This window comes from Siphateles boraxobius, unplaced genomic scaffold (assembly GCF_051911475.1).
Source record: "Siphateles boraxobius isolate OS27281-9 unplaced genomic scaffold, OSU_SipBor_1 19, whole genome shotgun sequence".
NCBI lineage: Eukaryota > Metazoa > Chordata > Actinopteri > Cypriniformes > Leuciscidae > Siphateles > Siphateles boraxobius.
This window is the reverse complement of record NW_027508799.1, coordinates 25685128-25755356: the sequence shown is the minus strand read 5'-3', so window position 1 is coordinate 25755356 and position 70229 is coordinate 25685128. Positions and strand designations below refer to the sequence as shown.

General features: G+C 36.8%; 7 protein-coding genes across 14 annotated transcripts; 1 reads left to right on the top strand and 6 right to left on the bottom strand.

Annotated features, from left to right (window-relative positions):
• Positions 1–13003: 13003 nt before the first annotated feature.
• Positions 13004–15196, bottom strand: LOC143741432 (uncharacterized). The gene is made up of 6 exons (XM_077233782.1): positions 14807–15196; positions 14506–14568; positions 13905–14063; positions 13516–13563; positions 13338–13430; positions 13004–13248 (listed from the first exon to the last, which is right to left on the bottom strand). The coding sequence occupies exons 1-6, from the start codon at positions 14963–14965 to the stop codon at positions 13138–13140; spliced, it is 633 nt and encodes a 210-aa protein (XP_077089897.1). The 5' UTR covers positions 14966–15196; the 3' UTR covers positions 13004–13137.
• A 5049-nt stretch (positions 15197–20245) lies between these two features.
• ifng1 (interferon gamma 1) lies at positions 20246–22286 on the bottom strand. Of its 2 annotated transcripts, none has more exons than XM_077233824.1 (4): positions 22050–22286; positions 21650–21727; positions 21265–21468; positions 20246–20563 (listed from the first exon to the last, which is right to left on the bottom strand). In XM_077233824.1, the coding sequence occupies exons 1-4, from the start codon at positions 22176–22178 to the stop codon at positions 20426–20428; spliced, it is 549 nt and encodes a 182-aa protein (XP_077089939.1). In that variant the 5' UTR covers positions 22179–22286; the 3' UTR covers positions 20246–20425. The 2 variants fall into 2 exon arrangements, with proteins under 2 accessions (XP_077089939.1, XP_077089940.1); XM_077233825.1 differs by having other exon boundaries at positions 21662–21727.
• A 6817-nt stretch (positions 22287–29103) lies between these two features.
• ifng1r (interferon gamma related) lies at positions 29104–30109 on the bottom strand. Its single transcript, XM_077233823.1, has 4 exons — positions 29969–30109; positions 29659–29718; positions 29350–29559; positions 29104–29202 (listed from the first exon to the last, which is right to left on the bottom strand). Exons 1-4 carry the CDS (start codon positions 30107–30109, stop codon positions 29119–29121), a joined length of 495 nt encoding a protein of 164 aa, XP_077089938.1. The 3' UTR covers positions 29104–29118.
• Positions 30110–40022: 9913 nt separating this feature from the next.
• Positions 40023–43103, bottom strand: il26 (interleukin 26). The gene is made up of 5 exons (XM_077233822.1): positions 42948–43103; positions 42813–42866; positions 41624–41767; positions 41399–41473; positions 40023–40124 (listed from the first exon to the last, which is right to left on the bottom strand). Exons 1-5 carry the CDS (start codon positions 43101–43103, stop codon positions 40023–40025), a joined length of 531 nt encoding a protein of 176 aa, XP_077089937.1.
• Positions 43104–49225: 6122 nt separating this feature from the next.
• il22 (interleukin 22) lies at positions 49226–51483 on the bottom strand. Its single transcript, XM_077233821.1, has 5 exons — positions 50810–51483; positions 50610–50675; positions 49787–49942; positions 49639–49704; positions 49226–49552 (listed from the first exon to the last, which is right to left on the bottom strand). Exons 1-5 carry the CDS (start codon positions 50942–50944, stop codon positions 49466–49468), a joined length of 510 nt encoding a protein of 169 aa, XP_077089936.1. The 5' UTR covers positions 50945–51483; the 3' UTR covers positions 49226–49465.
• Positions 51484–51715: 232 nt separating this feature from the next.
• Positions 51716–63092, bottom strand: mdm1 (Mdm1 nuclear protein). Of its 6 annotated transcripts, none has more exons than XM_077234557.1 (15): positions 63026–63092; positions 62276–62381; positions 61837–62144; positions 61385–61519; positions 60750–60926; positions 60051–60175; positions 59709–59805; positions 58949–58981; positions 56468–56670; positions 56143–56379; positions 55353–55486; positions 54958–55094; positions 54642–54879; positions 52983–53051; positions 51716–52634 (listed from the first exon to the last, which is right to left on the bottom strand). In XM_077234557.1, the coding sequence occupies exons 1-15, from the start codon at positions 63059–63061 to the stop codon at positions 52525–52527; spliced, it is 2145 nt and encodes a 714-aa protein (XP_077090672.1). In that variant the 5' UTR covers positions 63062–63092; the 3' UTR covers positions 51716–52524. The 6 variants fall into 6 exon arrangements, with proteins under 6 accessions (XP_077090672.1, XP_077090673.1, XP_077090674.1 ...); XM_077234558.1 differs by having other exon boundaries at positions 62883–63059; XM_077234559.1 differs by lacking the exon at positions 63026–63092 and adding an exon at positions 62620–62807.
• Positions 63093–63972: 880 nt separating this feature from the next.
• Positions 63973–69420, top strand: calua (calumenin a). 2 transcript variants are annotated; one of them, XM_077234566.1, is made up of 7 exons: positions 63973–64104; positions 65545–65781; positions 65971–66164; positions 66589–66755; positions 67774–67834; positions 67974–68173; positions 68259–69420. In XM_077234566.1, exons 2-7 carry the CDS (start codon positions 65552–65554, stop codon positions 68361–68363), a joined length of 957 nt encoding a protein of 318 aa, XP_077090681.1. In that variant the 5' UTR covers positions 63973–64104; positions 65545–65551; the 3' UTR covers positions 68364–69420. The 2 variants fall into 2 exon arrangements, with proteins under 2 accessions (XP_077090681.1, XP_077090682.1); XM_077234567.1 differs by lacking the exon at positions 63973–64104 and adding an exon at positions 64232–64438.
• Positions 69421–70229: the final 809 nt, after the last annotated feature.

The following is a 70229-nucleotide window of genomic DNA, read 5'->3' as shown; positions in this document are numbered from 1 at the left end:
ATAGCTAGCTGCATTGACCCTGCCCTTGATAAAACACAGTGGACCAACACCAGCAGCTGACATGGCACCCCAGACCATCACTAACTGTGGGTACTTGACACTATACTTCAGGCATTTTGGCATTTCCTTCTCTGGCATTCCGTCTTCCTCCAGACTCTGGCACCTTGATTTCCGAATGACATGCAAAATTTGCTTTCATCCGAAAAAAGTACTTTGGACCACTGAGCAACAGTCCAGTGCTGCTTCTCTGTAGCCCAGGTCAGGCACTTCTGCCGCTGTTTCTGGTTCAAAAGTGGCTTGACCTGGGGAATGCGGCACCTGTAGCCCATTTCCTGCACACGCCTGTGCACGGTGGCTCTGGATGTTTCTACTCCAGACTCAGTCCACTGCTTTCGCAGGTCCCCCAAGGTCTGGAATCGGTCTTGCTCCAAAATCTTCCTCAGGGTCCGGTCACCTCTTCTCGTTGTGCAGCGTTTTTTGCCACACTTTTTCCTTCCCAAAGACTTCCCACTGAGGTGCCTTGATACTGCACTCTGGGAACAGCCTATTTGTTCAGAAATTTCTTTCTGTGTCTTACCCTCTTGCTTGAGGGTGTCAATGATGGCCTTCTGGACAGCAGTCAGGTCGGCAGTCTTACCCATGATTGCGGTTTTGAGTAATGAAACAGGCTGGGAGTTTTTAAAAGCCTCAGGAATCTTTTGCAGGTGTTTAGAGTTAATTAGTTGATTCAGATGATTAGGTTAATTGCTTGTTTAGAGACCCTTTCATGATATGTTAATTTTTTGAGATAGGAATTTTGGGTTTTCATGAGCTGTATGCCAAAATCATCAGTATTAAAACAATAAAAAACCTGAACTATTTCAGTTGGTGTGCAATGAATCTAAAATATTTGAAAGTTTAATTTTTATCATTACATTATGGAAAATAATGAACTTTATCACAATATGCTAATTTTTTTAGAAGGACCTGTATATCATTAGTTATTACAGATTTTATATATTGCATAATTTAGATGAAAACTTCAAAGCACCCTGTCACATTAATTCCTAAGAATGACAATGGCTTTTTTTTCATATTCATGTAGCATATCAACTTTCCATGAACACTCTTTCTTGTCAATAGTCCAGTCCTTACTGAAGAGAAAATTGTGCATTTGGAAATACCCTCAGCCCCTCCCCAGCTCAGTATCCTTGTTTCAACTAAACCATGGCCTGGTGACACTGAGAGCTTGCTAACTTCAAGACTTATTTTTACACCTCATGCATTTTTTAACCTTAACCCCAAGGTAGTCCAGACCAACCACAACCAGAAAAAATGGTGTCTTCAAAGAATAACCACAGTCATACTTGATAATTCTGAATAATATTTTCCATCCCTGATGTTTGCAGTATGAGGTGTTTAACAGTGTTGTTGCTGCAAATATACAGATATTGTTGTGTAAAAAAATGCAAGTTCTGGAAACATCATCCATTTAAAATTACTTATTTAAACTTAAATTATTTTTATATTATCTGGGTCAGTAATTCTGTAATTAATCTAAAGTAATCCCTTATCCTAATCAATTGCCTATTGTTTATAGTGTATGTATAATTTTTAAAAATGTATATTGTTTATTGTTTATAGTGTGCATAGCTTTGTATATTGTATAGTAATGTTCAATTATATATTTACAATAGGCCTATACCAGTCATAAGGCAGCTAAGCTAGGCTGTTCATACTTGTGATCCATGAGGCAACACGTGTGTCTGAGAGCATGTGGGTGATTGGAGCCTGACTCATCCGTTTTTTCCAATCACCTTTTCTTAATGTGACCTTCTCACCTAAGGAACAGAAATGATTGTTGGATTATACCATTCTGGTTAGGGACAGTCCTTAAGCATCAGTGTGTTTTTCACTCTGTGAATGAACAAATGGCACTCACCCTTTATTTTATTGTCCTTAAGCCATGTTTCAGTGCAAGCTGTGTTACTTTAAAGGCTATTGACTTGTAACTGAACCCTCACTAAGGTTGTATTCAGAGCATTGAACAGTATTCTGCATGAATATTCATTTTGTGAGGGTTTCTGTTTGTTCTTCACTCCTACATGTTTACAACCACGCAGTGCGCAAAACAATTGAGCATGCACAGGAAATGTAACACATTCTGAAATGACAACTCATGGAAACTAAATTGCTTCTGCTCTTTTCTATATGCAAATGAGGTGCTAAGATATAGTTTGAATTTATGCTTACCAATTCACAAACATCTACAAGGGAGCACAATGAATCCAGAGAATATGGTGTTTAACATATTGTTGGATTGTAGAGGTTTGCAGCTTGGCCAAAGTCAGTTGTAACTAATGGTATAACTGATGCAAAATGTTTAGTATATTGGCCAATAATAGCCAACTGAATGTTCTTCTTAGTATTAGCCAGTATAGGCCCTAAAAACTCTCCACAACACTTTAGCACCGGCCTAGCAGTGCCCTGTCAACCATCCAGAACATCCTAAATTGCTTAGTAACACCCTAGCAACAAATTAATGAATCTAGCTTGTCTTCATCTTGATCACAAATATCACTGACAATAGTTTGTGGTTTAGTGCACCTACTACAAGCCTGAGACATGTAGCTATCTACAGTTGAATTACTCTGAGGATGAGGATGTGTCAGCTCCTTTGTGTCTGTTTTGGTTTCATGATATGCATCAATATAATTTTCTATTTGAGTTTCTGATCTTTATCTCCAAACCACTTTGTACCTGGCTTCCGAAACAACTCTTGCAAGATGTGCATGTTGACGAGAGTCTAATTATTTTGAATGAGTTGTGTTTCATGGTATACTTCTAAATTGTGAAAAGTACACAGTCACCTTAAAGGAATAGTTCACCCAAAAATGAAAATTCTGTCAGTATTTACTCACCCTCATGTTGTTCCAACCCAGACATTTTATTACAGACATTGTTAAAATAGTCCAAGTGTCTACAGTGGCTCAATCTTAAGTTTATCAAGCGACGAGAATACTTTTTGTGCGCAAAAACAAACAAAAATAACGACTTTATTTCAACTATTCATTTTCTTCTCTGTTGGCCTCTAGTCAGTTAACTTAGTATGATTGCGTAGAGCTACGTCATACGTAGGCTCACTATTGGCTGACGCTGGTCATGTGGGTGATGCATGTGACGTACAACATTAGAAGCTTACGCTATATCACTAGTGAACTGACTCGAGACCCAGAGAGAAGGAAATGTATAGTTGAAATAAAGTCGTTATTTTTGTGTTCTCGCCGTTTGATAAACTTAAGATTGAGCCACTGTAGTCACTTGGACAATTTTAACGATGTCTTTAATGACTTTTCGGGGCTGGCAAGTTTCAATCCCTGAAGAAGCCTATGGAGGAGTATGGAGGAGTGATCCAGCTCTCAGATTTCTTAATTCGTGTTCCGAAGATGAACGAAGGTCTTACGGGGTTGGAACAACATGAGGGTGAGTAAATACTGACAGAATTTTCATTTTTGGGTGAACTAACCCTTTAAGTCCATTGGGGGTACCGGGCAGGGGCGGAGCCAGACGATGTAAACATTCGGGGCTTACATACAACCAACCCCCCAGAAGAAGACTTATATTCTTCTTCGTTAGTTTTATATTGGCAGTTGGAAAACAAGCTGAGTGATGCACGATGCATTACCGTCCGGCACCACTCACGGTAATAGAGCTTTTGTTTCATTTTTTGCCGCTCCAGTCAGAAAGACTGAGGGGAAATGAAACAAAGTTGAAGTTATTTTAAAAAACCTAAAAGATTTGGGGCTTTTGACAAAACATTCGGGGCTTAAGCCCAATTAGCACCCTGGTACTGGGGTCAAAATCAGTGACATTTCAATTAGGTTTATCTGTGGATGTGTTGCAAGAATATTTGGTGTTTTACTTGATGAGGATTTTACACTTGACCTTTCCAAACACAGCGTGTGATTGTCCATAGAAACTTGTCTTGTGTTTTAAAATCATACTACGAAAAAAATATTTCTTCTTAGCATGTCTCAATGCACAATGCAATAGCACGAGGGCCTTGAATGATGGAAGGGCATGTATGACAGCGGAACCTTTAGAAATCCTCAACCTACACAATGTGCCAGTTCCTGAATATTCTCCCCGAAACTTTAAGCAGCGGTGAATTTCAATGATAGGTGGGTGAATTTCGATTTCGGAGGGTAATGCGGTGAGGAGAATTGTATGACTTAAAAGGTTTGTGATTTGGTTAACTAAAGTCATGACTTTTTGTTCTGACCTGATCAATTCGATCTCATCTTCCTCATTTTATTACTTTAAAATAGCTGTATAACATTTAAGCATCGATCTGACATTTTGTGTTTATAGCACATATTTTCATATATGTATATATAACTTAATTAAAATTGCAAAACAATATCATAATTTTGACAATGTGTCAAAATTATATATATATATATGCCAAATGATTTGTAGTTATTTTTCTTCCACCTCAATGCTGATTCCACATAAGCTTTAATTATCAGTGGTTCAAGGAAAAACCCTCTAAAAGCTGATGTCATTAAAGTGTGTGTAGCAGAGATGTTCATGGTGCATTTTGGATGCAAAGCAGGGCGAAACGAAAGTGCTGATGAACACCCACTCATATTTCAATATGTGCACACATATAAATAGATATACTTTTATTTTCAACCCGAATGCCTAATGACAGATAACTTGCTGACTGAATGCTGGTCTTGTTTTCAAACGGCTCGTTATCAAGTAAGATTAATATTTAATTGTCACAGGAATTGCAACAGGTGAAAAGAGATACAACAAGTCTTAGGCAATAGTAACGCAGCCTCACTGTCAAGTTTATTTTTATTTTTTTCATTTCTTTTCATTTGTCACCTTCAAGAAACCTGCCAGCAAGTGATGTTTTCCTGTGAAAAGCACCTTAATTGATTCTCACCAAATTCTTCACTGTGTGTTTTACCCAGGCTCTCTCTCACTCTATTTGTGCTGTACACCACCCTTCAGTAGAAGGATGAGTCTGTGGTCTGCTCTGCTCTACTTATCGTAAGCTTCACAAGCTCTCGCTTACCAGAAGTGACGAGACACGGGGGGTTTCTCAGTGACATCACTTCATGCGACGAGGCAGAGCATCCAGACAAGGCTGTTGCAACCATGCATGCATGAAGTAGAGTAGCAATCACAAGTGTTTAATCATCCTTTTAATCCAAAGATTTATAGATCGTTCATTTAATCATTACCGTCTTTATTTTATTCATGTTCATGCTTTCCCTGCCCTGTCACAGTTTCCATTGTGGGCGCTGCTGTGTCTTGTGTGTCTCTGGCATGAGGCACACAAATCTGATTCAGCATGATTCAGATGAGATATCATCAAGATCTGAGAAGCTTTTGGCACCCTATAAGTCACTGTTGTTTTAAAGCTTAGCAGCAATTATATCCTGCCTGGTCACATTTTGTAGTTTCGCTTTTAAGTTGTTGTTGCTGTTTTTCAAATCTAATGGTTTTACTAATTGAAAAAAAAATGTATTAAGAAAGACAAAATAAGCAAGCAAAAAATATAAAGAATTTAATTAACTTGAACAAGCACATCAATACTGGAGCATTTGTTTGACTTAAAAATAATCAAATCTTCTAACTAAATATAGTTGTCACGGTCACCACCTCCTTCACTACATTTCCCATCATCCTCCCTGGCCCTCACCTACATGCACTTCCCAATCACAGATCGTTGTCACCTGCACATGCACATCATCTCCTCATCACAGGCAGCATAAAACCACTCACCTTGTGTTCCATCACGGTCTAGTCTCATTTTACCCGTATGTTGTGAAACCTGTAGGACCTTCTTCTCCAATCTCCAGTCTCCAATCTCCTACGTTCTTCTCCAGCTATTCTCTCCAGCGTCTGTGTCCTGTGCTCTCCTCTCCCTTGTGTTTGCCTATTGCTGCAAAATAAACTATTGACCTGTTTTTCTGTCTCCGGGTCCTCTGGTCCGTAACAGAAGACTAGACCGATAAAAGTTTATTTTTTGCTGTGTTTTCTTTTGTTTGTTTTTCTCCATGGACATTCCCGCTGTTGCCCTGCTATGCCTGGAGCAGAACGACCACTTCCTGGTGTCTCACACCAGGGATTTCTTGGAGTTGGTGTGCCTAACGCACTATCCTGACCGCTCGCTGTGCGTGTTCTACATTGCCAGCCTCAGCGAGTGGTCCCAGGCACGCCTCCCAGGGAGCGGTCCTCGTGAAGATTTAGCCACATGTGTGGAGTGGGTGTTGGTAAACAACCACTCTGCATCAACATCCCGTCGAGACCGACCTTCCAGACTCTCGTCCCGTCGAGACCGCCCTTCCAGAGTCTCGTCACGTCGAGACCGCCCTTCCAGAATCTTGTCCCGTCGAGACTGCCCTTCCAGAGTCTCTTCAGGCCGCCTGAAGAGTCGTCTCCACCATGGCCGCCTGAAGGGTCGTCTCACCCATGGCCGCCTGAAGGGTCGTCTCCGCCCTGGTCCCCTAAACTGCCGGCTTCGCCCTGGGCGCCTGCTCCACCCTGGTCTCCCGAGCTGCTGGCACCGCCCTGGAGTCTGATTACCCTGCTCATCCTCCGGATTTAGACTAAAGGACGCCCGCCCCCCCTCCACGGTTGCACCATCTACGGCGCAAGGACACGCCTACCGGTAGGGAGGAGTACTGTCATTGTCAGCAGCTCCTTCACTACATTTCTCATCATCCTCCCTGGCCCTCACCTGCATGCACTTCCCAATCACAGATCGTTGTCACCTGCACTTGCACATCATCTCCTCATCACAGGCAGCATAAAACCTTGTGTTCCCTCATGGTCTAGTCTCGTTTTACCCATGTGTTGTGAAACCTGTAGGACCTTCTTCTCCAGCGATCATCTCCTACGTTTTTCTCCAGCGTCTGTGTCCTGTGCTCTCCTCTCCCTAGTGTTTGCCCATTGGTGCAAAATAATCTATTCACTTGTCCTTCTATCTCCGGGTCCTCTGTTCCGTAACAATAATGTATTCCAGTGATTAATAATTGGTGATGATTCGAAAATTATCAAATGTAACAATCCTAATTAGTTGGAACAGCAAAATACATATTTAGTACCTTTAGCAAAATACAAGGAAAATATCTTTAGTTTGTGTGCATTCTATCAAACTCTATATGGTGAATGTGATTGTACCTTTTCCATCAAAATCTTTGTTGATCCTGGAACAACATTCCAACTAACCAATCAGATTTGATGGTCAAGTTTAAAGTTTGTCAAGTTTAGGTTTAAAACTCTATGGTATTGTGATGTTACAGTTTTTCTCACTTTTTTTCTCTCAAAACAATAAGTTCAGAGCTCTGAACAGTTAATTTCTTGTTCAAATCAGATTTAAATTTCGTATTGATTTAAGCAAATTGCATGTGTTTTGGTACATGTGTGCAAAAGAGTACGTACAATTTGCACAATAATACACATGGCTTGTTGATCAAAACTGATTAGTTGATTCTCAGTGAAACTCAAACCCTTTACAACTTCTAAACATTCTTCCATCGTGTGAGCCTTCGCATGCAAAATGATCCATTCAATTATGAAAATCTGTTGGACATGCATGTATATTCCATAAATATTTGACATTTCATTTGACATGGAATGTTTGTAATCTCTGCTAAATTGGCAAATTGCCTTCCATTGCAATGAACTAGAAATCACAATCTTACCAATCAAGTGTGAATTGTCAGTTTACATGTAAATTGATTGGTAAGATTGTGATTCCTATTTCATTAGGTCATTTTACATTTCTGTAAAATTAAATGTGCTAAAAAATTTCTAGTCAGGTGTCTTTAACAAGCCTACTATGTACTGAGATTTACTGTAAATTAATAATTTGATACAATGCACTTATTGTGTACAAACATTTTTACATTGTACTTACATTTATACTGTATATTATGTAATTACAGCTGTATTAAATATAGAATGACACTGTTGACCCTTCCCTGACCCATGAAACTACCCATAAACCTACCCATACCACTAAACCTGTACCGCATCCCACCTCAATAGCATCACAAGTGTTTTGCAATCCAATATGAACACAATAAGTACACTGTACTTTGATGTAGGACAATAGTAGTTAAGGAAACCTAATATAAAGTGTGACTAAATGTCCATTTTCTTTTTGTGTACTTTATTGACTTTTCCTAGTAAATTTATAACTACTGTTGAAATCTGTATCTAATAAGCTCAGTGATACACAAAAGCATTCAGTTAGACAAAACTGATGTTTTTATATTACACATGAAATTTGTATATACAAATGTTTTCATTGGTTGAACTTTATTTTACAGTATGTGTACTTACAGTGTACCTAAAGTACTGGTTAATATAAGGTAACTACATAGGTTAGGTTTAGGGGTAGGTTCAGAGTTAGTTCCTTATTTATGACCAAGTTATTATAATAACTATAATATGTACATACAGGTCCTTCTAAAAAAATTAGCATATTGTGATAAAGTTCATTATTTTCCATAATGTAATGATAAAAATTAAACTTTCATATATTTTAGATTCATTGCACACCAACTGAAATATTTCAGGTATTTTATTGTTTTAATACTGATGATTTTGGCATACAGCTCATGAAAACCCACAATTCCTATCTCAAAAAATTAGCATATTTCATCAGACCAATAAAAGAAGTGTTTTTAATACAAAAAAAGTCAACCTTCAAATAATTATGTTCAGTTATACACTCAATACTTGGTCGGGAATCCTTTTGCAGAAATGACTGCTTCAATGCGGCGTGGCATGGAGGCAATCAGCCTGTGGCACTGCTGAGGTGTTATGGAGGCCCAGGCTGCTTCGATAGCGGCCTTAAGCTCATCCAGAGTGTTGGGTCTTGCATCTCTCAACTTTCTCTTCACAATATCCCACAGATTCTCTATGGGGTTCAGGTCAGGAGAGTTGGCAGGCCAATTGAGCACAGTAATACCATGGTCAGTAAACCATTTACCAGTGGTTTTGGCACTGTGAGCAGGTGCCAGGTCATGCTGAAAATGAAATCTTCATCTCCATAAAGCTTTTCAGCAGATGGAAGCATGAAGTGCTCCAAAATCTCCCGATAGCTAGCTGCATTGACCCTGCCCTTGATAAAACACAGTGGACCAACACCAGCAGCTGACATGGCACCCCAGACCATCACTGACTGTGATGAGAAAAGTGGCTTGTTCAAAAGTGGCTTGACCTGGGGAATGCGGCACCTGTAGCCCATTTCCTGCACACGCCTGTGCACGGTGGCTCTGGATGTTTCTACTCCTGACTCAGTCCACTGCTTTCGCAGGTCCCCCAAGGTCTGGAATCGGTCCTTCTCCACAATCTTCCTCAGGGTCCGGTCACCACTTCTTGTTGTGCAGCGTTTTTTGCCACACTTTTTCCTTCCCACAGACTTCCCACTGAGGTGACTTGATACAGCACTCTGGGAACAGCCTATTTGTTCAGAAATTTCTTTCTGTGTCTTACTTGCTTGAGGGTGTCAATGATGGCCTTCTGGACAGCAGTCAGGTCGGCAGTCTTACCCATGATTGTGGTTTTGAGTAATGAAACAGGCTGAGAGTTTTTACGTAAAAGCCTCAGGAATCTTTTGCAGGTGTTTAGAGTTAATTAGTTGATTCAGATGATTAGGTTAATAGCTCGTTTGGAGACCCTTTTCATGATATGCTAATTTTTTGAGATAGGAGTTTTGGGTTTTCATGAGCTGTATGCCAAAATCATCAGTATTAAAACAATAAAAGACCTGAAATATTTCAGTTGGTGTGCAATGAATCTAAAATATATGAAAGTTTAATTTTTATCATTACATTATTACCCAGGGGGCAAAACACCTGTTTTTTAGGAAATCAGACATGGGCTGCTGTAAAAGGTTGTCATTTAAAAATGAAATCTATGATGTCTGAGGATCACAACCTGGGTGGACAACCCGGTCAACAAGCTGCTGGAAACTTGTAATTAGGGACAAAACAATGCTACCTCAAATTCTGCTCAATCACACAATAGTCCAGTCATTTTATGAAAAAAGGTTGAACAAATTGCAACTGAAGCAAATTCAACTGATTTTGTATCCACAATAATACTGAGGAAGGAAAAAAAGCCCCGTAGAATCCCATTAGGGGAAAGTTTCGAAAAAGACCCAAATATAGTCTATCCATTCGCCTATTCATTATTTTTCTCATGTGAATAGGGTAAAAATTTTAACCTTTAAATATCACCATGAAAATTACTGAGTTGATTACTTACATCAAGACAAACAAAAAATGTATTACAAGTTTTTTTAAATTGTTTGTTAACATGGATAAATGGTGCATAATCTAATTACATACGTGCCAATTTGCATAAATACCACAACAAATCTAAACATTGGGTATAGCAGGTGAAAATGTCTTGTTGAATCCTGTTGACAAATAACAGTAAAAGACTTAATGTTAAGGTCTGAATGGAACACATTTAGGCTACCCATGAACATGAATACATAGAGGCAGGAAGAATTACTTTAGAAGCCTTTATTAATTATTATTAGATGGGGTTTGGGACTGGGTCAGTGGGACTGTTTCTGGGGGATAAATCTGAAGGAAGAACAGGAGACATGGATAAGGACTCGGAGAATGCAGAAGACAAAAGATAGGTAAAATAAAAAGTGTCTGGATCAAAAAATCTAGTTACGTACACAATATTCTCAATGCCCAAACCCCATCTCTGCAATAATAATTAATAAAGGCTGGTTTCTAAAGTACTTCATCCTGCCTCTATGTATTCATGTTCATGGGTAGCCTAAATGTGTTCCATTGAGACCTTAACATTAAGTCTTTTACTGTTATATGTCAACAAGATTCAACAAGACATTTTCACCTGCTATACCCAATGTTTAGATTTGTTGTGGTATTAATGCAAATTAGCACATATGTAAATAGATTATGCACCGTTTGTCCATGTTAACAAACAATTTCAAAAAACTTGTAATACATTTTTTGTTTGTCTTGATGTAAGTAATCAACTCAGTAATTTTCATGGTGATATTTAAAGGTTAAAATTGTTATCCTATTCACATGAGAAAAAAATGAATAGGCATATGAATAGGCTATATTTGGGTCTTTTTCGAAACTTTCCCCTAATGGGATTCTTCAGGGCTTTTTTCCCTTACTCAGGACATATTGAGGATTCAAAATCAGTTGAGTTTGCTTCAGTTGCAATTTGTTCAACCTTTTTTCATAAAATGACTGGACTATTGTGTGATTGAGCAGAATTTGAGGTAGCATTGTTTTGTCCCTAATTACAAGTTTCCAGCAGCTTGTTGACCGGGTTGTCCACCCAGGTTGTGATCCTCAGACATCATAGATTTCATTTTTTATATGACAACCTTTTACAGCAGCCCATGTCTGCTAAACCTCCTTTGCCCCCTGGGTATATGGAAAATAATATTTATCACAATATGCTAATTTTTTGAGAAGGACCTGTATATGTACACAGGGAACAGGACTGTAAAATAACGTGCTACGAAAACATCTAAACATGATAACCAGTGTGGTTTACACAAAGACAAAAACACTTTATTTTGGTGGCATTGGCCAATTTACTGACACAATAGGTTTTGAAGCATGAATTAACTACATTTTGCAGACATGCAATAGAGTTCAAGCAAACAGTGACAATTAAGCTTACAGTTTAGAGAATGTTAAGAATGTTTTGAAAAATGTGCCAAAGCGATTGAGAAAAACTTAGTTACAAATTAGACAGATGCCAGCATGAAAAGGGTTACATACCCTCAGTGCCACCGCTCCCACCACACGCAACACGTGCTATGCATAGGGCACCAAGTGCTGAGGGGGCACCAAAATTCGCTTAATCAAAAATCAATCATCATATCATAGTCATAATAATTATGGTGATATTATTTCAGTATAGAAATATTATTAGGCACTTTTTAGGGATGTATATAACAAAACAGGTGGAACAAGAGTATTTAATTGCTCTATTTGGTTGGGCGGGGGGTCATAAAGGATCATAAAGGAATTATGCTTAGGGCACCAAAATGGCTAGCAGCGGTACTGCATGCCCTCATTCTCTAAAAAAAAGTTACAGTAATTTATGTCATAGACTACATTAGATATGGGTTATAGGTTTCCATCACTAAGTAATAATGAGTGTCACATACATGGTTTGCTTTTAACTTGCATAAGTTTTGTGCATGCATGCCATCAGTGGCAGGTACACGAGTGTCAAATGCAAAGGAGACAAACTGCAGTTCTGTAAGAGCTTGTAGTTGAAAGAAAGAAGGAAAATAGATAGATAAATAGATAGATAGATAGATAGATAGATAGATAGATAGATAGACAGACAGACAGACAGACAGACAGACAGACAGACAGACAGACAGACAGATAGATAGATAGATAGATAGATAGATAGATAGATAGATAGACAGACAGACAGACAGACAGACAGACAGACAGACAGACAGACAGGTGATAGATAGATAGATAGATAGACAGACAGACAGGTAGATAGATAGATAGATAGATAGATAGATAGATAGATAGATAGATAGATAGATAGATAGATAGATAGATAGATAGATAGATAGATAGATAGATAGATAGATAGATAGATAGATAGATAGATAGATAGATAGATAGATAGATAGATAGATCATCTGTCTTTGTTTCCTCTGGTTTTCTGACATACAAACACAGTTAGGCATATTCATGGACGTAATCATAGATGTTAGAAAGGTTTTACTGAGCAGACAAATTAATAGAAAACAAGGAAAACATTTATCTTGTGTTTTCATTAACAAAAATATCTATACTTGGTCTATTTTCTCACCTGCGTTAACTGCAGCAGTACACTCAATCTTTCACCGAAAGTACGTAAGCAATATGCATATACTGTTTAAATACTCATTACTTAAAAAAAGCAAAAAAGATATTTCCACTAAAAGCATTAACAACTAAAATTCCATTTTAGAAACAAAAGGTCAGGAAAATGTGGTCTCATTTAGAAGAGATAGCTTGTTATTCTGTCCCTGCTTAAACTGTCACGTCTTAAAGTGATCGGGCAGAGATGTTGCATAACACATTGTTGGGTGCAATTCATGGAACGCTATGCCTCTTCATAGTCATTCTTATTTTTCTGGAAGCCTTTTCCCCGCATGTAGAGATGGAGGGTTTTTAGCTCATCCATGACCCTCTCCTGGATATGCACATCACTTAACTGTAAGTGGTGAAGATAGAGTTTATAACACACACATACATACACACACACACGGACAAGTTTAATCAGTCTTTCAATAGTTCACTTACCCTCTCATTGGCATTCTTCAGTTTTCGTAGCTGTAAGATAGCAAGCTGTTTTGGTTTCATTTTTTCCTCCGGAATCTGGATAGATTTGAATTCCTTCTGAGTAAAATTGGCCATTATATACTAATTATTTACTAATATTAAATATATATTTATTTAAAATATGTACAAGAATATTTACCTTTATGGGGGAAGTTCCAGCCTTTTTATATAGCTTATTACATTTCATCTGAAACAAGGAAGAGGGAGTAAAGAAATTAGTCAGTTGTTCAGTGCGGCCTAAGTGAATATCCTAAGCTTAAGAAATGGACTTTGTTTAGAAGCTAAAACAACATATTGGTTCAAAATGAGGTAAAATGCTATATTGCTAACCCTGATGGCCAGCATGAGGCCAGAATGAACGTCAAAGCTGGTGAAGTTCTGCTGCATGCTGTTACCCATTACCCATAAAAATTTTTTCCCGCTATATTTTTTTCCTCTAAGATTTAGCTATGTGATATAATCACTCAAAGGCACAGTGATGTAACATGACATGGTTAAATATCTATTCTGAAAATATAATGTGCTGACCTTATAAACACAGTTTCTGAGTTGATCCAAAATGTGTATAAGCTCACGATGGTAGTTAATGTCTCCTTTGGGATAGACAGATGACGTCCTCTCTGTCTCAACGAGAACCTTTTGAAATAGGTCGATGATTTCTAGCAGGACACAGCTGTGAAGATTTTTCTGATGAATGAAAAAGATACAGTTCAGTTTACATGAAATCTGTGAAACCGGATGCCACCAGAATTGTAGATGGGATGATAGTATACAGATAAAAGTTTCCACGTATTGGAATTAAGTCATATATTGTGAAGCTAAAAAACTGAAATATGTGACATATGACATAGAAATCAATTTTTTATAGTTTTATCAAGATTGTTGCTAAAATTCATGCGGCCCAGAACAACATTTGTATGGGTCGGGCTTCTTTTATGGGTTAAGGTCCAATTGTGTATTATATAGGACCTGATTGAGCCCCACCTCATAACACAGCCCCAGATTGATTTCTTTACATTCATATTACTTTTATATTGATGTTTTCATTCAGTAACTAGATTTATGCAGACTGAATATGAGAGTATGATATTCAATAACTTATAATATGAACTCAGACAATGCCTCTTACCATTTTCCGTATTTTGTCAAAGGAATTGTGCTTCAGGAGGATGTTCTCACCATCTGCAGCTACCTAAGAGGATCATTCAAACCATCATATATTGAAATATTCAAAGTCTCCAGGGCATTTTCAAAAAAAAAAGTGTTAGTAAACTGATTCTTCACATGAACACCGTTGCAGCCCTTTGTTGCACGCAAGATTATTTCCATGGCCATATCATTCTCACTTTGTACTGATTTTGTTATGTGCATGCAGTTATTTGGCAATTTGAGTTCTAACACAAGACTGATAGTTGGATCAGAGTACTCACCACATCTTTGCTGACTTGCTCGGCTATTTCTGCCACCATGTTCAGATCAAAACAAGGTCCCTCTTTGATGCAGTTTTCATTTTGGAATACCCCAGTGCATTCATGTACCGGAATGCCAAGAATTAGGATAAGAACAAAATATTGCAAAGCACTAGCCATATTCTGTCCCCAAATTCCTAAATGAATGTTTCTGAATGGAGGTCCTGCTTATAGACCTTTCTTATTCTTTTCTTCCTTCTTTTGCCTTCGCTTTGGTCCTCACCTTTTTATTTACTCTAGTTTCCTGGTGACGTCATTGTCCTTTCCTGCTTTTCTACCTTAACCGTTCAGATCAAACGATGATGTTAGACTGCGAACTGTAACTTAATCCATTTTGGGTTATGTATCCAGTGGGGATCATGTATGGGTTTAGATTGTCAGTGGAGAATGCAAGGTTTTCTGGTAGCTTCATGCTTTTCGAGGGAGCTTAAATAAAAGAAAGTCACCACAAAATTGTAATACAACTCTATAACGAGGTCATGACATTTATGCGGCTCGAGGATGTCCCAGATTCTTAATCTCTACCCAAACCACAGTCTTGGTCAAGGAAAGTTCATTGGCAACATAAATGGCACCATGATGATGATACTTACACAAAAAGCAATTAGAAATAATTTAATATTGAATTTGCAGGTTTGAGATGCTAAGGCTAGACTAAAAATCTTTCTGACCAGAAATGGAACGAGATGACTGATCATCTGATTAGGTGATAAGGGGTCACCAACGGAAACTTAGGGGGAATTGAAATCTAGGCCACTTTCCAACATATCATCTCAATCTTTTTTGTTTTTGAGGTCAAACGAGGCTTTGGTTATTACTTTGTCATGTTATAACTTGATTTTATTTAAATGGACTTACTCTTGTTGTTATACGATGGTTCAGTCGAATCTGTCTTGGAATCTGTCTCACAACCAACAATTTTGCCACTAATAAAGTTTTTAAAAGTTAGTGTACTTGGTAATTAAACTCAAAGCTTGAGATGAAATATGAGATGAGACATAAAAAACAATGAAAAATCAAGGTAAACATCACTTATGAACATTTTAATTGTGCATCTTTTCAAATTATTTAACTCTATTTAGGGATAAAAATGGCTAGCTATGAAATTAGCCTTGGCAAGACAAAGACGTCAGCTATTTTATTTAAAAAATCATTTCCTCTAAATTTAATAAACACAATACATCATCTGAAATGTTTTCGCAAATGATATTATAATGGAAATGTTTCAGAAAAATGAATTCTACAGTGATGCAAGTAGGTCCACTTGTTAGTGGACAAATTAAATAAATATTCTTGTATTTATCTAAGTCTTATTTCCTCGGTTAACAGCACATTCCAACTAAACTTTCGATTATACTTGCCTTTAAAAATGAATTTTCAAAAAGCAACACACTGTAAGATGTGGCGTGCAATCCCCACACCCAAGGGATTTCCAACTTCTGTTGTCATGCACTCAGCATATCAAATGAGAAGAGACAAAGGAATATAGGGTTGGGGAGGGGAAGGGGGGATTTCCAGAGAAATGGTGTTTGTCTTATCCTCACTTCATCAGCGTTTACCCTGTTTCTTTGAAATGTAGGTACATGTAAACAGGAAGAAGTTTGAGCTGCTTAAAAATGATAGGAATCTCAACGTTTCTTTTATGTACTGGGCCATTTAAAAATTTAAACATACATCCTAAATCAAGGCTCACTGGGTTTAGTTACATCCCAGCCATAAACCATGATTTGCTATTTGATCTGGACAAAATCTGAGTAAAGCAGGATGAGTCATCAATATTGTTTGGTCAGTTTCTGCAAGAGAAAGACTGTAAATTTGAAACATGTATATTTATCAATCTTTAGTCAATGTTTAGAAGTACACTAGCATATACATGACCTCAAAGTTAACACACATGGACCGAAAGCCACAAAAGCCTTCTTTAAAGGATCATATTTCTATTTCTTCTCTGTCAAATGACTGAGGCGAGCAGGACGAGGATTTTGCCTGGATGCCTGGATTTTACGTTGTGTTTTGTTTATGTTTTATTATGTGTGTGTGCGGCAGTCGTCCGTGAGGGGCTGCCGCCTTTACTTTCATTATGTTTTTGTTTATTTTATTATTAAACTTTGAGAACGTTCAGCGGTTCCCATCTCCTTCTTCCCATAACAACATACCTTGCTACAATGACTTTTCCATATTACAGATGCTGCAGACACTATGAATTAATATACAGAAACAAGGGTTGCATGTGTTTACACATTACTTCACACTACTTTAGAAAACAACACGTTGACAACTTTGCAAATGTATTAAACAGGACAACAGAAATAAGTATATTGCATAAGTAGTTGTACCCTAAACTCTTACAGTACTAAGTTCTTATTTGAAGCACTTTGCAGCCTCAAGTCATTTGGGGTATATGTGACAAGCTTTGCACATCTGCATTTTCAGACATTTTCAAGTTTCTCCAGAGCTGTTCGATTGGGTTCAAGTCCAGGCTCAAGGACATTCACAGAGTTGTCCATAAGCCATACTTCCATTTTTTACTCTTATCTAAGTGCTTGGGTCATTCTTCTGTTGGAAGTTGGGTCATTCTCCTGTTGGAAGTCTGCCATGTCTGAGGTTCTAAACAAAGTGGTCTAGGTTTTTATTATGGCGATCTCTATATTTTGCTGCGTTGAGCTTTCCTTCTACCCTGGTGAGTCCCCTAGTCCCTGTCGCTGAAAAACAACCCCAGAGCTTGATGCTGCTACCACCACACTTTACTGTTGGGAGGGTATTGTGCAGGTAAGCAGTGCTTGGTTTCCTCCATGATGCTTGGAACTGAGGTTCATCAGACCAGAGAATCTTGTTTCTTACAGTCTGAGTCATACCTGCTTTTTTTTGCAAATTCCATGTGGGTTTTCTTGTGTCTTCACTGAGGAGAGGCTTGAGTCTGGCCACTCTGCCATTAAGCCCGGATCGGTGGAGTGTTGCAGTGATGTTTGTCCTTCTGTAAGTTTGTCCCGTCTCCATATATGACAATGGAGCTCAACTAGAGTGACCTTCAGCTTCTTGATTCTCTAAAACAAGATCCTCTCCATTGATTGCTCAGTTTGGTCTGGAGGCCTGCTCTAGGAAGAGTCCTGGTTGTTCCAAACTTCTTCCATTAAGGATTATGGAGGTTGCTTGCTTCTGTGAACCTTCAATGCAGCATTTTTTTTGTATTCTTCCCTAGTTCTGTGTCTTGACACAATCCTGTCTATGAGATATACAGGCAGTTATTTTAACTTCATGGCCTTGTTTTTTTGCTCTGATATGCATATTGAGCTGTTAAAGATAAAAAGAAGCTGTTAGACCTTTTATTGAGCAGTGTGTACTTCTAAATTCTAAATCATACCCATTCAAATGAATTTGCCACATGTTAACTTGAAGTGTAGTAACTTCTCAAAGTTGATCTAAGCAAAATTGGAATGCTCCTAAGCTGAATTTAAAGTGTCCCAGAAAAGGGTAAAAGTTCTTATGCAATGTATTAATTTCAGTTTTTTTATTTTTAATACATGTGCAAAGTTATCACAATTTAAAGCATTTTAGCATAAGGCTGCAACATAACAAAATGTGAAAAAAGGGGTGCGAATTTTTGAATCAACATCCCAGAATAGCAGTTTTTAATATATATGCATATAATCTTGTATATATATATATATATATATACAGTATATACAGTATAAGTTTATGCATATGAGTTACTTTAGAAATAGAACCTGTCAGCAAAAACCTAGAAACTTACCCTATTTCTCAGGTATTTTGGAAAGTCTGTTGCCGTATAGCACTGTGGGGAAGCTATGCAACACCTTTATATTTAGGCACCATGCAGACAAACATATATATATTGCTGCAACACAGATGCATGCAAATGGGTCTGTATGTATTTGTCCATTTCTTTAAAAAGGAAATGAAAATGACATTGTATGATATTTAGTAGTTTATTTTGTTTTGTGCATCTGTGAGAACTTTTGATACTGTTAACCTCATTAAAGTGAAATAAACTGACTGGACCGCAGACAGTGCTGTCTGCAGTGTTTTTCGAAACTGTGGTGAGAGCTAGCATGTGTTGAAATGGGTAGTTTCATGACTCTAAAAGCAAAAGGCAAAAGATCCATGAGGTTTTCAGTGCAAAGGACATCTCTTGGCAGCAGTAAATCATGGATGCTGTTCAAGTCTGAGTATGACTGTTATCTAAACTCTCATTCTGCTGGTTGGTGGTCAATGCATCATCAACAGTTAAAACCCCTTTGCTGAGAAATAACACTTTCGTCATCATTTCTTCTACAGTGAAAGCTGGTCCTCAGTGTAAGGTGCTGGTGTAATCACCCAGCATTTAAGCTTAAATATCATGACTGGTCAACTAGCCTCACCAAAAAGACCATGCTGGTTGACCAGCTTCATGTTTTGCTGGTGAAGTGCATGGCCATGCAGTATAAGCCAGCTTGAAACAGCAAGGAAATTCACTGTGTCACATGCTAATTGTTATCCTGAACAGTGTCTGTAAAATATACAAAAGGCCTTTCATGATAAGGCGTCGTTTTTCCTGACAGTCAAACAAACAGATACATTTCCAACTTTTTTTAAGGAAGTCGTGGTGAAACCTGAAATTAATTTATTGTTTGTGGTGTGTAGTTGCAATGTGAAAGACAAGCTTTGCTTACATAAACAGATGGGCCCAAACCTGTTTAACGACATTTTTCTTTTTTGCCTGGAATTCCCATAAGTATTGTATAAGATTTGTATTTTATTTCACATGCATGTAGGTCACTTGACAGTCTTTTAAATTGAAATAAAATAGTGAAGGAAGAGATTGTGCTATGTTAACATGACCACTAGTGGGTTACAGTATTAAAAGGTATACAGATACAAAATGTCAAATCAAGTGGCATCTGCAAACAAATGATTCTTTTCTCGAAATTTACTTCACTCATCTTATAAATTTTAACCAATGAATGTCAAGTTGTTGTTGTTTTTTTACTTGAAAAGTGTGCATGGTCTGCTGTCTTTAAAAACGGCACATGGTTTGATATTTGTATCTAATACAATAACATTCTTTAACATCTTTAAGTGCGACATAAGTGTCCTTTTCCTCAGGGCTCTATATGTGTCGACTTTGGTGTCTGATTTCAAACGTAAAATATGATGATGAAGTCATGATTTATTTTGCTTTCAGTAGCACTTTAGTCTGTAGTGTGACATTCAGAGACGTGTGTGCTAAGTCAAATTTCAATCAATGAAACTGATGACAAAGAGTTTCAAATCCTGGGGAAGAACAGGAGACATTACTGTGTAGAATAGAAACATGTCTTGGCATGTAGACTGGCATATCTTATAAAGTCAATTAAATCAGCACATGCATAATTCAAAAATATATTTTATTTAGTCATGGACCTTACAACTTTTGCTATGTAACTAGCAAGTGGTTTACAGTGATTTTTTCAAATAAATAAGAACAAATAAATACTGTCAGTTTGAACAATTAGTGCACACAATTTGTGCACAACATAAGCTTTATAAATAGAATAAATAACACTGATTTTCCACCATCCTTTAAATGATGATCAAGATCTACTAAGACTTCTGCCTCCTGATGCTTTTGGCCTGTCGTCTCCTGCGGTCTTTATTCTTCAGGTTTCTCATCTGTGTTGCTTCTCTGTAGACACGCTTGAGCTCAAACAAGGCTTTGCGCTGGATGATTGGGTCATTTTCCTGTAATTCCAAAGCATTTAATCAGTGATATGTCTTTATAATGGCATCTTATTGATTCTGAGTGGACGCAAAGTAAAAAAGTGAAATTTACACTCTAACTTGTATGTTTTAGAATTGTATCAAGCATAGTATATAGCAAATATAGTGTGCATTGTAATAGAAAACGTAGTGGCCCACAAACCTTGATCACGCACTTTTAGAAATAAATCTCCTTTCATGGGGGCCCTTTTAACCATGGTCACATTCAAAATGTATTGAAATATCAGTTCTAATTAAATGCTTCAAATGTGATGGATAAAATGTAGTGGCAATATGAGGCAAATATTCCTGCCACTTTTTAGCTGTGCTAATTTTGTGCAGATTTTCTTGATTGTCCCTATGCTCATGGTCCAAAATGAATACAAATGCAATTAAAAATCTGCTTTGGTGTGTAAATAAAATGTTACCCACCAGTTGATGGTAAGATTTCAAGGAAGAATATATATTATTTTTTTAAATATTACTTTATATTTCTTATTGTTTTATGACCAGTTTGTTTAGGGTGCAGTAACATTTCTCAGTTACCTGGCCATTGGCAGGTGTGAAAAAACATACTTTTATATATCCATATCTATATATATGGATTTTGAAGCAAAACTTTTGGTGTTCAGTGCTTCTTGGTGTCAAGTTTGGTTTCACAGAATCTGAAACTGCCACCTCACCTTAATCGCCCATAGGGTTTCTGCATATGTCTTGAGCTCTGCACTCTTGCCTGGGAAGTAGTTTTCTTGCAGATTTTTCAGATGCTCTTGAACATGTGCCAATCTGTCTTTTGTAGCTTCATCCAGGCTCTCGTTCTGCATGCGAGTGAATATCCTACTGTATGTGTCCATAATGATGCTCATCAGTAGATTCTGTTCACTTTCCTGCCACACAAAAAACACACACATGAGCAAAATGTGCAGTCAACACAGGATATCCCATATAGGATGTATCAAAACAATATGCCCTTTGGTTTAGAAAGGCTACACTGGTATCTTTTCAATATTTTAGATCACAAAGGTGCAAATACCAAGCCATTCTGCCTTTTTGAAAGAGGCTATTTACCTCAAGATTCACCTTTAAGTCTTTCAGGACCCGCAGGAAGACAGGGTGTGCGTTGTGTATCTCACGGTCATCTTTTATCTGGAATGAAAAGGACATTGTTTATATCGGTTACTGTTTTAGACTTCAGATATCATTTTGAACTCTTATCTCTTCTCACTTAATCAGATGAATGTGTTTATTATTATTAGCATCTGAAACCCAAACTCAACCTACAGACCAGACATTTTCCACCATGCAAGAAAGGCCCATATGTAGGAGTTTCAGTCTGTATGGATGGTAGACTATACTTCCTATTTATCTATACCTTTATCTATACCTATTAGTTAAGTTTTTTAACTCCTTTTTTTCACTTCCTGGCTATGATGTGACATATAAAGGAAATTCAAACTGGTCTACTTACATAGTACGCTTTCAGCTCATCAATGCTCTTGTCCAGGTTCTCCGGGACGCTGGCCTCGGCATATGTCATCCATCCCAAAGTCATCAAACATACTCCCCAGACAAAGGCCATCATGTGTTGCGCAATCATAGTCCTTGTTAGTTTCAGGTGTTCGCTGAAGTTTGACTTGTATTCCTATCTTTTAAAAGTTGAAGTTGAAGTTACGCTGTTGTGCGACACCCGACTGTTCTCGTGTCCTGGTGATGGTCTGAATGCATCTGTTCAAGTGAATGGGGTATTTATAGTTATGTGTGAGAGTAAGCGAGCAAGCGAGCTGTGATCTAGGTGTGAAGTTGTGTGGCTTTTACAGCCGATGTTTCCTATAAATCACAATGCACCATGATACTGCTCTGCACCATTGAGCCCACCACTCATCTTCTCGGCTGGAATCCCGTGGATGCCACTAGGCGGGGCTGTTGGTGGTTTTGTGGTCTGGAATCTTTCTGGTGATTCAGCTAGGTGTTCGGGCCTTCTGGGCCTAAACGTCAATGCAGGTATGGCCCCTCCAATGATGCGTGTGCATTAATGACTGACAATAGGGAAGGAAGTAGTGGATTTTTCTTATCCTATGGTTTCAAATAATGGCCTTGCACCAAATTTAGCAGCTTTTGAACTTTTACCCACTTAATAAAAGTGGGCATTATTTTCTTCTCTTAATAAATTTTCAACTTCTGCATGCATTGGCATGCAATAAACAGCTCTTCTGTGCAATCTGACAGCTAGGAAATCACAAGTTTATGTTATTTTAGTTAAATAAGACTTTTGATGTAATGAGTCTAAGAGTGATTAACCTTTGTGCTTTATCTCTCTTAGATGCAGTTGGTGGAAGAATTAAAAAAAGTGGACTGAAACATTCACTAGAAGTTCCTCAGAATCACACATGTGACCTGCCACGCTGAGAAAAGATTATATAGATAAAGAAGGACCTTTTTGGCTTTCTGATGTCAGAAGAACTGAGTTGCGCTGTTGCTCATAAGGAGATGCAACCAGCATTTGAGGTTTTAACACTTCATCAGCTCAGCCTTTACACACAGAGAAAGAGAGAGAGTGACAGATAAAGAGAACGAGAAGAAGACAGACTCAAGTGATGAGCAGTGCGAGACAGGTACGGTTACGCAAAGGGGAAGCTACTTTCCTAGTAGGTCAGTTGAGGTGACGCTACATCTAGGTAAGAATATGTATCTAGGAAGGCCATCTGAAATCTGAAGAAGTGTGTCTTGACTTTGCTTAATTTCAGACTGCTATTTTTGTCATGATTAAGCTCCTGCATACAGTTTCGTTATGGTTAAACCAAAAACGTGAATGACAGAAAATCCCACATTTACAATGAACGTCATAAAACGTAGGAAAAGTGTGACTTGAACTCCTATCAGCCGTCACTCAGACACTCCAGACCTCAATGTTGGAGGTATGTCTAAATTTCCTGTACAGCGTCATCGCCGTGGTTGATTTTCCGCCGATGATGAGCGAGTTTGTAGAGAGGTGTTACCCCAGTCTACTCATTATACATCATACAGACCACGTGGAAACCTAAAAGGATATTCCTTCTAAGAACCGTTTACTTGCCATTTTTGTACGGTTTCATTGTTGTTAATCATCAGCTAAAAAAAAAAATCCATATTTTGCCAAATATATTCAATCACCTAATTTTGAAGTTATATTGGGATTTTGGGCCCTATTTTAACGATCTGAACGCAAGTGTCAAAGCGCACAGCGCAAGCAACTTTGTGGGCGGATCCCGGCGCTGTTGCTATTTTCCCGGCAGGATAAATACCTCTTGCGCCTGGCGCATATCTAAAAGGGGTTGGTCTGAAGTAGCTTCATTATTCATAGGTGTGGTTTGGGCGTAACGGGAAACAAACCAATAAGATCTTTATATCACATTCCCTTTAAGAGCATGATAAACGAGGTGCGCTTGTTCCATGGCGCAATACTATTATAACGGCGCATTTACCAGGCGCGCTTCAGAATCGGTTCACAGCCGAGGAGATCGATGTTCTCGTCAGGGCCGTAAAAGAAAGAGAAGTGACATTGGGGATGGGACAAAACCACCCAAATTAGCTTCGGTTAAACATGCATATAATAATTTGGGTAAATGTGTAAGCTTTATGCCTATTTTCCCCATCGTCATGGACACAACAATGATTTCCCTCGTGTTTTAATATTTTTCCTTATAATAATGTATCATTTGCAAAAAGTTAAATGCATTTGTGTAGATGAGAGAATCATCTACAGTGTATGCGCGTTGTTCACACTCTGTATTATGGCCAAGAATGCGCGCTTAAAATAGCATCTGAATGTACGAGCAACGCGCCATTGACTTTAGACTAGGTTTTTTCTGGTCAGTGGCGCAATTGTTTTATAGAACAGCTAAATAGCATGAGGGAAAGTTTGCGCCGGAACACGCCTCCTCTTTGCGCTGAACCGCCCCGGGGAGCGCAAGTGTATTTCTTAACCGACGTGTGTCTGTGGAGGGAAAAGTCCGCTTTGCGCGGGTGCAAAATAGGAATGATACATGCGTCAGCGTACAAAGTCATTTGCGCCGGGTGCAAGATAGGGCCCTTTGAGTGTAAAACAGTAGGAGAATGAATTGTGGTGGTAGTTGGAGGGTTTATCAAATATACATTCTTATCATTCAAAATTTATTCTTGTCAGATGTGTTTTTTTGTGTGTGAAAATGTTCCATTTGACAAGGACTTAAGATGCAGCAGGAGACTAAAGTGATCCATCACTAAGGACGTTTTAAACATCTGTTGACATATGAGGATGTAACCAAATATTGAATTATGGAATTACCTAAAAAAAGACTTGAGGCTTATATAAAGCAACATACATTTCATTACTTTATCACTATGGATTCCCTCGGGATCAAACCCATCACCTTAGTTTTGCTAGTGCAGGGGTGTCCAATCCTGCTCATGGAGGACCAACATCCTGTTGAGTTTAGCTCCAACCAGCTCCAACACACTTACCTGGAAAGCAAAGCCACCTAAAGGCAAGTGTAATGTCTGCTAACACTGCAGTACGCAGGGAAATGGATGTGAATGGAGGAGAGGCTTCACTATGCTAAACAAATGGAACCAGCTGTCTACACGACATGACAGACCATTGCAAGTCTATTTGTCCTTCGCAACAGAAGTAGCACAAGAGCTTGGAGTGCGTCCGAAATAGAATGTGGCATCAGTTTGTGGTTTTCTTGTGTTGTGTTGTGTCGCGCCGCTTCCAAATAGTCATGTGCCTCAACAAGTACCATAACATAATTATAACTTTTCAAATCATTAGCTAATAATTAATTAAAGCAGACAACTGGAGGTTGAAATAGATGGCTTCGACCCATTCAAATCACACATTATCACGTAATTATCTGTGCATTAGTTAACCCATTTGTGGCCAAATTTTTCTGAATGGTCTCATAGTTGTGTTAATAGTGTCCTCTGTGAACATGTTCTGCATTTATTTTCCCCATTTTTTCTTTTCTTTTCTTGATTATTTGAGTATTTGAATTTGCGCAACTATAGTTGCCGAGTTGCAAATATGTTGTATGCACCCCTTCAATGTCAAATTTGAATAGGAGGAGAACATTTGGCATCTAACTCAAAATAACTGCTTTCAACAGGTCAATCTTTATTCATAAACACATTTATTATGTATAACAGTCAAAGAACATTCGATGAGAACCCCAAAAAAGCTGCATCTAGCTTATAATCTCTTGTGTATGATAAACAAAACAAACAACAAATAGATTTGTCTTAAAGTGGTAGAACATAGTGCAGAAAAAAGTGCAGCCATTAAGTTGCCCCAACAGGGCATTTTGTATCAAAAATCTAAAAAAAATAATGAAAAAATATATGAAAATGAATCAATAAAAATAAGTAGAATGAAGAAAAAATTACTTCTATACGTATAACAAATAACAAAATTACAAACAACAGAAATAACAGTGCATACACACAATTTCTTTTAAAAAGACATTCGGAATGGGAAGTTATGTCATACGTGTCCTCCCCTTTTTCTATCTCTCTTCTCCCTCTGTTCGTACATGCATTCAACATGCAAGACAACACCGCATTTCTCACATGAAAAGGAAGTGCGTCCATCACATTTTCGACACCTCATGTACAAGTAGCCCTGTGTTGTGGGGCCCGTGGTTCAAGTTGTCAAATCTGGCAGCCTCACATATTGCAGAAGCCAACACTGACCTTCTTCCATGCCCCTGTGGCCTCATCCCATGGCGCTGGAGGAGACTCTGGGCAAGGAAGGAGAGGAGATCTCTGTCTCCCTCTTTAAATGACCTGCATGAATGGATGGATGAATGAATTTTCAATTGGTGGGTATTGAATTAAATAAATACTTAATGAAAGCAAAAAGCACTAAACAAGACCAATAACCTTGATTTATTAACCTATTAACACAGTATACCCCATTTTCCTTTTTTAAGAATTGTTGGTCCCACTTTATATTAAGTGGGCTTAACCCACCCTTAAACCCACCCTTATATATATATATAAAACAGCTATATAACTATATAACTATAGTTGCCCGTGAGCAAATGCCTTGTAAGTACATACAGTGGGTACAGAAAATATTCAGACCCCCTTAAATTTTTCACTCTTTGTTATATTGCAGCCATTTGCTAAAATCATTTAAGTTCTTTTTTTTTCCTCATTATTGTACACACAGCACCCCATATTGACAGAAAAATACAGAATTGTTGACATTTTTGCACATTTATTAAAAAAGAAAAACTGAAATATCACATGGTCCCAGACCCTTTGCTGTGACACTCATATATTTAACTCAGGTGCTGTCCATTTCTTCTGATCATCCTTGAGATGGTTCTACACCTTCATTTGAGTCCAGCTGTGTTTGATTATACTGACTGGACTTGATTAGGAAAGCCACACACCTGTCTATATAAGACCTTACAGCTCACAGTGCATGTCAGAGTAAATGAGAATCATGAGGTCAAAGGAACTGCCTGAAGAGCTCAGAGACAGAATTGTGGCAAGGCACAGATCTGGCCATGGATTAAAAAAAAATTCTGCTGCACTTAAGGTTCCTAAGAGCACAGTGGCCTCCATAATCCTTAAATGGATGTTTGGGACGACCAGAACCCTTCCTAGAGCTGGCCGTCCGGCCAAACTGTGCTTTCGGGGGAGAAGAGCCTTGGTGAGAGAGGTAAAGAAGAACCGAAAGATCACTGTGACTGAGCTCCAGAGATGGCAAGTCGGGGCTTTATGGCAGAGTGGCCAGACGGAAGCCTCTCCTCAGTGGAGTTTGCTAAAAAACACCTGTAGGACTCCAAGATGGTGATAAATAAGATTCTCTGGTCTGATGAGACCAATAGAACTTTTTGGCCTTAATTCTAAGCGGTATGTGTGGAGAAAACCAGGCACTGCTCATCACCTGTCCAATACAGTCTCAAAAGTGAAGCATGGTGGTGGCAGCATCATTCTGTGGGGGTGTTTTTCAGCTGCAGGGACAGGACGACTGGTTGCAATTGAGGGAAAGATGAATGTGGCCAAGTACAGGGATATCCTGGACGAAAACCTTCTCCAGAGGGCTCTGGACCTCAGACTGGGCCGAAGGTTAACCTTCCAACAAGACAATGACCCTAAGCACACCGCTAAAATAACGAAGGAGTGGCTTCACAACAACTCCGTGGCTGTTCTTGAATGGCCCAGCCAGAGCCCTGACTTAAACCCAATTGAGCATCTCTGGAGAGACCTGAAAATGGCTGTCCACCAACGTTTACCATCTAACCTAGTTTCTTTTGATACTATTATGTCTTTGATACTATGCATTTTATGAGAGAACTACTAGTTAATGTAACCCCAACTATAGTCTCTCCTATCTAATTAATCCTCATTTAATGACTCACACTACATCGCCTTCTCATAAAATGCAGTGTGTTTGTGATATCTATCGGAGTATAAATGGGGACACAAATGGCAAGGCCCACACTTGAGACAGAGTCAAAAATCCTCCCAACGTATTTGGTTCTGATTCTCTGCTTGTAACAAAGTTTATTTTACGATTTAAATTTTGACTACAGGCTCAGGAGTACTGTACAGTCAGAAAGACATTTCCCTCCCACTGAAATGAACATTTCTTAGAATTAATAAACAATTAATTCTCAGAGTGTTCACAGAGTGTTCACGGGACGAACAGGTGGATTGATTGTAATATTAATTTTACAACATGAAGTTGATTCTATTAACTGATCCAAATATTCATAAACAATTATAACAAGTTATGATTGTTTATTAATATTTCTTTAGAGCTAATTTGCTACAGCTTGTTTGAATGACATTCACCTCTTAGTGTGCCAAGTACTTGAGGATGGAATACACTATAGCCTACATGACTTTTTAAAATCTGAAACACTAGGCATCAAACACTTGCTGACTTTGTAAATGAGAAAAACTGGACATCATACACTAAACAAATCAGATCACACACTACCAGACTTTTGAGTCATTCCAAACTCAATAACATGTAGAAACATTGCTAGGTGCCAGATCAAAATATCAAACATGTTTGATATCCTCCTACATGCGCTACATAAATTTCTCTAAACTGACCAATATTTACAGACTGACTCTGACTTCCAGCAACTAGCTTCAACTTTTTTTAGACAGCAAATCGGCCAAAAATCTGTGCTAAAACCATGCAGTGTATTCCATCCTTTATTTGAACATTTTTGTATTCTGTATGCATGTGTGTTATTGAACAAGCCGAGCCGTAATTTAATGCAAAATAATTTTTATTGTAATTAACCATTTAGCCAGTAAAGCTCACAAAATATATCAAGCAAATCCAGTAAGAAATCAAGATTCACCATTTCTGTACACTGTAAATGATACAAACACACTTGTGATGAGAATAAGTTAGATTTTAAGTTATTGATGGTGTAGTACATAATAAGTAAAAAAATAAATAATTATTTCCACATAATTTATAAATAAATAGGCTAATACAATAACAAAGCACAAGTATACTAAATTAAAGACAAGACTATTGGATCTTTTCATTTGTGTTTTTCTGTATGGGCCCGATTAAACACCATAAGAAAGTCATTCAATGCTCCTCCTTGGGTTGTTCCATTTTTCACCTAAGGGAGAACAAACACATGTATTAGATATCATATCATATATATGATATCACATGACCTGATATCATATTATATCATAAATAGCTATTCAACAACAAATGTTTTACACTTTTCACAATGAAGACAGGACTTTCTCTTTATGCTTACCTTGACTAAGTCAATGTTCTGAAGATCTATCCATACTCTATGTTCTGTACTGTAATTTTTTCTCAGGTTTTCCACCTCACTAATTACATTTGTTAGATTGTTTTTCACTTCTTTCTTCTCAGACTTGTTCATCATGTCTTTGAACATATCTTCATAGATGTTCAGCATTCTTTCAAGCAACAGCGCCTGACAAGTGCAGGAATCCTTGGACTAAGAGAAACAAATATCATTAGCCCGAAATATAAAGAGTCATATATATCATTCAATAGCATTTTCATATTTTGGCATTTTGCACAGAAAAAAACTTACCAGCTGGTCCAGATGAGAAGCAAAAACAGACTTTGCAACCCATTCTGTGCCAAGTGTGTTCTAAAGAAAGTGGGCATAAAACAGCAACCGTTATGAATGAATGTGCATCTCTTCTGAATCTTAACCCCTAATCTAAGATCAAAGTGTCACAAAGTTTATTGTGCAATAGGTCTCTTCTTGCTAATATTAGCTGCAAGACCTAACTATAGCATACAGATATGAGTAGGATTATAAGTGATTCATCTTGCATACACAGACTGAATTGTTTTCAAACCCGCTGCAGAAGTTCATGACAGTAGATATCACTTACATAATATTTTTGCAGATGGTGGATACTTGTCTCAAGTGATTTGCTCTTCCCGGACCGTCTTAATCTCAACGAGTTGGTTGTCTGAAGAGATGCTATTAACAGAAGTCCACACATCAGCACCATGTTGAGCCAAGAATCCATTCTTTGTGTCCGTGTTTCAAGTGACTTTAAACAAGAGGTTGTGAACTGATGCTAGTCAGCAGGTGAGTGTTGATGATCGGAAAGTGGCAGGGGGTTTATATAGGAGCACAACCTAAAAAGAGCAACGGTATGAAGGCGGCAGTGGATGCGCTTGGGGTTTTGGGGTTTCTGTGGGCTATTTTTCTATGAAGGTTTCCTATCAAAGATGAGATGCTCTCAAGTAAGTGATGTCACGTCACTAACCCCGTACCCCAGGAGCAAGTCAAACAATTCACAAGGTCGCAGTGGCCTTTGAGAATAGCCATGGTTGCCGACCGCTTTTCGGACTGTTAGAAACTGGGTTGGGGGTTTGTTGACATGCACTTCCAATGAGTCAATTGCAAACTGAAAGTTTGCTCATTATCAGATATAATGTTTTGTTTTGTGTGAAATCGAAACTTGTTATCAGTGGATATCAGCTGGGTTTATTTCCAACAACTATATCCAATGGCCATCTGTTTTTTTTTTTATCCTTGTTTTTTTTATTTTTATAATGCATGTGTGCACATATGTACCTGCATATGTTGCATATGCATTTTTGACCACAAGTGTTTGTTTACATGTGTGAAAGTGCATATGTTGGCTTATGCATATGTAGCTGTGTGTGTTTGGTGCTGCAAATGCATACTGAAAAACATTCTATAAATCAATTGCTAAATTATCACTATAAAATTTGTATCCCATATGCATTATTTTGCATTGGTGGTTAATTGTGGTGATGTAAAGTTGCTTAAGCTTCAACTTACTGCCTGTGGCCACATAGACTTTCAGTTGAATTCCCCTCCAAACATACTGTGGTGTAGCAACAAACATCAGTTCTCTGAATCTGAACCTCAAAAATCTTAAAACCTTGTTAATTTAAATGAAGTTTTGCATAGTATATGCTGTGGTATGGGTTGTGCATACAGTACAGTACAGTGCAAGTTTCAGGAACTGTTTCTCCTATAAGTGTGGGAGTTCCTGTAGCTCAAACAGTGGCGCGTTAACAGTTTTAAGGTTGTGGGTTTGATTCCCAAGGAAGGCATAAACTGATAAAATGTGTACCTTGCATGCAATGTAGATTATTTGGATAAAAGTGAAAAGCATTCTGCAGTTCAGCAGTTGCATACATGTTTGGCAGATTGAAGTCTTGGTGCCCATGTGGGTGATATAGGTTTGAGTCTGACTTATAAAGTGATGTTTTCCAATCTCTCGCTCTTCCAAATCTATCATTGTCCCTCTCCATTGAAGAGCACAAAAATATGAGAAATAAAGTGATCTTAGAAGGTTATTTTATGTATTGATGTCCAGGTTTCTCATCTTTAATGGGTATTGCTAGCTTGAATTTAAATTGACAATTATATGGATGCTTTTTATACTAGTTCATGCAAGATTTTAGCCTGCCAGCTTTTAAATGACACCTTTTATTCTTAAACTTTATTTATTTTAATTTCAAAGTTTTACTTGTTTGAACATCTTTTTATATATATTTGCATTTTTATAGGGGTGAATTCAGGATGATTGGGACACTTTTTGCTTTTGAGATGAATTGGAAAAAGTGTCCCAATCAACCTGAATTCACTATGATTACACAAGACATAATGTAATGGAATTTTTATTTTATTTTATTAGTTATGTTAAGTCCAGTGGGATAAATAGTTGACAGGGGGAGGGGATCCCCTTTTGGTTTTGGGGTTTGTTGTTGGCTACTTTTCTTTAAAAATGGCATTACAAGGATACCATATCATGAATACCATACCATATACTTTAATATATGGTATTCATTTCATATGATATGGTATTCATATGGTGTTTATTGAATGTTGCCATGGTTGCAAGCCACCCAACAAACCTTCTAGAAACTGGTTGAGCTGAACTATGACTCAGCAAACTGAAATTTGCATCACTATCACATATCATATTTATCCTTTTAGAACATTAAACAGTGTGTATGGTTTTTATATCTAATAAATAATGGCCAACATGTTTGTTGTGTTATAAAAGTATACCATTGATGTAAAGAAGCCCATTTCTGCAACATATTTAAAAAAAATGCTTTAGTAAATCAGAATAATGCATAAGTTATAATTTTGATAGGTCGAAATAAAAATTTAATTATACCTTTTTATCTCATAATTAATACTTAGTATCTCACAATTTTGACTTTTTATCTCATAATTATAAGTCCTAATCATGATTTTTCCTTCCATTCAAACCTGGGCTTCCATACAATGGGCACTTTTGGTAATATCAGACATTTTTATGATTTCCCATCCATCTGAAGTCAGTTCAAACTCCTATTTTAAATCATTTCCAAATGTTATGGTGTTTCTGTAGCTTAAACAGCAATGCATGGCACTCAAAATACCAAGATTAAGGATTCAAGGATAAAATATTCAACTTAAATGCAATATGTATAAGTGACTTAATAATGTCTGACAAAAGTCAAATAGCATTGCATGCAATCCTGTCATTTCTATAGAATTGGTGGTTGATCTCTGGTGATGTACATTTTCTAAATTTACATTTTACTGCCTGTGGCCACATAGTTTTTTTTCAGTGGAATTCCATTAGACATACTGTGGTGGGGCAACATCAGTTCTCTGAATCTAAGCCTCAGAAATCATTGACGTGCCTGTCTCTGCACTTAAAACCACTGTGAATGAATGGGATAAATGGATTGGAGAGAATGAAAATGCCATCTGGCATCACTAATTGGCATCACTGGGTGAAAGTGGCTAATTAAGATTTAAGGAGCAGATGAAACTAATTTAAGGGTGCAGGATGTCACATTTGTCAGATGGACTGAAAATGCAAGTAGCAAAGTCATTCCTCGAAAGACAAAACTCATTTATAGAAGAGTGTAGGGTGACTCCGAACTAAACTAGGGTGCCACTTTTAAGTGAATATATTTCTACGGTTTTAAGCCAGTTGTTTATCTTTTGCTGTAGTGTGTCAGTAGGAAATATCAGTTTACATTTCCAAACATAAATTTTGCCCTTAATTGTAATAATCCAGTAAGTTTTTGTATGCACAAGGAGTCTGACATCATCCGGTATGCACCACACAGCACACTGATATCTGATCTCACCATCTTACTTCAAGTGTCTTGGATGTGTTTCCGCAGTTCTTCCGCATTTAGTCTGTCTCAGTTTTTTCTGTTTCTTCATGTATCACAGATAGACTCAATAATGGTGAGATTAGATCTCCGTGTGTCGCATACCGGCTGTTGTAAGACTCCTTGTGCATACAAAAATCTCACTATGGATACTTTTTTTTTTTTGTGTGCACATCAGATTGCATGATAATGTATAGGCCCACAGACACTGCAGAACATTTAACCTAACATTTGGAAGACAAAAAAAGACATGTTTAGCTGCAAATCTTTAAACGTAAAATATCAAACCAAGTGTCATTTATTTTAAAGAAATAGTTCTTTGAAGAAATGGGAAAAAAGTGCAACAATATGGAAAAATAAGTCCCGCCTTCTAAATAAAGAGCCACACTGTATCCGAAATCTTAGAAGAAATGGGAAAAAAGTGCTACAATATGGAAAAATAAGTCCCGCCTTCTAAATAAAAGAGCCACACTGTATCCGAAATCAAATACTTCCATTATATAGTATACAAAAAACAGTACGCCAAAGGAGTAGTATGTCCGAATTTACAGTATTCATAAAACAGTAGATGAAAAGTACCCGCATGACCAACTACTTCCAGTGAGATTCTAAAGTGTAAGGCCCTGTCCCAAATGGCACACTCCGGGCTTGTGGACTTGTGGATATTGTATTGAAGAAAATGTATCAAAACTCAGTGGGATAGTTTACCCTAAAATGAAAATGAAGTCATAATTTACTCACCCTGGTGTTGTTTTAATGCCGTATGCCCTTTTTCGGTTCAGAAAAGGAGAATTTTTTATTTGCCGCAGTTCAGCCCGAGAGGCCCTGAAAAAGCACACAAGTTGTGAGAAATCAAGGTTAATATATAGCTAATAGTCCCACGAATGCACACGTCACATAGCCGTTAATAATACATTACATTTCAGTTTGTTTTCTACCAAACCTTATCGCCCAGAAAACATTATTCTGTGACACTTTTGCGTAAAAAAAAAAAAAAAAGCTTTATGCTGGTCGCTATTCACTGCCATTATATGGACGAGTACGAGCTGGATGGTTTTTTAAAAAAAAAAAAATTATTTTGTGGTCCATTAAAGAAAGAAGGGCTTTATGGCATTAGAACGACACCAGGGTGAGTCAATTATGATTTAATTTTCACTTTAAAGTCATTTTATACTTGTATGCAGCTTGGACATTCTTATAACTATTCATTTCACGGTGATAAGTAAAAAAAAAAAAAAGTTAACTACACATTAACTATTGATTCTAACAGGTAAATGTGTCTCACTATACAAGGACTTGGCGGGTTGTTGTGAGTATAAACTGCATTAGGCAACCTCTTGAAACTCCAAGCTTGCAGTTTTGACAACCAGCATTTGCAGCAGTTGCTTATTGGAGTTTTTGTGTCTAAGAAAGACGACAGTGTATTTTTATAAATTCTCTCTCTCTCTCTCTCTCTCTCTCTCTCTCTCTCTCTCTCTCTCTCTCTCTCTCTCTCTCTCTCTCTCTCTCTCTCTCTCTCTGTGTGTGTGTGTGTGTGTGTGTGTGTGTGTGTGTGTGTGTGTGTGTGTGTGTGTGTGTGTGTGTGTGTGTGTGTGTGTGTGGACTTCCTCAGAGTCCACACTTTGGTGACGTCATGTAGTGCAGACCTATAGGGCCCTTAGCGCGAGTCCACGAGGGAGCATTGAGAGGTAATTTTGGGACAGACTCGATCGTCACACTTGAAATAGTAAGACGGTCTGGTTGTTGTTATGGACAGTAGCTGCAGGTTCGGGGAAATTTGCTGCCTATTGTTGTTGTTGTTACATATGATATGACTCAGTAAAGCCCTGACATTCGGTTCTATTTATTTAATGAATCATAATGCAATCGTATTATTCAGCGCGCTATTATTAGCCTATGTTTGAGACATCAACCACTGGTCGATGAACATAATGTTTGTATAAACTGTAGGTAATACCTGGTAAAATGTACACCTATAGGTCATAAAAACTGTAATGATTGGCTACTTACACTTAAATATTTTATTTTCAGCCATGTTAACAATTGTCAGTGAGCGAAATCTCCTCCCATCCGTTGTCTGATTGGCTTTTCACACGGTTTCCTGGGTAGTTAAAGTGTGTGGAGCCTGCATCCATGCAGGATTCGCGGAAGACCGCTTCAAGGGTACAAAGGGGGCACTTCAGAGCGTTAAAATGATGAATGGGACGGCCAACGGACTCGTAGACTCAGCTAGCATGCGCAATTTAAGTCCACATGACCGAAAGTCCACATGAAGTGCGCCATTTGGGACAGGGCCTGTATTCAATGGAGACTTCACTATGAGGCCACGGGAGGTGATTTATGAATGAAAGTGAAGCAATGCAACTGACACTGGTAGGTCACGTGACAGTAACAACATGGTCTGAATTTCATTCATACTACACATATTCATATTATATCAAGCATACTTTTTAACAGTCAAAGTGGATTCAAATTCAAATGTAGTAGGCTACCTATTTAAACAGTATGCGATTTTGGACGCAGCTCCAGTGCCTTACTGATAAAGTTATTGCGTCACTGCATCTGCCGTCAGAAGCTCCAGTTGCTTTAGAAGATACCTGAGGTACCTTATCTCAGATGCGCGCTGAAGACTGCACATGTGCATTGGCTGGTCCATCCTGAAAAATATGGCATTTTTTTAGGCATAACAACATTTATGGGACAGTTCAAGGCAGATTTTGTTGCTGATTTGAAATATGTTATTTAATTGTGAGTTAGGCAAGAAGTATTTGACATTTCAGGTTTCCCCCATTCAAGTAGATAGGACTTGTTCTTGGATGACCAAATAGCTGCCCGGAAGTGTTGCAAATATGGCTGCCATATGACTTTCCTTAAAAGGGAATTTTGTTCAAGTGGTATATTTTAGGTTTCAAATAATAAAACAAGATACATTTTCTGATTGTCAGCTATTTGTAGATCATGTTCATGAGATAAACTATGCTTAATGAACTTACATACATCCACTAGAAATCACTTTGGGAGCAGCTGGATGTGAGTATAAAAATAGCTCAGAAAAGTAATGTAAGTTCAATGAAAAGGGAAACACTTTAGAATACTGTTCCGTCATTAATAAACAACTTCACAGGAACACATGAGTTGCATTCTAGTAACTACTATTAAGTGGAATAGTGGAAACTTTTTGTGGTCTGATTGGCTGGTGGTTTTAATGATAATTGTTTTAAAATTCAGTAACTCTTTATAATTACTGTTGAGTAAATAATACATAACTTCACAGGAACAAATGAGTAATGCAATATACATTCTAAATATATGAACTAAGTATAAACTATTTGATTAACAAATTAGTAAGTAATAGCACAAAGCAGAATGCAGTAGTTTAATCAACTATTAACAACTAAAAACCAATATACAGTTTCAAATTTAATGTGAATAATGCATATTTAATTCTAAGTGAAGATCATGCTAACCTACTAGTAATGATTACTAGTAATGAATATTGTCTTACTCATTTGTTCCTGTGTAGTGATTCATTAATGACAGAATAGTATTCTAAAGTTTTATGCAATTTTAAACAATAATCACTAAAACCACCAGCCAACCAGACCTCAAATAGTTTCAACAAATGGGCATTTCTGTGACTGTGACACACAATACACATCCGACCCCAACATTTACCATCCGTATGTCAAGATAGAATGAAACTGTGTCACTGCGAGGTTTAACCATGGGATTTTATCTTATGTGATTCTGCTCGTTTATGTTGACTGAGTACGTTTTAAAAACTTAAAGTATTGGATGAACACAGCAAAACTGAGCTAAAAAATGCAGTCAAGGACTCTCCAGTCTCCACTCCTTATTGGAAAAGAGAGTGATTTAGCTGTATAGTAGACTGAGTCACTGAGCCAATGACTTAACTGCTTCCTCCGCAGCCTCTCCATCTGCGTAGCGGCTTAACTGTGAGTTTCCAGTGAGCATGCTGTGGTCAGGTTAGCACTGCTGCTTCTGAGCACTGGAGTCACAATTCATCCGACTTCTCACTCACCCCTTTTTTCCTCTTTTGCAATTTGCAATTTACATAAGCATTTATGGTGAAATGAGTTTTATGCTAAAGTTAATGGGAGAGCAGAATTTACCCATTCAAATAAGGCAGCTTTATTCAAATGAATGTGTGATAATGGTTTGACGTTTACGGTTCTAATAGGTTTTAATTTGCTTTATTTCTTAATACTTATTTTATTTTTGTATTAAGTCACTACAAAGCGTACAGACTAATTTGTGGATATTGTATTAAAGAAAGTGTATCAAAACTCAAAGGGATAGTTTACCCTAAAATGAAAATGAAGTCATAATTTACTCACCCTGGTGTTGTTTTAATGCCGTATGGCCTTTTTCGGTTCACAAAAGGAGAATTTTTTATTTGCCGCAGTTCACTCCGAGAGGCCCTGAAAAAGCACACAAGTTGTGAGCAATCAACGTTAATAAATAGCTAATACGCCAAGGTCAGAAATTTCGTTAATAATACATTACATTTCAGTTTGTTTTTTACCAAACCTTATCGCCCCGAAAACTTGGAACTACATGGCAGGTGTCGCCTGGGATCATTCTGTGACACGTTTGCGTCTTTTAAAAAAAAAGCTTGATGCTGGTAGCCATTCACTGCCATTATATGGACGAGTACGAGCTGGATGATTTATTTTTTTGTGGTCCATTAAAGAAAGAAGCGTTTAATGGCATTAGAACCACACCAGGGTGAGTCAATTATGATTTAATTTTCACTTTAAAGTCATTTTATACTTATATGCAGCTTGGACATTCTTATAACTATCTAATTTCTCAGAGATAAGTTAACATTTTTAATTTAACTACACATTAATTATTGATTCTAACAGGTAAATGTGTCTCACTATACAAGGACTTGGCGGGTTGTTGTGAGTATAAACTGCATTAGGCAACCTCTTGAAACTCCAAGCTTGCAGTTTTGACAACCAGCATTTGCAGCAGTTGCTTATTGGAGTTTTTGTGTCTAAGAAAGATGACAGTGTATTTTTATACTCTCTCTCTCTCTCTCTCTCTCTCTCTCTCTCTCTCTCTCTCTCTCTCTCTCTCTCTCTCTCTCTCTCTCTCTCTCTCTCTCTCTCTCTCTCTCTCTCTGCGTGCGTGTGTGTGTGTGTGTGTGTGTGTGTGTGTGTGTGTGTGTGTGTGTGTGTGTGTGTGTGTGTGTGTGTGTGTGTGTGTGTGTGTGTGTGTGCATATGCATGCCCTCGCCCTTTTGTTGCACCAGAACTGAGCATAGGTTGGGTTGTTTGGTGGCGATGCGAAAGAGACGTTTGTGGTCGCGTTTCATGGTGCTACAACTTCCAGGAACTGCAACTGTGTACAGTGACAGTGATGGTAGAGTTTGCCTTAGGATTGGTTACATTTGTTTGAAAAAGAAAAATGTTACTCATACTTTTTTTTTTTTTTTTTTTTTAAACATGATTGAGGACTAAATAGTCTTGGTTATTGTGCAATAGCCTATTTTGAGTAATAATATATTATAAACTTTTGATTATTATTATTACTGAACTAAAATGTAATGGCTGAATGCTTTGCTTGCACATAGCCTTCTATGCTTACCAAAGTTGGAAAATATTCTACTTCAGCAGAGAGCGCAATACCTAAATATAAGCCACGAGAGGGAGCCAATAGTGCAGGCTAAAATCTAAAGTGACTGTGCGAATTATACAGTGTCAGTATGATTCTGTCTTCTTGTGTGCCAAGTGTGCAGTTCTTATGTGCAGTGCTTTGATACTGTGTTGACCAAGTTAGTTACATTTAGCACTCTGAACAGTAATTAGAGGCAACTGAACACCATCCGTCCGAAAGCTTACAGTCTACAGAGCGCCATTGAAAAGCTTTGGTCATGGAAACAAGACAAGCACAATGGGAACCTCTCAAGCTGATTTAAACTTTATTTAATTTCAAACAATACTCCATCACAAACAGCAATGCACATTAATGAATTACACGGCTAACCTTGTTAACTTATGACACTTACAAAATATTCACACCTTTTTCTCTCTTTTGAGAGAAGAATTTGAGTTGGCAGTTGAGAGAATGTAAGGCCTACACCTACTGCCTGATCATAGCTTAATACAATAAATATTAGATATTTTTAAGATCTCTCATTTCCCCTATAACATTTCAAACTGCTTAAATAATACTTTACAAATAATAAACAAAAATACAAACAAATAAAACACAAACATAAATTATGTATTTGAAAATTAACAATCACAAAAAAAGTATAAATATGCCTTAAATTATTCTAAACTATATAATTCTGTATTTTTTAAACTATAATGCATTTCATTTTAATACGCATACAGATTGCTGTTCTTAATGGCAAGTTACCGAAATGTTAATGACAAATATCTGTATCCTTGGCTTGTCTAACCAGTGCATGTAAGCATCGGGTCTTTTTGCAATGTAAAAAAAAATGTCATAGCTTCCCTGGGATGTATTGGATTCAACTAGAATTTGGCTTGTTCAGTGAAACAGTGAAACTTTCACAGGATGTGAGTTGATGGCTGGTGTAGGAGTCAAACAACTTTCCTTTGCCTGTTGATAATTGATAGAAGGAGTGATGTTTTTAATGACTCAAGCCACTGTGTTTTGTGTGAGTGTTAATTGAGCCTTCCTCGACTGCAGAGTGTGTGTATGGATAGTGATAGTGTGCGCGTACAAATGTGTTTGACTCCTACTGCATTCTGAGTTCCTCTGTGCCAGTGCGGAGAACTACTGAATCTTCTTGTGCGTTCTCCTTCTTTCCATGGTACTGATCCAGACCAAAACATTGTGAAACTCTCTCATTGCTTTAATTTGAACTTCTGGCTCAGGCTGTGTATTAAAAACAGAGAGGAGAACTCAGAAATCACAATGCAATGGACATAGAGATAATCTTCTGGGTCAGTGATGAGTATCCACGATAAAGAAAAGTGGAAATATCCATCCATCCATCCATCCAACAAATTATTCATTAATAAATTATTCATTAATAAATATTATATTTTTCAGAAGTCACTACTACATGATATTTTACAGCCTTAACTAAACTTTTCTACTAAAGAAAAAAGGCAAATTATTTGTGTTGTCAGATCGATTAATCGCGATTAATTGCATCTAACATAAACGTGTGTGTATATGTATATATATATATATATATATGTGTGTGTGTATATATACTGTATATGTATGTACACACACACACACACGCGCACACACACACATATATTATATATATATTTACAAACTTTTATGTTAGATGCGTAAGATTAATCAATCTTAATGATCTGATATTAATAAAGGGCTTATAAATTATATATAATGAGGGTATGCAGGGGTCCTCTCTATGATATCAAATCCTGTTTTATGTTGTTGTTTTTTTTGCATGTTGGTCACGCTATTTGATTTTGCAGATGTTTTTTATATATATATATATATTAGCCTATGAGTAGTGAAGCAGTTTTGTTCAATTATTTTTTTAAAGAAATAATAATTAAAAGATTACGCTTAGCTGTTTAAAGGCTTTCTTTTCAAGAATATCATCCTGATTCAACTTTTTTTCTTGATTATGATATCAGAATAATTGTATTACCCTGACTTTTTATAAAAATACATTTTAATATACAAATTTGTATAAAAAAAACTAAAAAAAAACATGCTCATTGTAGAAGAGGTGTAATCAGGATTAACATTAAATGTGCAAATTGCATTTTTTACATATTTTTGAATAAATTATTATATACGTCATTGGCCCCTCTCTCACAATATTCTTCATCTATCTTATATTTGATCATTTTGAGATACCTGATATTGACTGATTACTGGCCGATCTACCAACAATCAATTTGTGTTTAACGTACAATTGGTTTACAAATATTTTGAATGTGAATTTTAAGTAAATATGTATTACGTGTTATATGTTATATGTAATATGTGTTATAATCTTATCGCTTTAACTAAATTGTATTATCCAGCCACCCAACTAAAGTCATTGGTATTGGCATTGGCCACTGAAAAACGTGATCATTAAGCACACTAAATAAACTAAGCACAAGTTAACTTCTAATAAGGCGAAGGGTGCAAACAGATAATAAAGTAATGTCTCTTACCTTCAGAAAAGTGTCCTCAATTTTTTTAAGTTTCTCTCTTGCGCAGAATGAGAGAGTTTGTTTGCCTTCATTCGCCTGTGTCAAGGAAAAATAAACCAGTAAAAAATTTTTGAAAATGTTTGTTTATGGCAACATAAATCATCTGTTATTGCCTTTTAGTTTTAATATCTTTCAACAAGTATATTTACTATACCAAGTGGTAAATGTTAGGGATGTCTTACTTACACAGAACTCCATGCTGACCTTCAGCCTTTTGAAAAATTCCATAAACACTTTTGTCGACTGATGAGTGTTATTCTTCCACAACTTTTGGAACACATGCTCATCATAGATTTCCAGGATGCGTTTTAAGTCAGCGACGTTCAGTTTCTGTTTCTGGTGTGTGCAGAACAGTTTATTTTATTTTGCCCAACATATTTTGTTATTCTGAATGGCAAATGAATAGGGAAGACCAGGGCTAGTTGTAATTGAAGCACAAAGAGTTAAAAGTGATTTTGGGGCAAATGAAAGTACTTTCATTAATTGTTTAATAATTGTTTAAGAGTTTAAATTGTACTTCTAACAGCAAGCTTTTATTGTGACTTTCTCCATATAGTGTGACAACATGTCCCCCAAAAAGGCAAATGTTTGCATTATTTTACAGAAATTAACAACACACACACACACACACACACACACACACACACACACACACACACACACACACACACACACACACACACACACACACACACACACACACACACACACACACACACACACACACACACACACACGTCTGGTTTACTATCTTTGTGGGGACTCTCCATAGACTTAATGGTTTTTATACTGTACAAACTTATTATTCTATCCCCTTACACTAACCCTACCCCTAAACCTACCCATCACACACAACTGTCTGCATTTTTACATAAAAAAAAACTAATTCTTTATGATTATAAGCTTGTCTACCCATGGGGACCTCTATTTAGGTCCCCACTGTGACACAAGTCCCCATGAGTCTGTGTGCATTCAGGTTAAAGTCCCCACCGGGATAGAAAAACATTAACACACACACACATCCTGTATATACAATAATTTATACAATTACACATTTACACACACTATATATATATATATATATATATATATATATATATATATATATATATATATATATATCTGATGTAACAATAAAAAATATGTATATATATTATGTGTAAATGTAAAAATGTAAACATAATAAATAATAATAAATGTATTCAAATATATATACATAAAATGTGTGTGCATTCATGTGTGCATTCATTTTTTATATAGTTTGAAATAGGTAAGCAAATACTTTTATTATTTTTACTTTTTTTGTTCAAAATAGCTATGAAGTTTCTGTATAGGTTCAGGTGTATAGGTAAATAATGCACAACTATTATCTTACCTTGTAGCAGTTTTTAAGTTTTCCTAATAATCGATGGAAGGGTTTATTGTCTCTCTGCAACAACAAAAGAACATTTGTGATGCATGTCACCCTCTTAAATGTACACATCGTTACTGTAGGAATTGGGATACTTACATCTAGAGGTTCCTGGATGACCTTTGAAGTTGTGATCATTTCTTTGATCATATGCCGCGGGATACTCTCATCCAGGCACTCTTCCTGCATCTGGCCTTGAGAGCAGCACAGGAGAGCACAGAGGGCACAGAGGGCGAGCAAGGTTATGGTCCGCATCCTGGTTCGGTTTCAGAGAGGGCTGAAAATTGTATTGTACAGTCTGTACAGTACACTGGCTCAGTGTGCTTTCAACCATTGACATTCATAGCTTTTATAGCTCCATCGTTTGTCAAAAAAATTCCCACACTCATCACAAGTCAGTTTTTTTTTTAACCTCAAACGCTTTGGATTGCATGCTTAACCCCTTATTTTTCCTTGTGGGTTCAGTCACCTGCCGGCATATGTGGTTTTTGTATTCTAGTGACGAAAGCCTCTCGCATATTGATTACTGGACGATGAAATCTAGGTTGCGAGAGCGTTAAATGTGTTGCGATGCATTCAAGCCTACAGTGTTTCCTTTGATGTGAATAGTGTGAACTGTGTCTTGAAACTGTTTTGCTATTGGAAAAATAATGTGAGAATTTTTTAAACGTACAGATCACAAAAATGATGATGTCAGTGTTGTAGAATAATATATTTATAGTTTCTTATAGGGTGAATTGAGGTTGATTCACCCTATACTTAAGTTACATGTATATATATATATATATATATATATATATATATATATATATATATATATATATGTGTGTACATTTATATATATATATATATATGTGTGTGTATATATATATATATATACATATACATATACAAAATATCATTCATTATCTAAAACAATTTATTTAGGATATTTAAAATGATGTCAGACATGCATTTTTTTCCCAAATAAAAGGGTTAAATATAAAAATGTATTTTCTAAGGTCCCCCAGCAACTTTGGGGCAGAGGTTAGTGACAACTTGTCATTGGTGATTGTCGACATTTACCGAAAACACGTTTTACCATGACAAAGCATAACCCCCTATTGCAGAGGGCTTAACCACCTTCTCAAACCAGGTCAGCACCTACAAGACTCAGCAAAGAACTTAACCTGACCCAGAAAACATTCTCAAGAGCTGCCGCAGTATTAAAATACCGATCAAACCATCCAAAGGCAAACAGTTACAATGACAAAGTTGAGTCAGAGGGTGAAAGAGGAAGTTAAATGTTAAAACATGTGCATTTATTGATGGACCACTTGCCCGACTCAGTTAAATTGCTCAGCTCAGTTGAATTGAATCATGATTCAGTATGAATGAAAGGGAGAAAAAAGCTTCCCAATATCACTGTGGCAATACTACTCGACTTCAACCACAAGATCTGATAACATCAGAGGTGAAAGCTAAAAATACCCCAGCTCCTTGAATAGCTTTAAATTGTATGTGCTATTTTTGGAAACTTTCACTTTTGTCAGCCTGCGTATGTTATACATGTCAAACAATAGACACGAGGAAACATGAGCCTGTAAATTCCCAAGTCTTTCATTATCCTGTGGATTCCGCCATTTTCCGTATGTTTGCCTTTCAAATTTGTCACGTTAAAGTTTTGAAATATTTTGAAAGTTTTGTAAAGTATCCAACAGTTTGGCACTTCCTGGAAATTTCACAATTCCTCATACCTATAGAATGTAGGGTAGTATGCATGCAAACAGGGTTTTTTTTGGTGATGCAGTTATGATATACACATTGTGCATGTGCAAAGAATTGTTCAGACAAATGACTATTAAAATGTGTTTGTATACCCAGCTAGGGAACATTTTTAGAAACTTTCTGGCAAAGTTCTCTCAAATTTATGAACAAACCTTTCAGTAACAATAATAGAACTTTGTTCAAAGTCCTCTGGTCTGTAAAATGTTCTCAAAACATTTTACATTTATATACATATATATAAATTTTTTGCCAATAAATTGCCAATCATAAATTAATACTTATACATCAGTGTTAAGTGGCATGGAAGACAAGGGATTCAATTGCAGCAAAGTTTATATAAAAAACACAAACGAAGATAAACCGAACCGGGAACAGGGGCCCGTACCATGTTGGTTGAACAAACTCAGGGTTACTGGATTAGTTTTGAGTTGACAAAACCAAACAAATCCATACAGGCTTTGTTGTTATAACACTGATCATCCACTTTCTCTGTCAACTCAGGCTTTGATCCTGAGTTTAGGAATAACTATGGAGCATGTGCACATGAAATTGTGACATCAGTAGCGAACAGCCAATCACATGCTGTGAAACACTTTAAACAGCGCAGGGACAGGCACGCACTCCCCACCTCTAATCCTAACCAAGGAGTTTTCAGTGCGTAGCATATGCGCGCAAAAAACATTTTGGGCGTATAAATGGCACGAGAAATAACATTCGTGGTATAGATACGTACTTTCATGAGATTGTGTTGGACATGAGGCAAAAGCGAGGCTGCGTCCGAAATCTTAGGCAGCTCAGGCAATGACTGCGGTAAGCATTTGGGCACGAAGTTATATATGAAACTAGATTTTGGACAGGATTCTGAGGCAGCGTTTAATGATACAAAATCATGAACAATATAAAGTGAGCTTTGGTGATTAAGCAAATATTTAATTACTATAATAGTTTGTGTTAGAAAAACATCAAAAGTGGAAAAAGTTGGTCAAAAACACAAACTGGCTACCAACCACAACTTTCATACGCCATCTTTATTTTTTTATCTCAACTGTCAAGGAATGGAAAGCAAAGGATTGTGGGATATCAAAGGCAGTGAGGACACATCTATGCTGCCTTCAAAAAACGATTAGATGAAGGTATCTCAGGAGAAAGGAAGTGAAGCTACCATTGAATTTGGACGTGCCTTAATGCCTTCCAACCTTAATAATAATGATAAAAATATAGGCACCATTTTTTTAGCTCTCAATACAACCAACGAGTCCAATATCGATACTTTAATTTTTGGTACTTGCTGATACCGATACCTATATTTTCTTAGCATTTGTAATTTTTTAAAATACTGGGTAGAGTTTGGTCCAGTGGTTTACATTTTTAGATACCAGTGAAATATCACAATTCTCAACTCCAATTTTGATACTACAGCTAAAACTACTAGCCTAACTAATATAAAGTTTGTGCTGGGAGGTTGTTGCTTGGCGACACGTAACTTGAAACTATCTCATGACATTCAATCAAAACTTGTTTTAAAGAGGAAGCACATCTCCTTATCGCCTTACCCTAAAGTTGGTTCACCCTCTACCTAAAAGAAAGATACAAGTGAAAAAAAACTTATTTTCAGGTCTAATGGTAGTTTTCAGTTACACAAATTGAATAAAGTAATCAAAAGTAAAACAAACACTACATAGTCTTCACTGTATATACAGGTCCTTCTCAAAAAATTAGCATATTGTGATAAAGTTCATTATTTTCCATAATGTAATGATAAAAATTAAACTTTCATATATTTTAGATTCATTGCACACCAACTGAAATATTTCAGGTCTTTTATTGTTTTAATACTGATGATTTGGGCATACAGCTCATGAAAACCCAAAATTCCTGTCTCAAAAAATTTGCATATCATGAAAAGGGTCTCTAAACAAGCTATTAACCTAATCATCTGAATCAACTAATTAACTCTAAACACCTGAAAAAGATTCCTGAGGCTTTTAAAAACTCCCAGCCTGTTTCATTACTCAAAACCACAATCATGGGTAAGACTGCCGACCTGACTGCTGTCCAGAAGGCCATCATTGACACCCTCAAGCAAGAGGGTAAGACACAGAAAGAAATTTCTGAACAAATAGGCTGTTCCCAGAGTGCTGTTTCAAGACACCTCAGTGGGAAGTCTGTGGGAAGGAAAAAGTGTGGCAAAAAACGCTGCACAACGAGAAGTGGTGACCGGACCCTGAGGAAGATTGTGGAGAAGGACCGATTCCAGACCTTGGGGGACCTGCAGAAGCAGTGGACTGAGTCTGGAGTAGAAACAACCAGAGCCACTGTGCACAGGCGTGTGCAGGAAATGGGCTACAGGTGCCGCATTCCCCAGGTCAAGCCACTTTTGAACCAGAAACAGCGGCAGAAGCGCCTGACCTGGGCTACAGAGAAGCAGCACTGTACTGTTGCTCAGTGGTCCAAAGTACTTTTTTCGGATGAAAGCAAATTTTGCAAGTCATTCGGAAATCAAGGTGCCAGAGTCTGGAGGAGGACTGGGGAGAAGGAAATGCCAACATGCCTGAAGTCCAGTGTCAAGTACCCACAGTCAGTGATGGTCTGGGGTGCCATGTCAGCTGCTGGTGTTGGTCCACTGTGTTTTATCAAGGGCAGGGTCAATGCAGCTAGCTATCAGGAGATTTTGGAGCACTTCATGCTTCCATCTGCTGAAAAGCTTTATGGAGATGAAGATTTCATTTTTCAGCATGACCTGACACCTGCTCACAGTGCCAAAACCACTGGTAAATGGTTTACTGACCATGGTATTACTGTGCTCAATTGGCCTGCCAACTCTCCTGACCTGAACCCCATAGAGAATCTGTGGGATATTGTGAAGACAAAGTTGAGAGACGCGAGACCCAACACTCTGGATGAGCTTAAGGCCGCTATCGAAGCATCCTGGGCCTCCATAACACCTCAGCAGTGCCACAGGCTGATTGCCTCCATGCCACGCCGCATTGAAGCAGTCATTTCTGCAAAAGGATTCCCGACCCAGTATTGAGTGCATAACTGAACACAATTATTTGAAGGTTGAAATTTTTTTAAAAATTAAAAACACTTATTTTATTGGTCGCATGAAATATGCTAATTTTTTGAGATAGGAATTTTGGGTTTTCATGAGCTGTATGCCAAAATCATCAGTATTAAAACAATAAAAGACCTGAAATATTTCAGTTGGTGCGCAATGAATCTAAAATATATGAAAGTTTAATTTTTATCATTACATTATGGAAAATAATGAACTTTATCACAATATGCTAATTTTTTTAGAAGGACCTGTATATATATTAAATGAAAATGAATCTGTTACAAAAGCTATTCAGTCAAGAGCAGTGAGTGGTTTCATTGTCTTTTGTTGTTTGAAAACAGACGGCAACAGGAATATTAGGCTGCTGTCACTTTAAAAGCTAATGCACAGATCCAATATAGGCTACTGATGTGTTGTCTTTCTCCACTATTTACTTTCACAGACATTACGGACTATGTTTACAAGCAAGATGGGCATTTTGAAATATGTGTTTGAGAATTTGTCCGTTCAAGTGCAAGAAGACAAGAAAGAGAATTCAATTCAGTATTCATGAGCTGAGAAGTGGCTTTCTGGGCACATAATATGATTCTTTGTCATGTATTTATACTTTTACCGTGTGCTGATGATTTGTTCTAGTACCTATCAGATTGTGCTTTATTAACATCCAAACCCCAAACCTACCCTTAAAACAATGCAAATATAGTGGTTGGTAGCACAATCTTATGTAGCATTATTCGTCAAGACAACAGAACTACCATTGTTCTGTTTTTACATTAGAGGCAGAATCTTGCCTGTTAGAAATAAATATTTTAATGTTATTTTAAGGTGGTGTAGAATTAAATGAACTATAAAATAAACAGTGAATGTCAATGAATTAATTTATTTAATGGATTACTGAAAAAAAGTTCTGTCACTACTTACTCACCCTCATGTTGTTCCAACCCCGTAAGACTTTTGTTCATCTTCGGAACACAAATTAAGATATTTTTGTTGAAATCACTAGGAGCCTATGAAGAAGTGATCCAGCTCTCAGATTTCATCAAAAATATCTTAATTTGTGTTCCGAAGATGAACAAAAGTCTTACGGGGTTGGAACAACACGACGGTGAGTAATTACTGACATAACTTTCATTTTTGGGTGAACTAACCCTTTCATTTTCATTTTAGGGTTAAATAAATGTGTTAACAGCCACCCATAAAAATTAAGTTACTGCAATAAATTGTTGAATAATATATTATTTACTTTTAAAATCAAATAGCTGATCTCCTTAAAAATATTAGTCTTGCTCACTAGGGGGTGTTTCAGCAACCCTCTTAACACGCATATGGGAAAGAATGATGGGGTTGTTCTGACTACCACTTTATGATATTAAGACAAACTTTGGATATGCATGATGTGAAATCAGCAGAAACAAGTAAGATAAATAATATATAATTTTATTTAAAAAAACAAGCAAAAATACTATACTGTATGCAGAAAAATAAATTAATATATTGCAAAACAAAATTAAATTCAATAAATCATTTTTTTTATAAACTTTTTTAAAAAATGCTTTTACAATGCATTTACTTTGTAGTGGTCTGTCTTAGGATGTTTAGCCCAAGTCAGTCACAACAGCAGCCACAAATGTGACCTTACAACACATAGCATGAAAGCACAGTTTCCATGCCGTTTGTAAAACTTTATATAACATACAATAAATATCTAAAATAAATACATCCATAATAAATAATCCTTTGAATACTAAAAAAAATAAAATTCCAATACTGCTGAGAAGGGTTTCAGTCAGAGTCACATTCTTGCAGAGCAGGATTCAAAAAGGTAGTGGAAGAGAATAATCGTCTCTCCGACTGCTTTGTTACGAGCTAGTGTCAAACTCTGAAGAATAAATACAATGGACATTAAAGGCATGCAGAAGAACACATTTATCACTGATATAACACTGAACACAAACATCAACTTACATTACGTCCATAGGTACTAAATCTGTCCTTGTATTTCGTGACTTGTACGTGTTCTGCACTGTCGCTCTGTAAAAACAGAAAGTTCAAGTACAGAGCACATAACAGTTGGTCAGCTGGTCAAAAATATCAAACCGTTTCAAACACTTACACAGTGTGGTTTCAAAACTTTTGCGACCCTGTGGAGATCAGACCTCACAAAACGAATTTGTGGGTATTTCTCAACGTGTTCATGATTATCTGCATGCAAGATGTGCTTTAGATAGTAATCCAGAATCATGGTGTTGATGCAACAAGTGCCCTCTTCCTAGAACAGATATGATCATAATGCATTAGTTTAATGCCATAATAGTTTAGTAAGAAATCTAACTGAAATCCACTGAAATGTATTTGATTAGTCAACGGTACTTATTCCATACAAATATCTGTTCCATTGTGACTTTTAGCAAAAGAAGTATTAGTATGTAATGAATACGTATAGTAATGACTTATTGAGTAGATACTATACAGTTACAATCCAATTTAGACTAACTAAAACTACTTTGCAGCTACGTGTCAAATAACTCTCATTAGAGGATTAGTAGACTGTTAGGTTAGGGTTAGTGGAATAAGTCGACATGTACATGTGTAGAATGTCTGTTAGCAGATATTAAGCAGTCAACTAAAACTCTAATGACTCCTAACTGGCATGTTGCCTAGTTACGAAGTTACATTAAACTGACTTTTAAAAACGAGCTTAATCTTGTTAAACTTATAAAAAAAAAATAGAAAATTGCATAATTTATTTTGATGAGTTAAAGCAATGTAAAAAAAATATGTTGTCATAACTTATTGATCATATAATGTTTTAGAATCTAACAGATATTATTCACATTTAGAAAAAGTATAGTATCCAACAGTCAAAATTGAATTGCTTAGCCTACTAGTAAAATAATTATTACCACAATTATTACTTAGTTAATTATCACACATACATTTAGCATAACCTCGGAGAAAACTGGAAGCAGTCGTGTTTCGTGATCTTTGTCATCCTTTTGTGCCTGCAAGGATTAATATGCATAAAGTTATACATTGTATTTTCAAATAAATAAATATCTATATAAAAATTCAATTCAACATGATAGATATTTTATGTATAAAGCATATAAATTGCAGCTGAGGCATTCAAACGTACATGTTCAGTCATCACATAGAGGTCGTTCCAGGTGACGGGGCTGTCTAAAGGCTTGGGCCGCGGTCGCATGAGGTGCATCGCCTGGCCGCGCACAAAGCACCAGCACATCACAGCAAGCAGAGTTAGGAACTTCATATTGCAGGTAGACGGGTGGATTCAGTGATATGTCCTCTTATGTAGACTGATGTTCCCCGCAGACGAGATTTGGAGTGCATGTTGTGAATCTAGAGCTTTTATATTCTCCAGCTTTGTCCCAGTTATTACCACAACGTCACTGTGGTAGTGTCTATTTACCTTTGGCGTAATCCCCCAACCTCTGCACCTGAAGTTTATCAGGTCAAACGGATCTCAAGAGAAACCGTGCATGCTTCATATTCGCTGACTGTTATGATTGCATCGGAAATTCGTCTGACAGATCTAAAACTTCCAATAATTAGGCTGCAATAAGGACATAGAATGGGGAAGCGTTCTGAAGTGGACAGAGCTTTGCTTCCTGTGAATTCCCCGGACTGACGAATAGTATTTATAAGTGCGCGACAAAAATAAAATCTTTATTATGTACATACAGTTATTTCCACTTAATGTTGCTAGGTAACCTCTCAATAACCCTTTTCCTGATCAGCATGTGCGAAAGGGAAAGTATTGCATCATAAACCAAATGTTGCTAAAAATCCTGCAGGATGTTTGGGGAAGCTATCAAATGTATGCAACAGGAACAATATAAGGACATAACAAGTCTATGAATTTATGAAAGTTGTGTAATTTACTGACGTCAGAATTCTCAAGGATCTTATCTTTGCGAAATTCTTTTTACATAGTTATTCGTTCATAAAAGTTATATGGAAAGGTTTTATGATTTATTACATTATTCAAAAAATATATTAAAACACACACACACACTAAATGTAACCCTTATTTTTTTTATTCAGTCCTAACATTAGCAAAGGCATGTCTGAGATAAAAAGAGAATATTTTTGCATTTTTGTGTGTGGCACAGCAGGTAAGAGCAGCAATGGCTATAAGAAACTTGCAGTGAGTCATAAGTTGATTCAGTAGTCACTGGATTTGTTGAGTTCATTAAAGGTTTAGAATGACAAAGACTGCTAGTTTTTCAAGTGATTATTTCAAGAACCGGTTCATAAGATTTACTTATTCGTGAATCATGTAGGCCTATTCTCCATGTAAAATATGGTGAAGAAAATACTGCTATGTGGCATGTTATGCATTCTGACAGAAATATGTGAATAAATACGGCCAAAAACGAATTTGTTAATTGAATCTGAACTCAAATTGTTTTCATGTTTATGACATAGCTTGAACACACCATTCTCACACTTTGTGCAATCCCTGATGTAGGTGAGCCTGAATGTAATGCTATTGTGGTTTTATTGTGTTCAATTGCTCAACCTAGAGCTATTAAATATTAATATTTATCAGATTTAATTTTGTATTAATGAGAAATATACGTCATCTTTGTATCTATCATACGGAAAAAAATACTTTTTTGCAGAGTGAGTTATAGTGTTTAATCAGCTAAATCATTGTACTGAACTTGTCTAGTCATATTAAAATTGCAAGTAAATAAAATAAATTACAAATCTCTTTTTTCATTTTTAAATACCAGACTATCACAAAAACAAATCAGATGTTTACATCCTGAGGAGTTAATGGCTATTTTTCAGTCAATGCACAGCTGATGAATGGGCTTTGACACATTAGCGCTTCCCCCAGAATTCCTGCTTCCTTCTCTGAGCGCGGCCCAAGAGCTCAGAGGCCACGGAGCATGAGGCTGCTGATCTAGATGAGATCTGAGACATCTTATCATCTGGATTTAATATGAAAAAGAGATTTTAAAAATGTTCAATGAGAAATATATAAGAATAATATTTCATATCATAATTATAAGACATAATAATGAAAGACATTTTAAGATATTACTGTTTCCGTAAATGAGTAATTAAGGGCAACATATGCAAAAACAGTGCAGACATGCAATCAGTGAAACCAGTGAAATGAAATGCATTAGCCGTTCTTGATATGCGCACCACATCAAAAGACACATTGATCTAAATCCTGTTCCTACTAAAACGGCTAGATAGTCATAAAAGCATGAAGTAACTGTCTGTAACTGCTTATGGTTGCTCATCTGCTAATATTAAGAAGATGATTTTACCATTCTCTGACACAACAGAATCAGATTCAGGAAACAGAAACAGCTCTGGACGAAAAATTCCCAGGTTACCTACAATTGACACAAAGAGGATATTGTGATAACGTATGGGTATATTACATGAATGATCGTAACATCAAAGGCAGTGAAACTTAATCACGTAATTTCCACTTTACACTGACCATGTTTTGTAAGGTTGACTGGACGTACAAGTCACCAATATCTTATTTAATTTGATCAATCAACTTAACTACATTAGGTTAGAGTCTAACCTAACCGTTAGACCAATGGTTAGATATAACAACTGACATTTTCATTTGACATTTTCACTGACATTTACAGTTTTTCATTTAAAGCAGATTACCTTATAATGTTGTATATGTAGCACTGAATAATTCTCAATACTGGCAGGGAAATAAAGTATAATGATTAAAGTATAATGAAACACATTTGATCATATGTACTACTGATCAAATGTTTGGGGTTGGTACATTTTTTAAATGTCTCTTATGCTCACCAAGGCTGCATTTATTTGATTAATAAATACAGTAAACATTAACATTGTGAAATATTATTGTGATTTAAAAAATCTGTTTTCTATTTTTATAAAATTTGTGTAGTTTATTCCTGCAATGCCAAAGCCATTTTCAGCAGCCATAACTCTTCAGTCACATTAATCTTTAGATTTTTTTTTTAATATGCTGATTTGGTGCTTTCTTATTGTTATCACAGTTTTAAACGGTTGTATTGCTTAATATTTTTGTGGAATTTTATTGTGAATAGAAATATTTTGCGAAAGTGTCTTTAAAGTCACTTTTGATCAATTTAAAGTCCTTGATTAATAAAAATACTATTTCTTTAAAAAAACACTTTTGAATAGTAGTGTGTATGTATGTATGTATGATAAAGATATTACTAATATATATAAAAAAAAAATATATATATATATATATATATATATATAATATTAGTAATATCTTTATCATATTAGTGATTATATGACTGTTTAAAAAAACTTTATGTGTATACGTTTTGTGTATATGTGTATACAATTTTTAAAATAACTAATTCATGTCAAATGCCTTTAAGGTATAAATGCAATAATTCAAATGATGATAGTTCTCTTGAATTGTCATAATTAGGAGATATGCAAGTATACATCAATCAATAGGTGTATATTAACTACACTTGATAGAGGTGAAATCATCTTTTGGAATAAAATGACTCCAGGAGGACCAGGGAAAATCTGACCCGGTAGCATGAGGACAATACAGTGGTACCAAAATAATGCACTGACGTTAGTGGAAAAAACTAAACAGACACAAAAAGACAACAGGAGACTGACCTAGATTATTCTCCCCCTATTGCTGGCGGTAACCTAACCTCCCTCTGCTCCTTCTGCTGGTAAATGACTCAGTCACTTTTCAATTGCGTGCTTATAGAGTGGCGGTTTTTCTTCCTATGTATGGATCGATGATCATGCAATCAAATGAAGCCATATTTTTGTAGCGCAAACTAAAATGTTCACTTCTAACGTGCATAAATGTCTTTACAGCTTAAGGCTCAGTGTGAATTCATAAAAGCTGCGATCGGTAGGCTTCTCATAATAAAACTCCCATGGCTGACACTAGATCTATCAGTGGATGCTGAAAGGAAGCTTACCATTATGCTGAAACTCCGGGTTTCTCATCATGCCCTGAATTCTGTTGGGAAGTGGAGAGACAGCAGCTTTGTGACCGTGGCTGGTCTGTTGTTTTTGTGATGGCTTGGATTGTCTTGGATGGGGGGTGTAGTCTGGCGCTTTCTCATCCTCAGACCACGCATCTTCACCCATGGGAAGTAGATCTACGGTGGTAATGCCAGCAGCCGGTGGGGAACGTTGCAAGCTTCCATTCTCAGCCTTCGCAATACAATGGAGATTGAAATCTGAAGACAATGTATGACATAATATTGCTCATTTGACTTAAGAATCATGTACCTTACTGTGTGGCTGCCGTGGAGAGCCATCTATGACATGTTTATAAGGAGAGTGAGGTTTTCCTAAAGGTGGCTCACTCCTCCTAACTTTCTTGGAGGAATGTTTGATCTTCGGAGGAGAGACCAACAAAGCTCCTCCTAATAAAATTCATAAATAATATTACATTTTTTTAAACTTCTTATTTATTTCCCTTAATTGATTACAAAGTATGTCTCATGAACGAGAGGCTTGGAGCCATTTTGACCGCAAACCATTAAATCAAATTTGTGACGGATGTACAATCTGCACAGAAAACCACAGCTGTCTGTAAAACCAAGTTGAACTAAAACATTATTCATTATTAATAGGTCGATGTAGCATGAACTTTTGAAAGTATTGTTAAGTATGTTTGTTACCAGTGGCTGGAGTTGTCCGATCGTGATGCGTTCTTTGTACAGTCTGCATGGTCTTCAGTTTGGGGGTTGGTAATCTGCCCGCATCTTCAGACCCCTCCACCACCAATGATGACTCAGTTTCCAATAGCTGCAACCTACAAAAGATATGTGAAACGTCTGAATGAAAAACTGCAACGGCATAGGCAGAAACATTTTGCACGCAAGACAAATGTATAATAATGTATAATAATCTATTTTTTTATATTATTGGTATCTCTGTGTTAATTTCTTTGAATGGTCCAACTTTATATTAAGTGGCTTTAAGTACTATGTACTTACATCAAAAAATAAATACAATGTACTTATTGTGTTCATGTTGTATTGCAAAACACTTTTGCTGCTATTGAGGTGTTATGCAGGTAAGGTTAGGGACAGGTTTGGTGGTATGGGTAGGTATAAGGGTGGGTTTAAAGGTTTTGTAAGGGAAGGGTCAATTGTGTAATTACAAATGTAATTACATAAATTAATTACAGCTGTAATTACATGCAGGTATTTTTAAAATGTAAGTACAATGTAAAAACATGTATGTACACAATAAGTCCATTGTATCAAATTACTAATTTCAATGTAAGTACTTAAAGCCACTTAATATAAAGTGGGACCCTCAATTCAAATTCTTCAAATCTGACTTATGCCCAACAATGAGACCTTCATGTCCATTTTGGTTCTAGTTTTGGCAGGTTCTCTTATCTCAAGTATCTCAAATGCAACTGAGGTGAGGTGACAATTCAGAGAAACAACAAGTACATACATGTCATTTCTCTCCTTCATGTTTCCATGATCATCTTTTGGATTCCACTGATTTTTTTCAACTGTGAACTCTTCCTGTGAAATCTCAGACTCATTTCTCTCTCCATGTCCCTCTTCTTCACCCCAAGCCAACTTCCTCTGCACAGGGAGGGTGGGGTCCTCTCCTAGAGAGCTTCTCCTGCTGGCTGCCACAGAAGCAGAAGGTCCAGGGCTAAAGCTTGCCCTGGCACTGCCACCCCTAAATAGACATGCCAAAGAGACCAGGTCATTCATAAAAGAAAGCTCTGAACTGACTGTAAGAATTATGATGCCTGAGCTCTCCTCACCTGGCCAGGTCCAGAGCCTCAATGATAGGGCTGCTACTAGTGCTTCTGCAGGCCTCAGATTCAATGGAGGACGAGGAGGTGCCAATCGAAGGCTCCCACATCCAGTTGTGATCTGACAGGATCTGATTCAAGTGTTGCCGAGAAAAATGAGTTCCCCATGCCCGTTTCCTGTAGGCCTCTGCCTTCTCACGTAGCTCCCGCACCTGTCGAAAAACAGCAGCACATTAGAATTGTGATAAATCAGAGCCCGGAAAAATAGGGCAACGCTACAGATAATATGTGTAGACAAGAAGACTGATAATTCATAGCAAGCACAGACAAAACACTGCTTTAGATATTCAGGACTCAACAACAAGAATGACGAGCTGACCCAGTGAGATTTTGGGCCAGTTGACGTAATGTTTTTAAAAGGATTATTTAATTAAAGTAGTAAACTTTTTTTTGTCATGAAAATATATTTATTTCAAACATGTATTAAAATATGTTGGTAAAAATCTAAATTTTCTGAGGTGGGAAAATTTATTGTTGAGCCCTGACATTGTAATTATACATGCTTGACATAAATGTGATGAATCAATAAATTCGCATCATGCAACATTATCAGATCCGGTTCGAAACTCGTGGAGAATGCGTGTAAAAGTGCAGGCAGTCATGCTACACTCCTAAAGAGCTGACTCAAAAAGACACCACTGTCCCATATGGCAAGACTTGAATAAAAGTTTTGCTGGAGACGCACTGAAGCACACTTGACACCATAACCTAAAATGTAGTACTAATGTCTCAAAAAAGTTACTTTGTTTTTACAGGGTCAGCATGATAAAGGTTTACAATCAACAAATTTTTAGGACGTACACCTTACAATTGTGAAGAATTTATCATCATGACAGATGCTGACCATGTAAAAAACAAAGAAATCAGATCAAATAATTTACATAGTGTGAAACTCTCATACAAATTGATAAATACCGCTAAGTTATATAATAAGTCAAATATTAATTATCCTACATATTTTTACAGAAAAATATTATTTTGTCCCCCTCTGTCAATTTCATTTATACTCCAGCTGTGTATTGTTATGGTTTACTTTTGAAATTGGGTGATATTGTTGGCTCCTCTAATATCCTAATATTGATTCAGATCTATTCTGTTCCTAGTAAATCACTGTTAATAATGTAATTCATTATTAATAAATAAATAAATAAATAAAAGTACAATTAGGTGTTATGAACTGTACCTTAACGTTTAGCTATGCTTTTATATAACCAGTGAGTGAGCCAAAAGTCAATATAGGGTTACACCTGAAAGCAAAAAAAAAAAGAGAAAAACCACAGACAACTTCAAAGTTCCAAGTATGCTGACAGATAACATCTTGATGACTGATCCCACATGCACACATACACAGATTGCACATGCAGACACACACACAGACACTTCAGGTCTAGGTCTATATGAGATGATACCATTTAGTCAAAGTTTGAATGATGTCATACATTTGATGTGGCAGCACATAACAGATTAGGGCTGTCACTTTTTATTCGATATTCCAATATGCATTCGAACATGACGTGAAATATCCGTATTCGAACTATAAATAAACTATCCGGTTTTTAAAGTGCCATGTTTAGCGCATTTTTTACAGTCTATGATTAGACCGTTTTTTGTTTTTTATTATTGTTTACAATCTCATCCAGGAGCGGGGGCTCTAAACGTATTGTAGCGTAAGCCCATGACCAAATCAAGCGAATAATAGCCTCCCTGTTTTGAAAATGGAAGATAACGCACAGAACGACAGCCCGAGCGGAGAATTACGACCTCAACTCATCTAAAAAGTCGAGTCTGGAAATATTTTGGGTTCTACAGCTACACCGTATACCACTTCTCTCAACATTGACGCGCAAATCTGTGTGTGCCAGGCACGTGTGCGCGCACTGAGCTCGTGTTCTCCACCGCGGGGAACATCGCCAATAAAAAGAGAGCCGCACTTGACCCAGATCAAATTGATAAATTGGTGTTTCTAGCAAACAATATTAAGAAATGAATTGAAATAAGAAATGAGGCTAGGCTATATGCCTTACTCCTGCTGTTTAAGCCGTCACGTTATTGTTTGTGCCGTGCTGTTCCGATGCAGTTTTTTTCCATGTAGCTTAGTGGCACTTTATATAGATTAAATTGATAACCTGCTGTTTAAAACATTAAGTCAAAAAAATGTTTTCAGACAGGCCTGAGTCCTGTTTATGACTGTCAGACTGTTAATAAATTTGTGATTGAATCTCCGTTACGGTGTTTTTTTGGGGGGGGGGGGGGGGGGGGGGGTCTCGTAGAAATTCGAATATATTCGAATATATTACTTGATATTCGATAACCGTTCGAATTTGATTTTTCTCAAAAGTGACAGCCCTATAACAGATACACATAAGCAAATGAAGGTATCTGTTGAGACAGCAGCAGCTAGAGAATGGATGTAACAGGCGGTACAGTTACCTCATGATACCACTCGTGAAAACCAACACACTCCTGCAAGATTAATCACACAGACCAGTGATTAGAGAGATTATAAATGTGTTTCCTAATAGCTCTGCCACTTTAATCCACCACAGCTCAAGCTTTCATGTAATGTGGTGTCAGAATTGCTCTTGAATTACTTTTGTAGCCTTCATACCCTCTGGTCATTTTTTATTTGCTGTGTTTAAGTCACCCTTGTGAACGCTATGTAACTGAAGTTCTAGAAATACTTTTTTAAGAATTAAAATAATTTGATGTGCTTTATATTTTAAATAAATTTGTTGCTGGACATTGATCTCATCTCTAGTGTTGTTAAAATGCAGTACATGTAGTTTGTTAATTTACATTTTCAGCTATTCCTTTAACATTCAATACTAGAAATGCATGAATAAAAGCCTAAATTCAATATGTTCATCATATAAATCAATTCGGTTTCTATAGAAAATTTGGACAAAACCACTCAATTCATATAGATTTTTTTGATGATGTCTTTATGAACTTTTTAAAGTGGCACATTTGTAGTTGCCTGGAGTTTCAATGGAGGGACAGAAATCTCTCAGATTTCATTTAAATATCTTCATTTGAGTTTTGAAGATGAACCAAAGTCTTATGGGTTTGGAACGACATGAGAGTGAGTAAATGATGAATATTTTTGGGTGAACTAACTCTTTAATTCATTAATTTTATTTTAGGCCACATTTTGTTCCCATAAATTTGTTTTCTTTTTCCAGAAGCTCACCTCCTCCTTTGCAGGTCTGACCTTCACCCACGCTTTATCTCTGTAGCTGTATTGGATGGGAGAACGGAAGTTGGATCTGTACTCAGTTTTCACCTTCCTGTCAAACAGAAAAGAGGGAGACTGGTAAAAACTCCTATGGAATAAAAAAAAAATTATTAAGACGACGCAATTTGAAGAATTTATAATTGTAACCTGTTGAATAAAATACAGGTGTCAAAATAAATATGTTGTTCTTATGTGCTGCTTATAAAAAAAAATCATTAAAACAGCCATATGAAATTCACTTTCTGTGTTGTTTCTGTTTTATTCCAGTCCTGTAAAAGTAAAAAATACAACAGTCACCTCATAGCCTTGGGTGAAGAGTCTCTCAGGGCACAAGGTGACCTCATTTCCTGTTTCTGTAGATAGGTGACTTCCTCTTCGGGGCTTGACTTCCTGCTGTGTTGTCGCTCCTTCTTCTTCTTCCTCTTATTCAGGTATGGTGGGCATTTAGGCAATAGTACAAGAAATACCATGTCAAAGGTACAAACGTTTTTTTTAAATGTATACAAATCAATTCAATTAAATGTATGCAATCGATTGTGTCTGTCAGGGTTTGATCAAATGGCCCATACAGGTGATCTAACAATAGGTTGGTGAAACTGGTTTATCCGGCTCCACACTGATGCTGTAATACTTGGAAAGTTTAATGTATGTGACTAAGCTGAATGTATATCCACCAAAACTTGTGACGCAGAACTAAGCGATTTTCTCTGAATGTGTGAGACTTCCCATTTATTAGCACCTATAAGGAAATAACTCGAAAAATAACAAAGGGCAGTAAACGGTAAATCTATTTACAAGGTAAAAATTTTGCAAACGAGTTTAATTATGATAATTGATTAAAATAGTATGACAGCAAATACAAGTTTCCAAGATCAAGCATAACGGACTGTATTGCACAGCTAAATGAACTGGAAGCGAATGACACTGGAAGTCTTTCAAGTTACAAATGCCCGCACCCAATCTTACGTTCAAAATAAGGTGCATATTTCAATGTACCTTCTCTGGGGCTGTGTTCTCTGTATGAAGTAGAGGGACCTCATATTGTTCAAAATCTCGCCTCAAGCGCAGTGGTCTAGGAGGAGGTGATCCTTTGAAACTTCTCTTGTACTCGCTCTCGATAATTACAGGGTTTGATTTGAAGGGTGGGATGGCTCTATTGTTACTGTACAGCATCTAAAACAGACATGAAATTATCCAGAACACAAAAAGGTCCAATGAAAATTTTTCTATGAATAATTAAAATGATAAATAAATAAAATTAATAATAACATAATTATAACACACACACACATATATATATATGTGTGTGTGTGTGTGTGTGTGTGTGTGTGTGTGTGTGTGTGTGTGTGTGTGTGTGTGTGTGTGTGTGTGTGTGTGTGTGTGTGTGTGTGTGTGTGTAAAATAAACATAGTGGCATGCAAATCTGTACTGCCATCTACTGGAATGTGTTTTTGTAGGTAAGAAATGCACACAAAAACAATCAAGGCATTCAAATATGCATCAATAATTCATATCACACTGCAGGTGAGCAAATGTGCTCTGTCCAATAATATGTCAGTTAATCTGGCCAGGGACTGGACACAAGCCTATGTGTGATGATAAAAAATATTTGGGATTGTGCAGGGAAGTACCTCATGTGCAGCAAGCAGGGGCGAATTGGCCACAGGCGTTTTCCACATGAACTGTCGCTGGTACTCTGAGCTCAAACGGCCATTCCTCTGTTGCTCAGACCTCAGTCCTGCTTTTTTCCGCAGTGCATGGTTAATCTAATAAACAATACAAGCTCTGAATTACTCTAACTGCATTGATGGTGTTAATAATAGTTAATAATACAATTCTAATTGTTATACACCAATTATGGTCTGAAAATACAAATAAAAAAATATAATAAATAAATATTAAGACTGGGCCTTTGAATATATATATATATATATATATGTGTGTGTGTGTGTGTGTGTGTGTGTAATTAATTGTAGTATAGAAACATAGAGGAATCTTCTCCTCAAGGGGAATAACTTTCTATTCCCCATTAACCCAACTTTGCGCCGATATACACTTAACACTGACTTATAATCAGACTCACTCCATTTAGTCTCTGCTGGTCTGCAGCTCTGGTGGATGTCTGAGCTGCTTGTGCCTCTGCTTGTAATTGGTGGGATGGTGCAGTGGTGCCCTCTGGTGGCATGAGGTCTCTTGGGGCTAGAGGGGTCACCTCTCTTTCTGCACTAGAGGCTCTGAGCACAGGTGTGACAGCAGGAGGTGTGACAGGCCTGCTCTTCTCCTGACGCTGTGGAGATGAAACTTGCCCTTCCCAGTTGAAAGAACTGGATACCTGAGGTGGATAAAATAGCACTTTCCTTTTGGATATGAATTGGGGTTCCCGAGTAATTCCTTTAAATGATAGAAAAAGATCAATCAGTTCAATATTAACGTGATAAGCTTACTAATTTTTATTCTATCTATCTATCTATCTATCTATCTATCTATCTATCTATCTATCTATCTATCTATCTATCACATACTTGACTGGTCAGAGGACAGTCCTGCCAGTCGCATCCTGCGATGTGGAGAATCGCTGCTGGGTCGTGTTGTTCGACTCTTGTATTTACTTCGATACTCGCTGATTCCCTATTAGAAGAAGAGCATAAGAGGGAACAGGTACACTTTATAACGTTAGCATAAGTAAATCGGTATATTTAAATGACCGGTATAATAAATTACATATATGATTTATTAGAAAAGATATGCTTAATAACTAGCTCTTAGCTGACAATTGGATAATATTGATGCCATTGCCTTTTAATCAACGCACAAACTTCTTCAAGAAATAACAGGAAGTCCCGACAATAGCTTGTAAAGCGTTTACCGTTTAAGTGTAACACGTTTCTTAATACTGTCACGTAGTTTCTCTTTGTTTTCGACAAAGCGTAAACTATATTTTTACTAGAATTCATATGAATGTATATTTGGTTACCAAAAAGTAAACAACCAGACTAAATATCAAAACTGAAAGCATTTCTGCAGAGCGCGCCCTGTGTTCCTTAAACAAATGACGTCGCACGAGCGCGTGCACCTTCAATCTGTGTTAAAAAAACAATTCGTTTCCAATGGATAATTTATATAACTCACCTTAAAATGCACAGGCATTTCGAGTCAGATCTAATGGTGATTAGTGCGCAAAGAGGTCCGTGAACAAAATAAGTGTTTTTTGTTGTTGTTGTTACTCGCTTAGTGGTGTGAGATTAGATTCGGTTGCAGGCTCGAGCTGTTACCTTGGTGAGGGTTGAAGCGTCCCACGATGCGCGCATGCGCACGGCTGTAAAGCCGCTTTGTTATGACCATAGACTGTAAAAAAATGGTTATGACGCTTTACTGCACCATGTGTTTGTGTAGTAGTAGTGTAATTAATTGTGATACTCCTAGTGGTCAATGTTGTTTTTCTGAATCCAAAACAAACATTAAAATAAAATAAGATCTTTCTCAAGAATGTAAGTTACACTTTGATTTATTTTTGGAACAATTTGTTTGAGAAGCTAAATTGTAAAACAAATTTGGTCTTAACTGCAAAAATCATTGCTCAGAAATTAAATAAATAAAGAAGTATCCTTAAAATTTAAACTCGTATATAACTACCTTTGTTGCTTTACAAATATATTCATCAATAGACGGTTTTTCAAATGTCACGCTGATTAGTTTCAACTACCCGATGGTAGTAAACGGCGTGGAAAAGTATCCAGGAATACAAGCTAACTTCTTCACTACTACTCAAATGTATAGCTTGACTTGCTACTTACAAGTAGCATGATGATAAACTCAAAAGTTGCTTTCTAAACACTTATGTTTTTCTTTGTGCCGCGCATCAATGGCTAAACCTGGTATCAGTAAATCTTAGCCGATAATACTTTAATCTCTTTTACAAATATCTACCGCCATTTCTGTTTGGTTTGTGTAGTTACACAGGATGGCAGCACCTTTCCGCAAGGATTTGCGGGTCTCTCTCAAATTTTGGGGACGTGGCAAGACGTACCCAATAAGACAATTCACTAGGTGAACAACGGCCTTGAGCGACGCATCAACCGATGTTGTAGTATCTTGTGCTGATTGGTTTTCCGTTAGACTGTAGCCAATTAAAAGAGAGTGCGCAGAGTCAGCGCATTATTAAACAACGGGATCCGTTACATCCGGGGTTCGTAATGCTGAAATGGCCCAATGGCAGTGCACGGACTTCACTATTCGTGCTGTGATTGGATCGCATCGTTGCTCTCGTCCTAAAAACGGTGTGGCACAGGGCTTTGCAGATTGAACTAAAGACCCCCAGTGTCTGGGATTTTCGGTCTCGTTCTAAATCTAGGTAAGTTTGTATTTTATACGTGTTTGTTTGTACTATAGAAATATGTTTGAACGTTGCATTGTCTGACCGTGTGCGTTGCAACGTTAATGACGAATCCCTTAAAGGGACAGTTAGTATTGATAATTAAAGGGATAGTTTACCTCCACATTAAAATTCTGTTATCTTTATCTCACTCTAATGTTGTTATAAATGTCTTTCTTTCATTTGTGGAAAACAAAACTAGAATGTTAGAGGACATACGACCCCAGTCACCATTTGCGTTCATTGCATTTTTTCCATACAATAAAAGTGAATGGTGACCGAGACTGCCATAACATCTTATATGTGCCGAAAGGTAACACGTTGGCCTATATTTGTGCTTTTGGATCATATCTGTCTTAGTTTTTGTTTATGTAAATGTTAACCATTAGTAAAAAGCTTTTGTGTTATTTTGGTATGAGACTAAAACATCATAACTGTTTCTCATATTACTGTGTCTACAAGTCCCAATGAAACTGCTAATGCAGTCAACATATGTGATTTATTTCTGGTGTGACTAATCTCTGATTGAGGCTGAAATTATTTAAAGGCATGCAGGTCACTGTGATAACATTATTATTGGATTTTTACTAATTATTATTGCATTATAACTTTCATTAAGCAATGTGTTTCTAAATGTCCCATCAGAATTTGTGCCATGCCCACCAGTTCAGTCAAGTTTTGTGCTAATTTTACTTGATGTGTCTTGGACGCTTGTCTTGGCTGAGCTACTTCTCGTTTTCATCATTTTTGTTACACTTTTTTTTTTTTTTCTCTGGAAACATCTTTTTGTCTATGTTGACGTTGACAGTTTCCTGTCAAAGGTTCTGTCTTATAATTTGCCAGTCATTATGGTTCTCTTTCCCCTGCTACATGCATTTACACTACCGTTCAAAGGTTCAGGGTCAGTATTTTTTTATTTTTGAAAGAATGTAACACTTTCATTCAACCAGGACAAATTAAATTGTCCAAAAGTTACAGAAATCCTTTGTAGCATTATAAATGTCTGTTCAATTCTGCTCTTTTGAACTTTCTATTCATAATATTTCCGAATGATCACGTGACACTGACGACTGAAGTAATGATGCTGAAAATTCAGCTTTGCCATCACAGGAATAAATTACATTTTAAAATATATTAAGAAAAAAAGTTATTTTAAATTGTAATAATTTTCAGCAATATTACTGTTTTTTGTGTGTATTTTTGACCCTATAAATGCAGCCATGTATTTCCACTTCTTACTCAAACACACACAATGTTTACATGCACTGATTCAAACAGATCTTGTTAACTCATGCAGTCATGTTTGCACAGTTGTTCATTCAAACATAGCCACACTAGAAATTCTTCTGGTCAGGGTTATTTTAGTTTAAAAGGGATTTGGGACATATATATGTTAATATTTGGTCTCTCTTTCCTCAGGGCTTACATGATGAAGATGGAGATTAGGCCTCTGTTGATGTGCTTTGCTCTGTGTGTGGTTTATGCCACCAGCAAACCCACAGAGAAGAAGGACCGTGTCCACCATGATGCGCAGCTCAGCAGCAAAGAGCACGAAGATGGCGCAAACTTTGACTATGACCACGATGCATTCCTTGGGGAGGAGGAAGCCAAGTCTTTTGATGACCTGACCCCAGAGGAAAGCAAGAATAGGCTTGGGTAAGGATTGTGCTAAGGAGTGTTAAGGCGCAATTAGCAGTGATTTGCTGCAACAAAAATGAGTAGAAGTCATTCTTTTCTTTGAGAGTTGGTTGTTTCCAGCAACATATGTGACTGCGCAAAAAAATAATTAAGAGAGGACATTCTTATAGTGAATTTTCTTTTTGTTCTTCTTATTTTGCCTTTCAGTAAAATTGTGGATAAGATTGATGCAGACGAGGATGGTTTTGTCACAGAGGCTGAGCTGAAAGCATGGATCAAAAAGGCTCAAAAGAAGTACATCTATGACAATGTGGATAGGCAATGGAAGGATTTTGACATGAATAATGATGGCATGATCTCTTGGGAAGAATACAAGAATATCACATACGGCACATACCTTGGTAAAAATGCAGTCTCTTTTTTTTTATAAACAAGTTAAACAATCTTAAAGGATTGGTCGCACAAAAATCCTATACAAAAAGTATAATTCTGTCATCATTTACTAGCCGCATGTTATTCCAAACTTGAATGAATTTCTTTCTGATGTGGGACACAAAATATGGTTTTAAAAATGTCTGTGTTTTATTGTTTTTTTATCATATAATGAAAGTCAGTGGCATCCAATGTTATTTTAGATCCCACTGACTTTCATTTTATGAACAAAAACAGTTCTTCAAAATATCATATTTTGTGTTCCAGAGAAGAAAGTCAGTCATACAGATTTGGAACAACATGAGTGAGTAGGCCAAATGATGACAGAATTGTCAAGCAGAATTGCAAAAATTAGTATTTTAATAATAATTTGTGCCGTCTGTGTTTTTCTAGATGATCCTGAACCTGATGACGGCTACAACTACAAGCAGATGATGGCTAGAGATGAACGGCGCTTTAAAATGGCTGATGGAAATGGAGACCACATCGCTAACAAAGAGGAGTTCACTGCCTTCCTACATCCTGAGGAGTATGAACATATGAAGGACATTGTTGTGTTGGTGGGTCTGTTTCTAATATGTCAGTTCTATCCCAGGCTAAAATTATTGTGAAACCTGTTTGCATCCCATTTTACTATTGTAATTTGACATACACCACCGTTCAAAAGTTTTGAGTTTACGCCACTTGCGGACAAAATTAAATATACCATATATTATATACTATATATTACGAATTAACAATTCATTCTCGTTTTAGTAAATCATAGCCACATAATTCCATCCTTCTTTAACTAAAACAAGGGAACAAATTATTACAACATGCCCACGATTTAGTAAAACGAGGGAACAATGATTATATTGTGCGGATGATTTAGTAAAACGAGGGAACGGATTATTATATCGTGCATAGGATTTAGGAAAACAAGAGAACAAATTATTATATTGTGCACACGGTTTAGTAAAATGAGGGAACAAATTATTATATCGTGCACACAATTTACTTAAAATGAGGGAACAAATTAGTTGAATGTGCTGACTTATTAGTAAGTCATGGGAACAAATTGTTAATTTTATCTCATGTGCCGGGAATCCGTACAAAAGAACAGCTTTAATTTGAAATCTTTTGTGACATTTTAAATGTCTTCACTGCCACTTTTGATCAATTTTAAGCACCATTGCTGAATAAAAGTATTAATTTCTTTAAAAAGTAAAAAAAATATACCAACCCCAAACCTTTGAATGGTAGTGTATTTCTGAGTGAAATTTTTAATTCAGTGAGAAAATGGAGTGTGGTATAATTGTATCCATTGAGAATTGATTGGATCATAGAAAGTGGGTGCTTCATTCCAAAATGGATCTTGGTATTTTGGTAGGGGTTTAAAAATAGAAATACTGGTGACGTTGATTAGAAAGTAAAACAACAAACTTTATTTTCTTCTTAATTCTGTGCACTGACGAATTTTGCCCATCCGCACATGTATGAAGGAAGTTCATAGAATCTGCTTAGGATGTTTCCTGTTTTAGATGTAATTTTCCCTAGCCTATTTCACCGATCTTCCTTCTTCAACTTTATCATCAGGAAACTATGGAGGATATTGATAAGAATGGTGATGGTTTTATCGACCTAGAGGAGTATATTGGTGAGTGAAATACAGTATTAGGTATGATATTTAAAATCTGAAAGTGTTTTTTAAAAGTTTTCATATGTTTTTATACATTGAATAAAGAAGTAAATGTGTAGTTCTGACTTAAAATCGGTTTAATTTGTTTGAATATCAGGCGACATGTACAACCATGAGGATGAAATGGACGAGCCAGAATGGGTGGCGACAGAGCGAGAGCAGTTTTCCGAGTTTAGAGACAAGAACAAGGATGGAAAGATGGACCAGGAGGAAACCATGGACTGGATCCTGCCGGCCGACTATGACCACGCAGAAGCCGAAGCAAAGCATCTGGTGTACGAGTCTGACACAGACAAGGTAAGCCCACCATAACTTATTTTGTCAGCTTTTGTAAAGTTATCATTGAAATCATTTAAACTGAGTCTGTCACACTGTTTTTCAGGATGGCAAACTCACCAAAGAGGAAGTACTCAACAAGTACGATTTGTTTGTGGGAAGTCAAGCGACTGACTTTGGGGAGGCGTTAGTTCGACATGATGAGTTTTAATTATTTTTTTTTCTATCATAATAGAAAATTACTTTTGAACTTGTTTGGTAAAAGAATATAATTTATTTTATATTGCTTCATCATAATACAACACTAAATCCTCAGATTTAGTTCACTTGACAGATTTTCTCTTTTTGCACATGGAAATGCATTCACGACATGCATTCTTATTTAGTTTTTTTTGTTTTTACTGTAAAGTGTGTTATCAGTTTTTGTTTGATCTGTCTTTGGAATCGTGGTCCATGTACATCATTTTTATCATTTCAATTAATGTTTATATTTGATAATGCGAAGCTGTTTATTCAGAGCTAAATTCAATGCAGTTTTAAACGTTACTGATCTATGATCAGCCCCCCTTGCTGTTCACAGGTCTGTTCATTCGGATACTGTACTGAAAGCTCACAGATTGGTTTCTTTCGAGGGTTTATACAAATAGGTATAAAATATATGTATATATTTACACGTTTATGTGAATATGTTTATAGCTTTATACATAATCTCACATTTCTCTCCTGTGTGTACTTGTCCTGGCACAAACATTGATTATAAGATGATGTGGACCCTCTCCCTTTCTCTCTAAAGGCAATATACTGTTTTCTTTCTATATTTATTTAGGAAAAAATCTTCTTAATTCACACATCCCATGAATTTCTATCAATATTAGATTTTTGTGTTCTTAAAGACTCCTAGATTCCCAACACTCATCTCTCATTGTGCCTTTCACTCATTTTCTATTTGATTTGGATCTTCAGTTTGAGCTATGTCTAAAATTTCCAATAATTTTGGTTCATAGGGTCCAATTGAACACATTGCTGAATAGTTTGTTGCTTTCAATTTCATTATTTGAAATACACTATCAGTTATATGATTTGTTTGTAACAAATGTGCCATGTGACAAGCATAGCAGTATCCTTTGTGGTCCATTATTGCATTTTTTTCCTATATAAAATGTTTTAGCACCTAAGGTTTTCAGGTGACTTCCTTCAAATGGTGCTGTTTTAGCTCAATAGACTGTATCTTGAAAAGAACAAATTGTCAATAAAGAATAATGAATGATTATCTTTTTTCAGTAATTACTTTCTGTCTGTCATTTTGTTTGAGATTTCAAATAATAGAAGAAATATAAAATCTTATATAAAAGACAGCTCCTTCCATCTGGCCATTTACACTGAAACCCACAAAATAACATCTGATAATATACCAAGCTAATAATATAGCTTGGTATGACCACTTGGTCAAAAATGATGTCCACACAATTCAGTATGTTTCATTGCGTCATGACACACGCACATTAGTTTTACCAGGCACAAAGTTTGAATAAAGTGCAAAGAAGCCCATTTCAGCCCAGGTCGGATATCACTTTTGGCCACTATACTGTGTATATATATATTCCAATGTAAAATGGATTTTGCTCATACGTTTATCTTCTTTAATCAAATGTACCTACTTATTGTAAGTGAATAGATAAAATAGAATATAAAAGCAATATTTTATAAATCGACATGTTTAAATCTATCATCCTCGATTGATTTGTTGATTTTAGTCTTTCAGGCAATGGGATAAAGGCCATTTCAGTTGATTAATGGAAACCAACAGGTAGAGAGAAAAAAATGCATCAAACAATATAAATCTTTATTAATTCTAAAAAACAGTGAACATGTACAAATTCATGCACACTGATTGTCTAATTACAACAGAACATGTACAGAGGTAATATAGATACAGGTATTAGAGATCCGACGTCATGAAGCCAGTGATTGGACAAGAGCTGTCGCTCATTATTTGTTACCAGCAAACTTCCAATGAAAGGTTCCTCAGCTGCAAACAAGCGGATGGACTTGGATAATTCCTTGTGATCTTATTTAT

What these genes read in the sequence shown, in the direction of transcription:
- LOC143741432 (XM_077233782.1), bottom strand. Translation starts at nt 14,965, where the DNA reads ATGGCTAGTGCTTTGCAATATTTTGTTCTTATCCTAATTCTTGGCATT. An exon ending in AGCAAGTCAGCAAAGATGTG is followed by an intron (nt 14,569 to 14,806) that starts GTGAGTACTCTG and finishes TGATCCTCTTAG; the next exon opens with GTAGCTGCAGATGGTGAGAA. An exon ending in TTGACAAAATACGGAAAATG is followed by an intron (nt 14,064 to 14,505) that starts GTAAGAGGCATT and finishes TTCATTCATCAG; the next exon opens with AAAAATCTTCACAGCTGTGT.
- ifng1 (XM_077233824.1), bottom strand. Translation starts at nt 22,178, where the DNA reads ATGATTGCGCAACACATGATGGCCTTTGTCTGGGGAGTATGTTTGATG. An exon ending in ACTTAAAGGTGAATCTTGAG is followed by an intron (nt 21,469 to 21,649) that starts GTAAATAGCCTC and finishes TTTGTGTGGCAG; the next exon opens with GAAAGTGAACAGAATCTACT. An exon ending in AAACCCTATGGGCGATTAAG is followed by an intron (nt 20,564 to 21,264) that starts GTGAGGTGGCAG and finishes TTGGAATTACAG; the next exon opens with GAAAATGACCCAATCATCCA.
- ifng1r (XM_077233823.1), bottom strand. Translation starts at nt 30,109, where the DNA reads ATGGATTCTTGGCTCAACATGGTGCTGATGTGTGGACTTCTGTTAATA. An exon ending in ACCATCTGCAAAAATATTAT is followed by an intron (nt 29,719 to 29,968) that starts GTAAGTGATATC and finishes CACTTTCTTTAG; the next exon opens with AACACACTTGGCACAGAATG. An exon ending in CTTCTCATCTGGACCAGCTG is followed by an intron (nt 29,560 to 29,658) that starts GTAAGTTTTTTT and finishes TGTTTCTCTTAG; the next exon opens with TCCAAGGATTCCTGCACTTG.
- il26 (XM_077233822.1), bottom strand. Translation starts at nt 43,103, where the DNA reads ATGCGGACCATAACCTTGCTCGCCCTCTGTGCCCTCTGTGCTCTCCTG. An exon ending in TCATCCAGGAACCTCTAGAT is followed by an intron (nt 42,867 to 42,947) that starts GTAAGTATCCCA and finishes TTGTTGTTGCAG; the next exon opens with AGAGACAATAAACCCTTCCA. An exon ending in AACTTAAAAACTGCTACAAG is followed by an intron (nt 41,768 to 42,812) that starts GTAAGATAATAG and finishes CACCAGAAACAG; the next exon opens with AAACTGAACGTCGCTGACTT.
- il22 (XM_077233821.1), bottom strand. Translation starts at nt 50,944, where the DNA reads ATGAAGTTCCTAACTCTGCTTGCTGTGATGTGCTGGTGCTTTGTGCGC. An exon ending in TCTATGTGATGACTGAACAT is followed by an intron (nt 50,676 to 50,809) that starts GTACGTTTGAAT and finishes TAATCCTTGCAG; the next exon opens with GCACAAAAGGATGACAAAGA. An exon ending in AAGTTTTGAAACCACACTGT is followed by an intron (nt 49,705 to 49,786) that starts GTAAGTGTTTGA and finishes CTGTTTTTACAG; the next exon opens with AGCGACAGTGCAGAACACGT.
- mdm1 (XM_077234557.1), bottom strand. Translation starts at nt 63,061, where the DNA reads ATGCGCGCATCGTGGGACGCTTCAACCCTCACCAAG. An exon ending in AGAACACAGCCCCAGAGAAG is followed by an intron (nt 60,176 to 60,749) that starts GTACATTGAAAT and finishes TACCTGAATAAG; the next exon opens with AGGAAGAAGAAGAAGGAGCG. An exon ending in TTCACGAGTGGTATCATGAG is followed by an intron (nt 56,671 to 58,948) that starts GTAACTGTACCG and finishes GTTTTTCGACAG; the next exon opens with GTGCGGGAGCTACGTGAGAA.
- calua (XM_077234566.1), top strand. Translation starts at nt 65,552, where the DNA reads ATGATGAAGATGGAGATTAGGCCTCTGTTGATGTGCTTTGCTCTGTGT. An exon ending in TGAAGGACATTGTTGTGTTG is followed by an intron (nt 66,756 to 67,773) that starts GTGGGTCTGTTT and finishes CTTTATCATCAG; the next exon opens with GAAACTATGGAGGATATTGA. An exon ending in CGACCTAGAGGAGTATATTG is followed by an intron (nt 67,835 to 67,973) that starts GTGAGTGAAATA and finishes TTTGAATATCAG; the next exon opens with GCGACATGTACAACCATGAG.